Below are 72,089 nucleotides of genomic sequence, written 5' to 3' on the forward strand. Positions count from 1 at the left end.
AACCAAATAGGTGTATGGATGGCGGGGTTAGATTGACAATAAATGCTCTTTCTCAATCATTTGACTACTTTGGACCCTATTTCCTGCCGGATTTGGTGTGGCCGGCTCTTGTGTGGCCTCCTCCCGCTCACAGTTGACATAAAACGAATCATCTTTACAAATGAAACATGCAAAACATGATAAATTTTACTTTGTCCATACAAATGAGATATCCCACTTAAACATACAAGTCGTCTATCAAGCTTCACAAAAAAATACACTCCATGAGATAAAGCATGAGCTAACTCATCACGAAAGTCATTCACGACAGGGAGGGAGCCCGGAGCCCCTCACGCACCCAGGGAGGAGCTCATCATCGTCGCTCTGGAGGAAGGCTCTGTAGAGCCCAAGCCTCGGGAACCCCTCCGACGCTGGCGCTTGCGAGTTGAGGTTGACACCGGCATGGGTAGCAGGGCCGCTTGCCGACGACCGCGAACCGAATCTTTGGGCCTCTAGAAATAATTCAAGCCTGAAACTGAAATACCTAAAAAGGTGAACTGAATCTTTGGGCCTCTATAAATAATGCAAGCCTGAAACTGAAATACCTAGAAAGGTCAACTGAATCTTTGGGCCTCTAGAAAGATTTATTACCTCCTCAAGCAGCATCAAACAATTCCATGCGTGCACCATAATCTATACCAAGTTTAATCAGGATCTACTTTTCCAAATCAAAATTAGCGCTAGAGCGAGCAAGATCAATGATATGGCTGTGAGACAGAGAAGGAATGAACCAACTCACCCCTCTCGCGACCTCCCTGGTAGATGCGCCGCCGCCACGCACGACAGAGAGAGAAAAACGACCGGTGAAGGGGGAGCGGGGCGAGCTTCGAAGGCCGGAGGGGGAGGGCAGCCGGAGGAGGGCGGCGGAGGCCGGAGGGAGAGGGCAGGCGGAGGAGAGAGAGGGCGAGCGGTGGAGCGGTGCTTGGGCGGTCGGCCCGATGGGGAACAGAGAGGAGTCGTGCGAGGGGGAGGGGGAGGGACCGATCTGGTGCGGGCAGGGGAGATTTTTTAGTTCTCTTTTAGTGGGCCCGAGGAGAACTAACCCGATTAGAACCTCTCCACTGGGCTAGTTTTTTTAGCTGGGTTAGAGCAAACTAGCTCAAACTAACCCCTCCTGTTTCGATAATTTGAGGCTATTTCAACCCAAACTAGCTCGAACTCAGGGATCCAAACAAAGAGGAGTAGTACTGTACATGCTACAGTTTGGACCGTAGCACATTGTTTTTTATGGCCGTATCACCACATTGTTTTCTACTGATGGTTCACTGGGCTGCTGTGGTTCACACTGTTGGTTCACTGGCTGCCGTGGTCCGCACTCCTTTGACGTGAGTAGTAGTACTAGTATATACCGCATGCTTCTTTGCTCCTTCTTACTACGTACTACTTCGCCGACATGTGGGAGAGCCAGCATCTGGGTCGATGTGTCATGCACCGGATTAGAGTGCGGAACGGAAGGGGGGCATCACCCCGGTCGTAGCGCCAGTAATTCATGACTATAGTGAGTAGTCATATCACAAGTCTTTCCAGCAGTAACGCGCCGTCAAATCGCACAGCCCGACCTTTCCAGCAGTAAGTAAGTTGAATCCGCTACTCCCTCACCCTCCTCGCCTCTTTGTCAAACCACCAACGCGAAAACTGTCGCGCGTTGCCCGGGAAAAGCCCCGCCCTCAACTTTTAACTATGCGAAAATAGTTCGTCCTTGTTCGTTCTATATAAATACTAATACTGTATGTTTATTCACCCATGGGATTGTTCAATGAATGGAGGGCCGGGGAGCACAAGTGAGCAATAGGAGTCGTACAGTTAGTCACCTTAAATAGAGAGTTTATTTTCTTTAATGCCACATACACAAATTGAAACGCTTGTTGTGGAGAGAAAAAGATAATCACTCCACTATATATGTACACAGGGGCCTGAGCGCTTACTTTCCTAGGGTTGCTCTCTTCATTCTCTCATCCTCTCCAGATCTAAACAAGACAGTTGTAGCGACATTTTTTCTCTGCTCACCGCTGGTCATAGATCCGGCCAGATCCCTTTGGCCGGTGTGTGTAGAGGACTAAAAGGTGCATCGTTCACGCGGTCATCATCGGCAAGGGAGGAAACCCACAGCTGCCGGCGGGGCCTGATTCTCTGCCCGTGCCGTCCTCTCCGACACAGTGCCGGCTCGGGAGGTCCTCCGGCCCTTCTTCCTCCCTGCCGTATTGTGCGCAGATCGGACCTGCCACCGCCTACATCCCGACGACCCACAGGTACAAGTTCTTTGAAAGCGGCCTTGCTCTACTTCCCCAGCTCCCCACGTGTCTGCATGTGCACCTTTTTCTACTTCCATCAGCTCTTCCAAATCCACCAAAAAAAATTAGTATAATTAAAGGTAAAGCTACTTCATGCATTCGAATCTAGGACTTGGTTCAAACAAGGAAGAAGGGGGGAGTCGTAGCATGAATCTAGGACTTGATTGAAAGAGGAAATAACAGGGGGAAAGTAGTAGAGACAGGATACACAACCAGTCTCTTGGTTGAAAATGGAAATAATGGGAAAACTCAGTACAAACTGGATAAGGAACATATCTATTATTGGTTGAAAAAAGAATAGAAAGTGGCGGCTAGTGGACAAGTCTACAGAGTATGTCCAAGATTAGATTTGCTGCCCTCACATAGTAAAAGGTCTCCAGGATTAGATTTGCTGCCCTCACATAGTAAAAGGTCTCTAGAATTAGATTTGCTACCCTCACATAGTAAAAGGTCTCTAGGATTAGATTTGCTATCCTCACATAGTAAAAGGTCTCCAGGATTACATTTGCTGCCCTCAGAGAGCAAGAACAAACTCGGCATCACCACTTTATGCCTCCTTGTAGGTACATTGTGTTGATGCGTCCACTGTCGCATGTCCTTATACCAACTTTTTTCGGTTGTTAATGTAAGGGCGCATGTAAAATGAAGCGATCACACTGTTACCTTAAGGACATGTCTAACCAGTGTTATTGTTAATCTAATGCCTCCAGTGATATGATGCAGTTAAACTGTGTTACAAATGGTACTCCTGCTGTTTTCCCCAGTATGATAAGTAAGTTGCTTCTTTACGCTGCTGAGTGACCTGGTGTCCCCATGGTCCCATGCCCTTAAACCAACTCTTTAGCTACTGTTGATTTACTGTATCTGGTAAACAAGCAATGCCACCATTAAAGTAATCCCATATTTGACGAATATCATAGTTGATCATAATGCTTCCGGTAACATGAAGCAATGCTGACGTTTTAAAATTTCTACTGTCCTTGCGTGATTGCCATGAACTTAATTAAGATGCTTCTTTTCATTTCGTGTATGTTTCGTATATTCTTATTGACCAGCAATTGTTTACTTTCTATCTTTTTGTGCAGATAGGGATATCCATTTCACCTTTTTGCTATTGTGACCTTTTGGTGAACTGCAGAAAACACTTTTTTTTGGAATGAGTGTCTTGCACAGTTCCACTAAAATGTCACGTGGGCAGCATCTCTCAGTTTTGGTGGAACTACACAAAATGGTGATTGGAGTTTCCAAAATCTCCATCAAATTCTGTTGGTAATCTTGTGCAACATTTTATTAGCTTTTGCAAGATGAGCCGTCACTGTCACCACAATGGCACTTTATTTTAGTGGAACTGCACAAAAGGATAAAGCAAATTATAGTCGCACCTTACATGAGCAGGACAACCAACCTTAATGTTGCTGAATTTGAGTGCAACTACTAAAGAAGCTCACGAGAGCAAGTACTTCTTGCTAGCTGAATGATGCAATCTTTGCTTCATTTCAGGTGAACTGCAGAAAAAGGCGCATGATTTGAATCATGGAACTCCAGGTTGGCCTCATCCGAGTGGAGTTGCAGGTTCACCACATCGAGTCGTGGCGGCATAGGGCCCCTCACACCGGTAAGTACTCTCCTTTATCAACATGATTGTGCTTTGTCATACTGTGCTAATGTTCTATTTTTAAATAAAGCTATTCTATCGCAATCTTTTCTCGTTTTGGAAATAAAAGTTTGCTTCAACTAGTGACACTATTATACTCCCTCCGTCCCAAAATTCATGTCTTATATTTGTCTAAATATGAATGTATCAAGTCACATTTTAGTATTAGATACATCCGTATCTAGACAAATCTAAGACAAGAATTTTGGGACGGAGGGACTAGTAATCATGCTCTTTCTTATCTGTGCAAACAGGAATACTCAATTACATATGTTGTGATGGTCAAGAGCATTCGCCAAGTTCTTGGGTTGTATGACACGGCTAGCCAAGATGAATTTAATCCTGATATTTAGTTTATCAAAAGGCTCTAATGGGTTGGTTCTGAATCTTGCAAGCTGGGAATCAATAAGATGTGTAGGGATCTTTGTTGTACTTATTGTTTGAATCTTATTTGTTGGTTCTGAATCTTGCAAGCTGGGAATCAATGAGATGTGTATGCATCTTTGATGTACTTATTATTTGAATCTTATTTGTTGGTTCTGAATCTTGCAAGGTAGGAAACACGGTATGATGATGCAGAGGACAACAACCACAACAAACAGTTCAAACTTGGTAGTATTATCTGTGTGAAAGTGCGACAAATGTGCTGATCGTGTGCGTCCTGAGAATAATAATTCTAATTGTTGTGCATGTTGATCCTGTGGCACTGATAGAACGAGCCAATGCATTGCTTCTTTTAAGAATAAATTTCTATTAAAGCTAATTAAATTTAAGTAAAGTGACCACTAACACTTGTTATTACAGTACCAATACAGACCCGCTCGTGAACCGACGTGTGGCCGGAATAGGTTTCTTAATGGGGGCATCTGAATGCGCCGAGGGTGCATGTTCTGCCGGGCGTGCAGCGGGAGAGGGAGGGGTAGTAACTGTTGTCGCCTGTACACACTCAGTTTACTGTTGAATCCAGTTCCCCAAGAGCTGAAAAATGAACTGTTGCCGCCGCCTATCCACTCGTTCACTTGAAGAGACTCCAATGGCGATCCGAGGGGTGAGCCTGCTGGAGATGGACTTCAGCAAGGAGTTCACCTTTGAGTTCGCCGTTAAGTCCCATGGCTGCACCAAGTTGAATGTGATGTACACCAACGATCCGGACACGGTGAAGCTCTGCCTCGCCGAGTTCAAGCAGTACCTATAGGACGAGAAAGCACAAGGTCGCAGGACTAGATCTTGTGCCCATCCATTCGTCTCCTGACAGGGAACAGCGGATCGTGGTCGCCCAGGTATGCGTGCGGGACGAGGTTCTCGTCTACCACTGCTGTAGGGCCATCAGAGGTTCTGGAGCATTCGCCTGATTCATCGGCAGCGACGACTGCACCTCGCTATGGTGGAGAGAAGGAAGAACGTGACGATTCGGCCATCTGGTGCAACAAGCTTCCCAACATCCAGAAGCAATACAAGATCATCGGCAATGGGCAGGAGAAGGACTCTGTGGTTAACCTCGCCGAGACCATCATCGACCCCTCCTACGCCAACATGAAAGAAGACAACGATACCAAGGACCTGAACACGAGGGAGGTACCTCTGAATCTAGCCTAGATGACCTACACGGCCAAGGACGCATACGCATGCTACGACATGTATAGGCGGATCTTGGACATGAGGGCGCATCTGCTTCCCGTAATCGACGAGTACACAGACAACCACTAAAAAAAGACACATCCGTGACATTTTGGGCTGAACGAAATTTTTCTGTCATACTTATGACACTTCTATGACGATAATTGTGACAAAACCCGGTATCATCATAGATGTGGTGGGCTCCTACTTCTATGACAAAAAATCATGACAGAAAATGGGTTTTTCGTCCTGGGCGGGCCGGAGACGCAGCTGCATGACATTCTTTGGGCCGTCCATGACAGAAAAAACCGTGGTAGAAGCTAGGGCGAGGAAAATATCGGGGTGTTCCCGGTTACGGTGGGTGGTCGTGGCCGAGCGATGCACGTTTCTCTCGTACACGCACGCGCGTGTGTGCGAGGCTTTGGGCTCTAACTGAACCCGAGCGAGGCGTTGGGCTCTAACTGAACCCGAGCGATTGCACTGCAGGCTACGCGTTATTGAACCCGAGCGATCGATCGATGGCTGTTAACTGAACCCGATCGACCGATTCCTTCGCTACTGCTGCTAACTGAAGCCGATCGATGCTGCCTCTGGATGAACAGTGAGTGTTGCTGGGGGGGTTCGGATGAACAGTTCCCGGTGGGGGTGGATGAACAGGACCCCGTGGTGTTGCCTCTGGATGAACATGACCCCGATCGATCGAGCCAGTTGGGGCTGGATGAACAGGACCCCGTGGAGGGCTGGATGAACAGGACCACCCTGTGGAGGGCTGGATGAACAGTAGACGGTGGAGGGCTGGATGAACAGTAGCCTGTGGAGGGGTGGTTGAACAGGAGCCTGTGGAGAGGGCTGGTTGAACAGTAGCCGGTGGAGGCTGGATGTGAAAGTGCGTTATATCGACTAGAGGGGGTGAATAGGCAATTTTTATGAAGTCTTCACTTAGGAATTTGCCGGTGAGGAAATTCCTTAGCGAAGAAATACTAGCAGCGGAATAAGTACTCAAAAGTAAACATAACAAAACACAAGCATGGTCATCATGATGAAATGAGGACAAGCACAGAGTACAGAAAGCGTAATCACAGGATAACACAGGATGAAGACAAATAGACTGAAGAAATTGAACTGAGGAAATTGAGAAAGTCATCAGTCAAAGTTTTCAAACACAGATATGACAAGCACACAACACAGTAATGAGGAAATGAAAGAGTTGAGGAAATAGAACCAGTAGGTTTGGTGAAGACAATGATTTGGTAGACCAGTTCCAACTGCTGTCTCAGTTGTACATCTGGTTGGAGCGGCTAGGTATTTAAACCTGAGGACACACAGTACCAGACACACAGTCCTCACCGTATTCTCCTTGAGCTAAGGTCACACAGACCTCGCCCAATCACTCGTGGTAAGTCTTCAGGTGACTTCCGAACCTTCACAAACTCGGTCACTTGGCGATCCACAATTCCTCTTGGATGCTCTAGACCATGACGCCTAAGCGTCTGGAAGAAGCACAGTCTTCAAAGGTAACAAGCGTCGGATCCACGCAGGATCAATCTCTTTAGTGATGCTCAATCACTTCGGGTTTGTAGGTGTTTGGGTTTGGGTTTTCCTCACTTGATGATTTTCGCTCAAAGTCCTCGGAGGATGGGATGCTCTAAAATGACAAGTGTCAGTTTCTCTCGGAGCAGCCAACCAGCTAGTGGTTGTAGGGGGCGGCTATTTATAGCCTAGGGAGTAGCCCGACATGATAAGAGATAAATGCCCTTCAATGATATGACCGTTAGGTGGATAAGATATTTTGGGACAGCTGGTGCGTAGCACAACAACGGTCGGAAATTTGAGTATCAAATTCCTCAGGGCTATCATGTTCCTCACTGTGTAGGCAATCCACACTGGCGAATTCCTAACTCCTCAGTTAGAACAAATTCTTCAGAGACCAGAAGAACTTCGTCTCTGTCACTAAAGAATATGACTGAACTGTATGAGATTTCCAATGGCTTCACTCGAAGGGATTGGTAGGTGTAGGATTTTGAGTTGAGCATCACATGGAAATTTTTCCTTAGTATTTCCTCGACCCCCTTTAACAGTACGGTGTTTCCTATGACTCAAGAAAGAGAAAATGAAACTACGAAAACAAAAGTCTTCACGCTTCATATTCCTCAAATGAATACCAAGTCTTCAAGGTCACACCAATTTCTTCACTTTCAAAGTCTTCAGAAAGTCTTCAGAAATCCAAAGTCTTCAGTCGAAGAACTTCATTTTTAGGGGTCGACTTTCTTTGTAAATATCAAACTCCTCATAGACTTATAGACCTGTGTACACTCATAAACACATTAGTCCCTTAACCTATAAGTCTTCAATACACCAAAATCACTAAGGGGCACTAGATGCACTTACAATCTCCCCCTTTTTGGTGATTGATGACAATATAGGTTAAGTTTTCAACGGGGAAAAACATATGAAGTGTAAATACTGATATTGAGGAATTTGATTGCAAGATATAGAAGAACTCCCCCTGAAGATGTGCATAGTGAGGAATTTTCTTTTGAAGCAATGCACACTTGAAGAGTTGAATCATGGAGATCTCCCCCTATATCTTGTAATTCATACACGCATTTGACATAATAATATGAAGAATTTGAAATGCATGATGACATATTGTGACTGATGTAATTCAGCATGCGTGCATAAACATTAATGAGGAATAAGCATGCAGAAAAACTACAGCAAAAGTATCAGGTCACCATAGAGTTGATCCAGCAAAGTCTTGAAAAGAACGAGAGTTGCAACTTAGAGAAAAAACACCCATATAAGATAGACCCGCTTGAAGCCTAACTCAAATTTCTCCCCCTTTGTCATCGAATGACCAAAAGGATCGAAAATGAGGACTAACGCCCCTAAAGAATATCAAGTTGATGAAGGAGCACCAGCGTTGTTGGGGTCGTTTGTCGTAGTAGGGCCTGCCACAGTGTCGTCCAAGTCTTCATGCTCATCGGTGTCGCGCGATGAAGAATAGGAGCTGGCCACCAAGGAAGGAACCTTGACCTTCTTATATTTCTTCGGTGGAGGTGCAGACCAGTCAAAGTCTTCTTTGAGACCCATGTTCTTCAGATCTTCTTCACCATATACATTTGACAGAATAGCCCAGGTGCGATCGAAGACTTCATGAAGGTAGTAATGGTTTTTCTTCACTGCATTATGTGTAGAAGTCATGTTGTGAAGAATTGAACCAAACTGACACTTAACCCATTTATTGTTTCGATCCACCTTCTGGTGAAGACTTAGCAGAAGCTCACGGTCAGTCATCACACGAGGAGCAGTGGCTTGAGGATTTGGCTTAGAGGCATGGGCAGTAGAATCATGAGTGGCAGAGTCATCATTGGTGGAATAAGATGCAGCTTTGCGAAACTGACCATCCAATGGACGAATGCCTTCATCTATAACAGCTGGTGCCTTGCCCTTTTCGTCAGCTGAGGAATAGGTCCGCTTGAGGACTTCAATCGGGGGCAAGTAGCTGAGGTGATTCTGAAAATCAGCTTTGTAGTTGAGTGAAGACCTTGTTCTGAGGAATCTCATGATCCAGGGTGCATAAGGCTTCAGCTCAAACGGTGAAAGTGCAACATTTGCCAGAGTCCTCATGAAGAAATCGTGATAATTGACAGGAATGCCGTGAATGATGTTGAAGACCAGATTCTTCATGATGCCGACAATTTCCTCATCAGATGAGTCGTGGCCTTTGATTGGACTCATAGTCTTCGTCAGAATGCGATAGACTGTCCATGGTACATACTGCAATTCCTTCATGAGGAATTTTGTCTTTGAGGCTTGACCGGGCTTCAATGGCTTCATCAGCACTTGCATATAGTGATCTGTCAGCTCAGGCTCTTGGTACATGCAACGAGCTCCTTCAGGTGGAGGACTGATGGGCAGGGCGTGAAGTAATTCAGTGGCCGGTGCCTTATAGTGAGTATTTTCGGTCATCCAGTCCAAAACCCAGGAGTTTACATCATCAACATCTCCTGTGATGTGTAAAGTTGCGTAGAATTGAAGAATGAGTTCTTCATTCCAATCAACTATGTGTGTGCAAAAGTTGAGGAGGCCTGTGTCATGAAGCACACTGAGGACAGGTGTGAAGCATGGCAGTGATTCCATGTCCACATAAGGAATATGCTCGTGATCGAAGACTTTGTCCTTATTGAAAAGTAGTGAAGAATAGAAGTTGGCCTGGCTGGCGGTCCAGAAGCGCTTCCTTCTAATACGAGCAGAATCATAAGGATTGTAGTCAGTGAAGAACACATGCTCGCCGAAGAAATCATCAGCCTTGAATTTCTGCCTCTTTGAGAATGGATCCTTTGGCTTGGGCTGAGGAGTGTCAGTCAATTGCATTATCACCTCAGGAATCGCAATCTCAGGTTCTTCATGCTGAGAAATTTTAGCTTCTACTCCAGTGATAGCCTGGGTCTTCAATTCTTCATTTTCATTTTCTTCAGCACTAGTGGCTGGAATTTCTTCATGGACAGATGGTGTGGCATGAGGTTCATCAGATCCCATTTGAACTGTAGTTGCTGGGGACTGAGGAATTTGTTGCAATGGTGTGAAGAGTGGAGAGTTGGGGTGCTGACTTTCCCAAAAGTCATCATTGAGCACGGGTGTGGTACAGCCAATGTCCACATCTTCATCTTCCATTTCTTCAACGCCGGCCTCTTCAGCAGTAAACTGAGGTAGAGGCGAGGAAACAACTGGAGTTGAAGGGATTTCATCCACTTCAATTTCTTCATCCATCTGCTCTGACGTAGCAGCAGAAGGATTTTCTTCATTAGATCCGCTAGGGATCACATATTCTTCATCAAAAGGAACGATTTCCTTTGATGGCATGGTTGAGATAGGAACAACATCAATGGGGTTTGCAAATGAGCTAGTCATAGACTTCATTTTCTTCGGAGCTGAAGAATCTGAAGGAGCTGATGCTTTCCTTTTCTTCACTGCTGCACGCTCTGCAGCCTTGGTCCTCTTCACATCTGATGCAGATGGAAGGATTGGACTTGGAGTAGGCGCAGGAGGAGCAGAGGAATGTGGTTGATTTTCTTCAGGCACAATTGATGCAGTTGCCCTGACCTCTTCATTTTCTTCAGGCGCACCACTAGTGGATGCCCTGGCAATTTCATCAGCGGCTGGAATGCAGTCATCAGCCCTGGAACTCACATTTTCTTCAGCAGCCTGAATGTCATCAGCGGTGCTGGCATATTCTTCAGTCGGCTGAGCAGATGCTTCAGCCTGATGAATGTCTTGTTGCGATGGGGCTGCAACATTGGAGGTGAACTTCTCAGTCAGTTTAACAAACCTGACCTTGGCTCCTTGCCAATCAGCATAGTAAGCATTGAAATCATCGCTGAGGACTTTGATTTCAGACTGGATTTTCACAAGATCATCTGTTGTCATAGAGACAACGTTGTTCTTTAGGAATTTTTCCTTCCTGTACTGCGCTTTCTTGATCTGCCTGGCCTTCTCATATTTCCATTTTTCTTCTTGGATGAAGGCAGTCAGCATATGACTTTGACCAGGAGTCAGCTTGAAGTCAGGCATAGGAGTATTTGGGTCCTTGTGGCAGAGGTCAATGTAGTCAAGGATCAACTTTGGATACAAAAGCATAGGCACATTTGTGCCCTTGGCTCTAGCGGCCCTGACTTGCCTATCTCTGATGATTTCAGCAAGTTCCTCATCATCAGCTTCGTCTTCATCAGACGTGTCGGAGTAAATGGCCACGGGTAGCCTAACCGACTGCCCCTGGTTCTTCTGAAAAAATTATCAGGCCTTCGGGCCTCCAAGCACTCCGAGCAATGGGCCGCCTTCCCTGGCCGGCTACCACTAAAGCCGACTCCTGGAAGGCGACCCAGCCTCACCAACTCCTCCCCAGGACGACTATGGGGTGGCCGACTCCAAGAAGCCGGCCAAGAAGGACGCCGACTCCTAGCAGCCGGCCAAGACCACAACCACTCCAAACCACTCCCACATAAAGGCAACGTGACGGGGTGTGGCCACAGTGCGGCCTACTACCCCCGAAGCCCGAGGCAGGCATGGCTACAGGAGGCCGTACGGGACGGACGTCTCCCGTGCGGCTCGGCACTGTAGCCATGTTGGCCTCGACGTCACCCATGACCGACTCCCGTACGGCCCGTGGGCGGCGGGCCCCTTCGGCCAGAGAGAGGCGTGAAGGCGGCCCCGGCCTTTCCCAGTCGTCCAAGAGCGTAGCCGGCCTCCAGAAGCCCGCTACTCCCTTCCTCGAAGCAGGAACCCCATTAAGGAGACAAGACGAGGTAAGGCTACAGTGATAGCCCCCGAGGCGGCCCACTTTAGCCACGCTTACCTCGACAAAGCCCTCGTCATCACAGGCGAGGCTACAGTAAGCAGCCGCCGACAAGACCCTATACAGTGGGGCCGGCCTGTCGACCGAGTAGCCGGCAGCCGGCGGGACCCACCAGCCAGCGGGACCCAGCAGCCGGCGGAGAAGCCGGCGAGCGTAGGCACTGACGGCTGGGGCCAGAGCCCAGCCGGATTACCATTGTACCCCCGGGGGGTAGGCCTATATAAACCCCCCGGAGCACCCATGCAAAGGGTTCGCACCCAAGCATAGTTGGCCTCTGAGCATAGAGCTGCCTTCTAAGCATAGCACACCCACCATAGATAGAGAGAAGCAAGAGCTAGCATTGTTCTTCTTCTCCCTTGATCTCAACAGCTCTAGGAGCGATTGTAGCTACCTTTTACCGATCTAGTGATCATGCGGAGACCCCGCAGAGCAGGACTAGGGGTGTTATCTCCTCGGAGAGCCCCGAACCTGGGTAAGATTCGCCGGCGTGCATGTCTTCGCCTCATCCCGTTTCCAGGCACCGGCGACGTTTTATTGGCTCCCACAATGATAAGCCATCCCTTGGCATATGTCGCACCAACCACCCGACATTTGGCGCCCACCGTGGGCCAGGTGCACCGTCGTCCGGAGACCTATTCTGGACGGGAACCCTCTTCCTCCCCCGCGAGCGCAGCCAGCCTGCTGTGCCCGATGGCGTTTGCCTCGACGCGCTGCAAGGCGTCGACGACGCCTGCGCAGCGAGCCGCCTCGCCGATCTGCTCGGCGAGACTCGCATCTCCGATGAGCCTGCGTCCGACGCAGGTACCGACTACACCGAGAGCCGTCTCGTCAGCCTCCTCGATCAACTTCACGTCTCCAGCGAGCCTGCTGCGGATGTGGAGTCTGTCGGCTCCACCGACCCGATGCTCATCGACTCCGACACCGTGTCGCTCGACGCCTACCCCTCCGACGTGGTGGTCGTCGACGACCCCCTCCCTCGGGCTGACAGCGGCAGCAGCGCTGTCACCGAAGTGCTGGTCATCAGCCACGTCTCCAACTCGGGCGAGAACGCCCGCGACGCTCAGCAAGCGGCGATGCACGACCTCTCCGTCCCCATCCCGGCCGACGCCGACGCCGAGACCCTGGAGGCACGCCGCCTTGCCCTCATCGCGGAGGGCAAGAAGATAGCCTCGATGAGACGCCTCACCGAGGCCCACCAGCGCGAAGTCGACCGTGCCGCCTTCGGCACGCCGCCGCCTAGCGGCCCGAGCCGAGCCGGCTTCGTCCAGAAGCGCGGCGCAGCGGTTGCCAGCATGCTGGGCGCAGATCGCCCCGTCTACGCCACCCCGCTCGAGAATCTGCGAGCCGCTCAGGCGGCCGCAGAAGAGCTCAATGGGCTGGGAGCCGACGAGCTCCCCTACATGGCAAGACGGATCCAGCAGCTGATCGACGCGGCTGCAGAACGGCACGAAGCCGGCGCCCGTGCTGATAGTCATCCCCCGCGCAGGGAGCACGCCGCGACGTCCCGCTCGCCGACTGCGAGCGGCGCACGCCAGAAGAAAGACAAGGAGCCGGCTGCCAGCCGCAGCCGGACTCGTATCACCATCGAGCGCGACGCGGATGGCCGCCCTCGAGCTGTAGAGCACCAAGGAAACCTGCCTCCTCCCCCGCCTCGAAGAGAAAGACGCCTCACTCCGCTGCCTGTCACGCATCCGACTCTTGGCGACCGACTTGGTCGCCGAGAAGGAGTCGGCGAGAACGACGCCCGCCACAGGATTGACCGCCTTGCTCGGTCCTTGGCGTTAGAAGAAGAAGGCGATGTCGGCCCGCCATGCTTTGGCCCCCGCATCCGCGATGAGCCCTTCCCTAAAGGGTTCTCGCTCCCCAGAGACACGCCCAAGTACAACGGCTCGGTGAAGCCGGAAGATTGGCTCATCGACTACTCCACGGCCGTCAGCATCGCCAACGGCAATCGGCGCGTCGCCGTGAAGTACGCCCCCCTGATGCTGCAAGGCACGGCGCGCACGTGGCTCAACAGCCTCAAGCCCTACAACATCAACAGTTGGCTGGACTTCACCGAAGTATTCGTCCGCAACTTCACTAGCACCTACAAGCGGCCTCCCAAGCCTCGCCAGCTCTCCCTCTGCGTCCAGGGGCCCAACGAGTCCACCCGCGATTACCTCACGCGATGGGCCGAGCTCCGCAACTCCTGCGAGGGAGTGCACGAGGTCCAGGCCATCGAGTACTTCACTGCCGGGTGCCGAGAGGGCACCCTCCTCAAGCACCGACTCCTCCGCGACGAGCCGGCTACCCTCGACGAGCTACTAGTCATCGCTGACAAGTACGCCACTGCCGACTCCTCAATGAAGACCGAGCTCCGAGTGGACGCCTCGGGAAAAGTAGTTGCTCCGGCTCCCAAGACGGCGGCTGGCGACCCTAACCGGCGCCCCTACCAGAACGACCACAAGCGCAAGGGCCCCATGCCGACCTCCTCCAGTCGGCAGGTGGCCACAATTGAAGACGAGCAGCCCGAAGAGCGGCCCGCTCCCAAGAAGAAGGGTGGCCGGCCACCTTGGCAGCCGTCTTTCTCCTACGAGCAAGCACTCGATGCTCCCTGCAAGTTCCACAGCGGCGCGAAGCCGTCCAACCATACAATGCGGAAGTGCCACTGGCTCACCCACATCACCAAGGGCGAAGGGATGGTGCCGCCTCCGCCTCCCGGCCCGCCGCCTCCAGCTCCCCAGCAGCCGGCGGCCCGGCCGGCAGTCGGCGCCATCCAAGACGAATTCCCCGAAGAGCACGCCGCCTACGTCGTCTTCACGAGTCAAGCCGACGACAAGCGCAGCCGACGCCGGCAGCACCAAGAAGTAAACGCAGTCGCCTCTAGCACCGCCGAGTTCATGCACTGGTCGGAAAAGCCAATCAGCTGGAGCCAGGCCGACCACCCAGAGGTGATGCCTTCACCCGGCTCCTATGCTATGGTCTTGGACGTCACCCTTGCGACGGAGAGGCGAGCTGCCAGATTTTCCCGCGTCCTGATAGACGGCGGAAGCACTATCAACATACTGTACCGCGACACCATGGACAAGCTGAACATCAAAGCGAAGCAGCTCATGCCGAGCCGCACCGTCTTCCATGGTATCGTACCCGGCCTATCTTGCTCTCCAATCGGCAAGATCAAAATGGATGTTCTCTTCGGAGACAAAGATCATTTTCGCCGGGAAGCAATATGGTTCGAGGTAGTGGATTTGGAGAGCCCCTATCATGCACTGCTTGGCCGACCTACTTTGGCCAAGTTCATGGCTGTGCCCCACTACGCCTACCTGAAGATGAAGATGCCGAGCTCGAAGGGGATCATCACGGTAGCCGGCGACTACAAGAAGTCCATCGAGTGTGCCATGGCCAGCAGCCGGCTGGCCGAGTCCCTCGTAGTGGCAGAAGAGAAGAAGATGTTGGAACGGGTTGTGGCCATGGCCGGCAAGCAGCCGGCCTTGTCCCCCAACCCCAAGGATTGTGACGCGCAGGGCTCCTTCCAGCCTGCCAAAGAGACGAAGAAGATACCTCTGGACCCGGAGAACCCGGAGAGGTTCGCTGTGATTGGGGCGAACTTGGACAGCAAATAGGAAGGCGAGCTCGTCGACTTCCTCCGTGAGAATCGAGACATCTTCGCATGGTCCCCAAAGGATATGCCGGGTGTCCCGAAGGATTTCGCCGAGCACAAATTACATGTCCGAGCTGATGCGAAGCCGGTCAAGCAACCCCTCCGCCGACTATCAGAAGAGAAGCGAAGAATCGTGGGAGAAGAGATAGCCCGGCTCCTTGCCGCCGGCTTTATCATGGAGGTTTTCTTTCCAGAATGGCTCGCCAACCCAGTTCTGGTTCTGAAGAAGAATAATAAGTGGCGTATGTGTATAGACTACACGAGTTTGAACAAGGCCTGCCCAAAAGATCCGTTTGCTCTGCCACAGATTGACCAAGTGATAGACTCTACGGCCGGATGCGAGCTGTTAAGTTTTTTGGATGCATACTCCGGGTACCACCAGATCAAGTTGGACCCGGCTGACCGCTTGAAGACTGCCTTCATCACACCCTTTGGAGCTTTCTGCTACCTGACAATGACATTCGGCTTGAGAAATGCCGGTGCCACTTTTCAGCGTTGCATGCAGAAATGTCTCTTGAAACAACTCGGCAGAAATGCCCACGTCTACGTAGACGACATTGTGGTGAAGACAGAGAAGCGCGGTACCTTGCTGGAAGACCTGAAAGAAACATTTGCCAACTTGCGCCGATTCCAGATCAAGCTCAACCCCGAGAAGTGCATGTTCGGAGTGCCAGCCGGCCAGCTGCTAGGCTTCCTGGTCTCCGAACGCGGCATTGAGTGCAACCCCGTCAAGATCAAGGCCATCGAGAGGATGGAGATTCCCACCAAGCTGCGAGATGTGCAGAAGTTCACTGCCTGCTTAGCCTCCCTGAACCGTTTTATCAGCCGACTAGGAGAGAAGGCTCTCCCTCTGTACCGACTCATGAAGAAGTCCACTCACTTTGAGTGGAATGATCAAGCCGACCAAGCCTTCCATGAGTTGAAGAAAATGTTGACCACTCCGCCTGTCCTAGCCGCGCCGACTGAGAAGGAGCCCATGCTCCTCTACGTCGCCGCGACAAGCCGAGTCGTCAGCACTGTTGTTGTGGTCCAGCGCCCGGAGGAAGGCCGAGCCCAGCTAGTCCAGAGGCCGGTCTACTATCTCAGCAAGTACTGTCCAGCTCAAAGCAAAACTACCCGCACTACCAGAAGATGTGCTATGGAGTGTACTTCGCTGCCAAGAAATTGAAGCCCTACTTCCAAGAGCACCCCATCACGGTCGTGTGCACTGCCCCGCTCGCCGAGATCATAGGCAGCCGGGATGCATCCGGCCGGGTGGCCAAATGGGCCATTGCCTTGGCGCCCTACACGATTTTTTATCAACCCCGCACCGCCATCAAGTCGCAAGCATTGGCCGACTTCCTCGTCGACTGGGCTGAGACCCAGTACTTACCGCCGGCTCCCGACTCTACCCATTGGCGGATGCACTTTGACGGGTCCAAGATGCGCACCGGCTTGGGAGCCGGCATCGTCCTCACCTCTCCCAAAGGCGACAAGCTCAAGTACACGCTGCAGATCCACTTCGCCGCCTCCAACAACGTGGCCGAGTACGAGGCGCTCGTACATGGGCTCCGGCTAGCCAAAGAACTCGGCATACGCCGGATCCTGTGCTACGGCGACTCAGACTTGGTGGTCCAGCAATCATCTGGCGACTGGGACGCCAAGGACGCGAACATGGCGAGCTACCGTTTCCTCATCCAGCAGATGAGCGGATACTTTGAAGGGTGCGAGTTCCTTCACGTGCCAAGGGCCGACAACGACCAAGCAGATGCCCTAGCACCGATCGGCTCTACCCGACAAGCCATACCGACTGGCGTCTCCCTCCTGCGCCTCCTCAAGCCGTCCATCAAGCCGTCTCCAGAGTCGAATTCCATCTTCGTACTGCCTGCGCCAGAAACAGCCGGATCCGGCTCGAGAAACCCCGCAGGCGGCACAGGGACTTCGACGACTGGCCTGGGGACTGACGTAGTCGCACCCGGCCCAGGGACTTCAGAACCCGGCCCGGGGACTGCAGCAGTCAGCCCGGGGACTGCAACGACACAAGAAGCGGTGGCCGACTCCAATGCAACACCCAACCCACCCGCCCGAGTCATGGTGGCCACATTAACAGAAGAAGAAGTCACTGCTCCCTCATGGGCCCAGCCCATCCTCAAGTTCCTAGTCAGCAGAGAGCTGCCGGCTGATGAGATCTCAGCAAGACTAGTGCAACGACGAGCCGCAGCATACACAATAATCAACAGGGAGCTTGTGAAGCGCAGCGTCACTGGAGTCTTCCAGCGCTGCGTCGAGCCAGAAAAAGGAGTGGCAATCCTCAAAGACATCCACCAAGGCGAATGCGGCCATCACGCAGCCTCAAGATCCCTCGTGGCCAAAGCTTTCCGCCATGGTTTCTTCTGGCCGACTGCTTTGGAGGATGCTAAAGCAATAGTCAAGAGCTGCAGAGGATGCCAAGTTTTTAGCTCCAAGCAACACCTGCCGGCTTCTGCACTCAAGACCATTCCCCTCACCTGGCCTTTTGCCGTCTGGGGATTGGACATGGTGGGCCCTTTCAAGACAGCCCGTGGCGGCCTGACACATCTACTCGTTGTTGTGGACAAGTTCACAAAGTGGATCGAAGTCAAGCCGATTAAGAAGCTGAATGGGCCGACTGCCGTGACATTCATCACCGACATCACTACTCGGTACGGCGTGCCGCACAGCATCATCACCGATAACGGCACGAACTTCGCCAAAGGAGCACTGGCACGTTTCTGCGCGACGCAGGGCATCTGACTGGACTTAGCGTCCGTTGCCCACCCACAGTCAAACGGCCAGGTCGAGCGAGCAAATGGACTCATCCTCTCCGGCATCAAGCCCCGACTGGTTGTACCACTGGAGCGATCGGCCGGCTGCTGGCTCGAAGAGCTGCCGACTGTCCTTTGGAGTTTGCGCACCACTCCCAACAAGTCAACCGGCTTCACTCCATTCTTCCTCGTGTACGGTGCCGAGGCTGTCATCCCCACAGACATCGAGTTCGACTCGCCTCGGATCACCATGTACACGGAGGAGGAAGCCAAAGAAGTAAGAGAAGACGGCGTCGACCTACTGGAAGAAGGCCGGCTGTTAGCCCTCAGCCGGTCCGCCATCTACTAGCAAGGGCTGCGCCGCTACTACAACCGCAAGGTCAAGCCAAGATCCTTCCAAGAGGGCGACCTTGTGCTCCGGCTAATCCAGCGAACAGCCGGCCAGCACAAGCTCTCGGCCCCTTGGGAAGGCCCTTTCGTCGTCAGCAAGGCACTCGGCAACGACTCCTACTACTTGATCGACGCGCAAAAACCAAGAGCACGCAAGAGAGACGACTCCGGCAAGGAGTCGGAGCGACCATGGAACGCAAACCTCCTAAGACGATTTTACAGCTGAAAAGCAGTATGTATCACGCTACCCTTTTTGTATTAAGTACAAACCGACAGGCCCCCCGAACAGTACTCGGGGACTGCATTTTATTTACCTATGAATGACGAGTGTCATATCCTTGAATGTATTATTACATTTCGAATTTTTGTCCGGCACCGGGTTCGACTAGTCGGCCCGGGGACTGGCCGCCTTGAGCTATATCGAAAGTTCTTCCTAAAAGTCAGCAAAGTAGTGCGCCGGCTCCCGAGTCCCCTCTTATTGCAAGTCGCAGCTCAAAGAACTGACTGCCCGACTAGCAAGAGGCAAGACAGAAAGGACGCCCACACGAAAAACGGCTAAGGAACAACTAACCTATATAGCCAAGAGACGGCCCCTAAATATGCCTGCCGGCTGTCAAAGCAGCGGGCTGGCCGGCTTCCTAAAAAACTTAGCTTTAGTCCAGCAGAGCTAAAGTACTTCCCCCTCCCCAATCGGCCAGGCACTCCCCGGCTACAGATTGCAGAGCAACTGTTTGACTGGGGAGGCGGCAACCAAGGGAGGGCGGCAAAGGAAAAAGCAGAAGGACAAAAAGCAAAAAGTACAAGGAAAGGCCAAATTGCATAAACTATATATACATAAAAACCGCCAACAGGCCGGCAACAGACTTAAGTTTGAATACACCCAGTGGGTGGAATTGTGCAGACTTAACCAAACATTGTTCAAAAGTAACAAGACAGGAAAACAAAAGAAAGAAGACTAGGGCGCGACATGAAGGCCGAGCTGGTCGGTGAAGGCGACCTCGCCGGCTGAAGGAGTGGCCACCTAGCTGGTCCCGGCTTGACCACCTCCTGCGGCAGGAGACGCACTCGCGCGCGACGTAGTACTGGAGGCGCGGTCAGGATGGCCGGCCACTCCACCAGCCGGCTCGGCGTCTTCACCCTCCTCCTCCTCCTCTTCGCCCTCGTCGCTGGAGTCGATCTCCTCCGCCGAGTCCTCGCCGTATGCCGGGTCCAGCCCGAACCAATCTTCCGGCTGGGCGACTCCATTGTCGTCCACCTCGGGGGCGAAGATGTTGGTGTCGGTGCAGTCGGCGATTGCTGAAGCCCGCCGAATGATGGCCGGCCGCGCCGGCTCCAGCTCCGTGTCGGCTTGCTGCCGCTAGGTAGCCAGCTGATCCAGGTTCAGGCTAGGATACCAGGCCTTGACGAACTCCAGCGCCCGCCTGGCACCGGAGCGAGCCGCTGACGCCTTCCAAGCCTCGAAGCGGCCGACTGCCACCTCCAGCCAGTTGGCGGTCCGACTAGGGGTGCGAGGGACCACTTGGCCGGGCCAGAGGGCGGCCAAGACCTGCGACCCCGCACGCTGAAGCCGGCGGAGCAGCCTGTGAGCCGGCTGGATGCGAGCCTGGATCGCCAGGAGCTGTTCCTCCAGCGAGCGGCCGGCGGTTGGCGAGATCTCGAAGCCGGCTTGCCTCATTGCCTGGCGACGGGCTTCGATGGCCTGGTTGGCGGCAGTTGAATAGCCAGGGAAGTACTCTGCGCGAAGAAGAAAGGAAGAGAAGAACACCAAAATCAGAAAACAAGCCAAAGTGGCAGATAGCAAGAAAGGACGAAGAGATAGACGGCTTACCGTCAACCAAATCCTCGATCTGGCCATAGCCGGAGACCAGAGTCTGCCTGGCCTCTGCCCAGCCGGCAGCCTCCGTCTCGAACTCAGCCTGGAGAGTGGCCTCGCGGTCCTGCGCTGCCTTCAGTACCACCTTGTGGCTTTCCTCCTGGTCGGCTAGCTTCTTGACCAGGCGGTCGCGCTCCTGCACCAAGGCGGGAGCTCCGCGTCCTTGGCACGAAGAGCAGTCTGGGACTCCCCCAGCTATGCCCTCAGACTGGCATTGGCCGCTGCAGGGCTGGAAGAAGAAGAAGAACAATAAGAAATCGTCAAGGAAGATCCGAGCCGACTGCTCAGCAGTCGGCCCGAATCTCGGGGACTACACCCAGTGGGTGCGCTGACGCGCCCCCACATGAGATAAAGATCAAGTCACATACCTCGGCTCTCAGTAAGGTCGGCGGTCTTCTGAGTCAGCTCCCGAGCCTGGGAGTTGAAGGCGGCCGCCCGGAGGTTGTGGTAGTCCTGCAAGAACGGACAGAAGACCGAAGTGAGAACAAAAACAGCAAAGACAAAATCTCCAAGAAGTTCTAAGCCGCCTGCTCAGCAGCCGACTCGGAACTCGGGGACTACACCCAGTGGGTGCGCTGACGCGCCCCCACGAGAGAAACCAGGATCAAGGAAGAACCAGATGGGAATACTAACCCGGATGGCCGCCCGCGTTGCGAGGAATTCGTCGGTGAACTGCCTCAGCGCCGCGGCTTGGCTTTGGAGCCGGGTCTGGACGTCTTGTGCAGCGACGTTCACCACGGCTGTCCCTCCGCCTGGCGTCCACCCCGAGGTAGCACTGGCCGCCTCCGCGTCTCGGGCCGACGAGCTGGAGCCCACGGCCGGCTGTGGCTCCGACGCGGCCTTCCCTGCACGCCGGCTTGGCGGAACCCGGACCGCCACCTCAGCCCCCGCGGCCGGCTCGCCCTCCGCCGACTGTGCGGGCGCAGGCTCAGGCTGGCCGCCCTGGGCCGCCCTAGTCGGAGGGGTCGGCTCCGGCACCTTTTCCAAGATGATGATGTCATCGCCGCTTCCCCCCAGCCCTGGCTGGCCGCTGCTGGCTCCCCCTAGCGAGGGCTCCGTGTCCCCAGGCGCCATGGTGCGCAGGGGGGTGACCATCAGAACCTCCACTGCCGCCGCCGCGGCCTCAGCCTCTGCCTGGGCCTTGGCTGCGGCCTCGGCGAGCTCCTTCGCCGCCTCTTCCTCCGGAGCCGCCTGGGCGGCGGCTGCTTTCCGTGCCTCCGCCTCCCGTGCCTCCTGCTCCTCCCGCGCCTCCCGCGCATTCCTTTCCGACGCCTCCTGGAGGGCGGCGCGGGGATCTACGCGGCGGGTGGTGCTCCCAGAGCCCCTTGGCGACTCGACGACGGAGCCGGCAGCCGCCCGCTCAAGTGACAACGGAGCTCTGATCGTCGAAGAAGAAGACGAGAGTTCAAGAACCACCCAAGAAAAGAGAGAGAGAGTACACAGAGAAAGAGAACTTACGCCAACACGGTCTGCGACTGCTTCACCACTTTGCGGAAGCGAGCCGCCTTCGCGGCCGCCTCTTCCCGCCTGGTGGCTGCCGCCCCGCCCCTGGACTTCTTCGTTCGGCTGCCGAACAAGCCCTGGGCGGCGCGGCGCTTCTGGCCTCCACCCCGAGCAGGCTGCGCGCCGGAGGAGCCCGCGCCGCGTCCGGATGCCGGCTGGCGGCGCGGGACGGCTTCGGCTTCATCCTCGTCCGGCCAGTCGTCGAAGGTAGCAGTGAACCCGGAGCCGCCCGCTTCGTCGCCGGCTTGGCCACCGGCCGGCTCGACGCCGTCGTCCATATAGACCGCCCCCAGGTCGGGGTCCTCCAGGTCGTGTTCGGTCTGGTCGGGGACAAAGCGACGCTCCGCGTCTGACCCGCCGACCGGCCGAAGCAGAGGGCTCTGTCGAAGAACAAAGCCGACTAAGTCAGAGTTGGCCAAGAGATACTCGGCAACAACGCTGAGAGGCTAAGAGAGAGAGAAAAAGAGACAAGGGGAGCATACCGTAGGCGGAGGATTGGCGCGGCTATATGGCTCCTTGCCGAACTGCCACTCTTCAGAGAGTTGGCAGTTTGCGAGATAGTTCACCATGTAGGCGACCTGGTGGTGCGGCATCTCCTGGGTGCACATGCGGGTCGGATCGAGCTGACCGCTCATCTGACAGATCAGATGAGGCCGGCTCTGGAGCGGAAGAACCCGGCGCGTGACGAACGCAGCCAGAAGGTCGGGCCCCGTTAGGCCCTCCGACTGGACCATCACCCGCAGTCGGGCGATGGCGGCGTTTCCTGCCTGCGACAGCGTCATGGCCCGGAAGGACCACTGGGGCAGCCTGCCCGCCGGCGGGCCGGCTACGTAAGCCGGTAGGTTGATGTAGTCGCCCCGCGGCGCGATGTTCCGCACGTAGAAGTATGACTTCTGCCACTTCTTCACCGATTGGATTAGCGTGATGACGGGGAAGGGGTTGTCGGCGCCCGATCTCCGCGACGCGATGAAGGCGCCAGTATGAGCCGGCACGCCCTTGCTGCGCGTGCCCAGCTTCGTCTGGAAGAGCTCCCCCCAGAGCTCAAGGGTGGGGAGGACGCCGAGATAGCCCTCGCACAGGGTGACGAAGGCAGACAGCAGCACCACCGCGTTGGGGGTGAGATGGTGCGGCTGGAGCTGATAGAATTCCAGCCAGGAGCGGAAGAAGGCGCTCACTGGCAAGCCGAAGCCGCGAAGGAAGTGCGAGCGGAAGACCACCCGCTCGCCATCCCGCGGCTCCGGCCTGATTTCCTTCGCCGGCGCAAGGCAGACCGCCACTTTGTCCGCGCCGGGCAGCCGCCGCGTGTCGTGGAGGAAGTCGACGTGGTCGTCATGGACGATGGAGCCGTCCCAATCCCCGCCAAGCTGCTCTACGTGGGGAGGCATGGCGAGAGCTAGCACGGCGGTGGAGGAGCGTGCGGTGGAAGAGCGCGGCGGCAAGGCGCTGTCGCGGGAACGAGCGAGGGAAGAAGATGGTTGAAGTAGGAGGAGCGTGCGAGGGCCTGCCGCCCTCCACCTCCCCCTACTTATAGCCTCACGAGGCCGAAGAAGCCGGACGTGGGGGGGGACGTGGGATTAACCGCGCCCACTCCCCCCACGTCTCGCGATTATTGCGCGTAAATGCGAGCCGAAACTGCCGCACGGAACGTGCGGGCGGTTTGGGGATACAAAGGATCCGTGCCTGGGCTGGGGCGCGGACGTGGCGGGCCCCCTCCCTGCGGCGACGTCCCGTCACGCGCGTGGGCTGGCAGGCTTTCCGGCCACGTGGCTCGCCAACGGCCCGTGGCCGGCCCGCGGCCCGGTGCACGTGCCAGCGAGTTCTGGCCCTCCGACTCCAGAAGACTTCGACTCAGGCGGCGCGCCCGACGAAGGCCGGCTCCCAGCTGCCGGCTTGTCACGATGGGAAGCTGATCGAGCTTCTCAAACCCTACTCCACCTCGAAGCCCAATCAGCTTCGGGGACTACTGTCGGAGTAAATGGCCACGGGTAGCCTAACCGACTGCCCCTGGTTCTTCTGAAAAAATTATCAGGCCTTCGGGCCTCCAAGCACTCCGAGCAATGGGCCGCCTTCCCTGGCCGGCTACCACTAAAGCCGACTCCTGGAAGGCGACCCAGCCTCACCAACTCCTCCCCAGGACGACTATGGGGTGGCCGACTCCAAGAAGCCGGCCAAGAAGGACGCCGACTCCTAGCAGCCGGCCAAGACCACAACCACTCCAAACCACTCCCACATAACGGCGACGTGACGGGGTGTGGCCACAGTGCGGCCTACTACCCCCGAAGCCCGAGGCGGGCATGGCTACAGGAGGCCGTACGGGACGGACGTCTCCCGTGCGGCTCGGCACCGTAGCCATGTTGGCCTCGACGTCACCCACGACCGACTCCCGTACGGCCCGTGGGCGGCGGGCCCCTTCGGCCAGAGAGAGGCGTGAAGGCGGCCCCGGCCTTTCCCAGTCGGCCAAGAGCGTAGCCGGCCTCCAGAAGCCGGCTACTCCCTTCCTCGAAGCAGGAGCCCCATTAAGGAGACAAGACTAGGTAAGGCTACAGTGATAGCCCCCGAGGCGGCCCACTGTAGCCACGCTTACCTCGACAAAGCCCTCGTCATCACAGGCGAGGCTACAGTAAGCAGCCGCCGACAAGACCCTATACAGTGGGGCCGGCCTGTCGACCGAGTAGCCGGCAGCCGGCGGGACCCACCAGCCAGCGGGACCCAGCAGCCGGTGGAGAAGCCGGCGAGCGTAGGCACTGACGGCTGGGGCCAGAGCCCAGCTGGATTACCATTGTACCCCCGGGGGGTAGGCCTATATAAACCCCCCCGGAGCACCCATGCAAAGGGTTCGCACCCAAGCATAGTTGGCCTCTGAGCATAGAGCTGCCTTCTAAGCATAGCACACCCACCATAGATAGAGAGAAGCAAGAGCTAGCATTGTTCTTTCTTCTCCCTTGATCTCAACAGCTCTAGGAGTGATTGTAGCTACCTTTTACCGATCTAGTGATCATGCGGAGACCCCGCAGAGTAGGACTAGGGGTGTTATCTCCTCGGAGAGCCCCGAACCTGGGTAAGATTCGCCGGCGTGCATGTCTTCGCCTCATCCCGTTTCCAGGCACCGGCGAAGTTTTGTTGGCTCCCACAATGATAAGCCATCCCTTGGCATATGTCGCACCAACCACCCGACAAGACGGAACTTGGAAGGCGACCTGCTTCTTGTGAGGACTTGGGAAAGAACCTCGTCCAGCAGTGGCCTTTGTCTTCAGCAGAGAGGGTCCTGTTGAAGAATGTGGTGCAACTGAGGAACTAGCAGAAGCTCTTGAGGCAATGGAGATGCCTGTCGTCGTTTGGCACGTGGCAAGATGCACAGGTGCTGAGGACTTTGTCGGAGCAGCTGAGGACTTTGGAGGAGCAGGAGCAACGTGAGGAATTGGCCGTGAGGGCTTTGAGGATTCTGGCCGTGACAGCATTGAAGGTGAAGCACTTGACTTGTGCGTAGGCTTCTTTGCCATGGATTTCTTCGGCTTGACAGAGGCCTCAGCGGCAGCAGCAGCAGCAGAGTCTTCATTGAATTTCCTCACTACTTCTCTGGCTTGTCTAGCCAGCTTGGCCTGGCACTTGGCCCATTCATCAGGATAATCCTCACCGCGCTTGAGGCTGGTGGGATCCGCTTCTTGGCCAGGTGCCAACGGAGGTCTTGGGCATGGAGGATTTAGAGCGAATTTCTTCATGTATTTGGGAGTAACATATCTGTACTCCCTCCACTCTCTTGCCCATCTCCTTTCTATCCTCTGGATGCGCACCTTGTGCTGATTTTTGTCCTCTTTTCCGAGCTTGGCCTCATCAGGAGTGCAATAATCTTTCTATATGTCATTAGGGATTTCAAAGGCAGTATTGATTTCAGGCCTCTTTCCTCCTTTCTGTGGCTTCTTTCCATCAGCCATTTTCTTCAGTTGAGGAATTTGAACAATTGAATTCTCTAAAGAAGTATGCAACTTTTCTTTACGGAACGCTGCAAATGAGTTAAGTTCATGAGAACCTAGTGATTCAGCAGTGGACATGAGTACCTGTGAACAGAGTATAGTTGCGAGGAATTTGGAGAGGTCATATGTGTTCTCAGAAGGTTTTGTAAAAAGTGCAGGTTTGAGGAATTTGATCAGACGAGTCTTGAAGAATTTCACTAAGCGTTCTTTGTCTTAGGTTCCACAGTTGTATAGATCGAAGATCCACACAATTGAGGAATCTTGAAGAAAAATGATGCTTAGAGAAACGAATCAAGAACAGATGATATGTCAGGTGTTTAGTGTGTGAAGAATTTGAAGAACAAACACCTTTGAAGATTTTGCAGAAATCATTTGAATCAAAGAGGGCAGTAAAAGTAACTTTTAATTACCCTGAACGAAGAACACGACGAACTATGAGGTTGAGAAGTGAAGTTTGTCTGTGCAGATCTTCCACGCCCTAACTCGGCCGAGGAAGACGGCTACGGCGGCGGCGGAGTAAAGATTTCCGCGGCCGGCGCGAGTACGACGGCGACGAGGTCGAGGCAGTGAAGCTCTTCCTCACCGGCGATGATGAAGTAGCGGCGGCGCTAGGGTTTGAGAAGCTCGAGCTGGAGAGAGGTCGAGCGGAGTAAAGGAAGTGAGGAAGGGGAAGAGGGGTATTTATAGCCACGGTGAAAAATTGTACGCCTGAAGAATTTGGACAAACGTGCCCCTGACCCTTCTCATTTGCTTGACATGTGTCACCCTCGTACTGAGAGGTGGAGATCGTCTTAGATCGTGGGTGAATAGATAAGTATTTCGTGGGATGCGGAACGGTTTGAGCGGCAAAGCCGAAACTTTGGATAAGATAAGTTTTAACGTTCCGTTCGCAAATTCTTCAGCTGACAAGGACACAGTGAAGATTTTGAACGACTTTCAAATAGAATGCACATGAAGAATTTGTGAATATATTGGGTTGAGTTTAGCATAGAGGGGGAAGGGTCCGATCACATTCACTTAGCAGAAAACGCAACTTGAAGAATTAGCCATAAGTGAATGTTGTAGAGGACATAAACTCATATATATATATATATAGCCAATGAAGAAAAACGCCGGAAGCAGTGAGGATTTTGCAAAGTTGAAGAAAATGAACAACTGAGGAATTTCAAAACTGAGGAAAAACTCAAATTGAAGATTTTTCAACTTTTGGTGGTGGCGTGACCTGCCGTATAAGAATGATGATTTCAGACACCGCGTACAATTGTCGTAGGGTTCTGAGAATCAAATTCTTCGTTAATTTCTTCACACTTAGAGTGTTATTCTTCATTGATTGAAGAAAAACATTTCTTCATGTGTTGCACATCTAAGTCATCAATTTTGCATAAGTGTTAGGATGAGTGTCCTTTTCAAAGGACATTCGAAGATTCTAAGATATTTAGCTCACACCGCAACTTGCTAAATCTCTTCTCATCCAAGGGCTTTGTGAAGATATCGGCTAGCTATTCTTCAGTCTTCACATGCTCAATAGAAATGTCGCCCTTCAACACATGATCGCGAAGAAAATGATGACGAATCTGAATGTGCTTTGTCTTATGAACATAATGATTAGAAAATAATGCTCATATTCATAGCCCTTAGCTCTTCCCTGCGAAACAGAGTTGTTAGCACGATGATATTCATATGAGGACTTTGATCCTTTTGAGGAATTTGATCCACGTGAGGAATTTGGTCTGTATGAGGACTTGGATCCATATGAAGAATTTGATCTGGGGTTCCTATTCTTCACCGGTGGTGTCATGAGGACATTCACCTGAAGACTTTCAAGGCACCTTTTGGGAACCCAGATTTTCTTCATAGGGGAACCGTTCCGCAGTTAGTGCCAACATATCTAGCAAACACTTCACCATTCTGATTTTTGAACAATTAATAGTTGGAGTCAAATGACTCATCAGAAGAATGAGGAGATTCACATGTAAAACCAAATAAATTGGATGGATCAACTGGAGGTTCCTTTGCAGCAACCCATGAGGTTTTGGGGTACTGCTCAGGCTTCCAATATGTACCATCAGCATTGAGTTTCCTCTCAAAGGCAATACCCTCTTTCCTAGGGTTCCTGTTGAGGATCTACTTTTTAAGCACATCACAAAGCGTCTGATGCCCTTTGAGGCTTTTGTACATGCCTGTCATGTACAATTCCTTCAGCCCTGCATCGCCAGTGATACTAGCAAAGTCCTCAGATGAGGAATTAGTGATAGCAGAGGCAGGTGAAGAATTTGTATCATTACAAGCATTTGAACATTCAGGTGAAGAATTAGCAGATTCACGTTCAATGCATTTCAAACATGGAGGAACAAATTCTTCCTGAGCAGCGCTGATTTGTTGAGCAAGTAATGAATCGCGCTCCTTCTGAAGATCTTCATAACTCACTCTTAGCTTCTCAAGATCTTGCTTTCTTTGAAGAAATTCATAAGAAAGCTTCTCATGATCAGATAAGAGAGTGTTATGGTGACCTTGAAGGTTGTCAAACCTAGTCTGAAGTCTCTGAAGATTTTCAGTCAAGGTTTTAGTGCGATCCATTTCTTCACCCAACATATCATCACTTTTGTCTAGCATGTTTTGAACCTTTTCAAAAGCCCTTTGTTGTTTCACAGCAATCTTAGCAAGTTTAGAATAGCTGGGCTTGAGATTTTCATTAGATTCATTCTCACTTGATTCAGAGGAGGTATATTTGAGTACCTTGGCACCCTTTGCCATGAAGCAATAGGTGGGAGCGTAGTCATCATTGCCTTCATCAGCCTTATTGGTGAGGTCATTTTCTTCAGTGTTGAAGATAGACTTGCTGACGAATGCAGTAGCGAGGGCTAGGCTCGCCACACCGGATTCTGACTCCTCAAATGCCTCCTCTTCCTCATTTTCTTCAGATTCAGCCTCAGAGTCCATTTCCTTGCCAATGAATGCCCGAGCCTTATTGGAGCTGCTCTTCTTGTGAGATGAAGACTTTGAGGGTTTTGATGATGAAGATTTTGAGGATTTCTTCGCATCATCAGAACTATAATCCTTGTATTTCTTCTTCTTTGATTCTTTTTCCCACTGAGGACAATCTTGAATGTAGTGTCCAGGTTTCTTGCATTTGTGACAAAGCCTTTTCTTGTAGTCACTGGATGAGGAATCATTGCTCCTTGAGGGTCTTCCAAAGCGACCACGTCTTGAGAACTTCTGGAATTTCTTCACGAGCAGTGCTAGATCATGGCTCAGTTCTTCAGGATCACCAAGGCTGCTGCCAGAGTCTTCATCTTCAGACTCAGAAACTGCCTTGGCCTTCAGTGCACGTGATCTGCCATAGCTTGAACCATAGAGATCTCTCTTTTCGGCAAGCTGGAACTCATGAGTATTCAGCCTCTCGAGGATATCAGCGGGATCAAGTGACTTGTAATCAGCACGTTCTTGTATCATCAATGTCAGAGTATCAAATGAGGAGTCAAGCGATCTTAGCAATTTCTTCACCACCTCATGGTTGGTGATGTCAGTGGCACCAAGCGCTTGAAGCTCATTTGAGATGTCAGTGAGGCGATCGAAGGTTTGTTGAACATTTTCATTGTCGAGTCTTTTGAAGCGGTTGAAGAGATTGCGAAGAACATCAACTCGAGAGTCACGTTGTGTTGAGACTCCTTCATTCACTTTGGACAGCCTATCCCAGATAAGCTTAGCAGTTTCCAAAGCACTCACTCTTCCATACTATCCTTTGCTCAGATGGCCACATATGATATTATTCACTTGAGAATCGAGTTGCTTGAATCTCTTCACATCAGCAGCATTCAGAGAAGGTGTGACAGAGGGAACACCATTTTCCACAACATACCAAAGATCGTTATCAATTGCCTCAAGATGCATTCGCATCTTATTCTTCCAGTAGGGGTAGTCCGTCCCATCGAAGGTAGGACACCCAGCAGAGACCTTGATCATACCCGCGGTCGACATAACTAAAACTCCAGGCAGTTAAACCAAAATCACACAGAACAAGGGAGTACCTTGCTCTGATACAAATTGAAAGTGCGTTATATCGACTAGAGGGGGGTGAATAGGCGATTTTTATGAATTCTTCACTTAGGAATTTGCCGGTGAGGAAATTCCTTAGCGAAGAAATACTAGCAGCGGAATAAGTACTCAAAAGTAAACATAACAGAACACAAGCATGGTCATCATGATGAAATGAAGACAAGCACAGAGTACAGAAAGCGTAATCACAGGATAACACAGGATGAAGACAAACAGACTGAAGAAATTGAACTGAGGAAATTGAGAAAGTCATCAGTCAAAGTCTTCAAACACAGATATGACAAGCACACAACACAGTAATGAGGAAATGAAAGAGTTGAGGAAATAGAACCAGTAGGCTTGGTGAAGACAATGATTTGGTAGACCAGTTGTACATCTGGTTGGAGAGGCTAGGTATTTAAACCTGAGGACACACAGTCCTCACCGTATTCTCCTTGAGCTAAGGTCACACAGACCTCGCCCAATCACTCGTGGTAAGTCTTTAGGTGACTTCCGAACCTTCACAAACTCGGTCACTCGGCGATCCACAATTCCTCTTGGATGCTCTAGACCATGACGCCTAACCGTCTGGAAGAAGCACAATCTTCAAAGGTAACAAGCATCGTATCCACGTAGGATCAATCTCTTCAATGATGCTCAATCACTTTGGGTTTGTAGGTGTTTGAGTTTGGGTTTTCCTCACTTGATGATTTTCGCTCAAAGTCCTCGGAGGATGGGATGCTCTAAAATGACAAGTGTCAGTTTCTCTCAGAGCAGCCAACCAGCTAGTGGTTGTAGGGGGTGGCTATTTATAGCCTAGGGAGCAGCCCGACATGATAAGACATAAATGCCCTTCAATGATATGACCGTTAGGTGGATAAGATATTTTGGGACAGCTGGCGCGTAGCACAGCAACGGTGAGAAATTTGAGTATCAAATAACTCAGGGCTATCATGTTCCTCACTGTGTAGGCAATCCGCACTGGCGAATTCCTAACTCCTCAGTCACAACAAATTCCTCAGAGACCAAAAGAACTCCGTCTCTATCACTGAAGAATATGACTGATCTGTATGAGATTTCCAATGGCTTCACTCGAAGGGATTGGTAGGTGTAGGATTTTGAGTTGAGCATCACATGGAAATTTTTCCTTAGTATCTCCTCGACCCCCTTTAACAGTACGGTGTTTCCTATGACTCAAGAAAGAGAAAATGAAACTACGAAAACAAAAGTCTTCACGCTTCATATTCCTCAAATGAATACCAAGTCTTCAAGGTCACACCAATTTCTTCACTTTCAAAGTCTTCAGAAATCCAAAGTCTTCAGTCGAAGAACTTCATTTTTAGGGGTCGACTTTCTCTGTAAATATCAAACTCCTCATAGACTTATAGACCTATGTACACTCATAAACACATTAGTCCCTTAACCTATAAGTCTTCAATACACCAAAATCACTAAGGGGCACTAGATGCACTTACAGGATGAACAGGAGCCCGTGGATGAACAGTCACAGGTGGAGGCTGGAGGAGGTCGACGGTGGATTAATAGTAGCCCGTGGAGGCTGGAGGGGGTCGACGGTGGAGATGAACAGTATCCTGTGGAGTCCCGTTTTGCGGTACGCCACACTCCTCCCGATGAACAGGACCCCCGTTTCGACCGTAGCGCTCCAACACAAGTCCGTTTCCTCCATTTTGCGGCATGCCACTCCCTTCCCGATCAATAGGACCCCCGTTTCGACCATAGGAGGTCCGTTTCCTCTGTTTTGTGGTATGCCAGACCCCTCCCGATGAATAGGATCCCGTTCTGAACATGGCCGGTCGAACACAAGGCCGTTTCCTCCGTTCTGCGATATGCCAGGCCTCGTTTCCATCGGCTGTTCCATCCAAGCCCTCCCGATGAACACGACGACGCATTCCGTTCCGACCCAGCCGGTTGGCTCCCCATGAACACGACGACGACGCTGTTTCTCCATTCCGACCGAGCCATGTACACGAGCCCTGGCCGTACGTACGCGCGAGTAGGCGTTCGAGACCCCGCCCGTATGTATGTATGTGGCCGTAATTACTTTCTTGCACCCCTAGCCGTTGTACGTACGTGTAGATGCTACGTGCGCGCCTCTACTACGACACGTGCGCGCCTCTACATCGACCAGTATGTGCGTACACGTTCGCGACCAGAATGACGACGCTACGTACGCTTCGAACAGGTGGGTCCCAACAGTCAGGCACTTCCTTGCGTGCGAAGATGTAGCTAGTGGGTCCCAGTAGTCAGGGGGAAACGATTTTTTCGCGAAATACGGTGGCCTGTGCGGTGGGTCTCTGCTGTCAGGTGGAGGAATAATTATTTTGCGCGTAATAAGGAGGCACTTCCTTGCGGCCGCCGTGGACCCAGCTGTCAGCCTCTCCACGTACAGTACTCTTCCGATGGAAGTCGTTCCTTGACCACGTTGACCACGCCGCGCCGAGAGCACCAGGGCGGTGGACGACGGCGAGGCCTAGGAAGGGCACGACGCGGAGCCGGGGAAGACGCAGCAGTGGAAGCCCGCGCGGAGAGGAGTACGAGGGTTCACTGGTTCGGCTGCGGTGTGAGGCTGCCGTCGCTGCAGAATAACAGGGGGTGTGGGTGAGTAGAGGGATGGCCTGGCCAGCGGTGGGAGTAGTAGTGGGCGGTGAGGCCTCCGCGGCATCATCACCGGCCACGGGAGGCAGGAGCACGCGACACGACCGGCGCTTGTTTGGGCGGTTGGACCAAGAAGACCAGAGGTTGAAGAAGCACTACGGCCGTTGGATGGACATCGTACGGTCACTGGAGCTAGAATCGTTCATATTGACTAAGTTGACAAAGCCTCCGTCCCCGTCAACTTAGTAGGCCCACAAGTCAGCCTCCCACCAAGGTGGGTCCCAGCTAGCAGGGGGTAGTAATTTTTTTCTGCGTAATAAGGAGGCACTTCCGGTGGGTCCGAGCTGATAGCTGGGGGAACATTTTTTCACGAAATACGGTGACCCATCCGGTGGGTCCCAACAATCAGGGGGAAACTTTTTTCCCAAAATACGGTGGCCCGTCCGGTGGGTCCCTGCTGTTAGGTGGAGGAATCATTATTTTCCGCGTAATAAGGAGGAACTTCCTTGCTGCGGCTGTGGACCCAGCTGTCAGCCTCTCCGTGTTCCGTTGCATGCATGCGTCCATGGGCGTGGTGCGTCCCCACTGTCAGCTTCTCACGTACAGTCATCTTGCTAAAATTAATGCCTGTACGAGTAAACTTTCGAGTACATAAGAGGCAGCACAGACAATCTAAACTTTGCTTGTAGGTTTATCCTCAAATAGTGGCCTCGTGCCGAGGGAGGTTTGAGCAACTTGGCCACTACGTTCATCCAACTAGCTTACTGTCTCATCTTGGTCCTGTAGCTCGCCAAAATTCTACATTGCAGACGAGAAAGGAGGCGGTTGAGAAAATGAACCACCCAAATTTTTTGTGCAGTTCAATTGAAATGGAGCATCCCTGGCGTGCAGACTGATTAAGTGCCAGATGAATATATGCGTCAACCAACTTGTCTGGAATCTTTAGACTCCATGCCATACAGTTCGCTACCATATGTGCCGATAACCAAAAGGCACAAGTTGGGACCAAAGACTGGACTGCGTTTTTCTGGGCTATGCGCCAAGCAATATTTTTGGCGTTCACTCTCCTAATACTTGGAGTTTGACAATTGGTTGACGCCGGTTGATACTCGAATGAATATAGGCACTTCTTCTTGTCAACATCGATGCTTGTCCGAGTGAACTTTGGAGTAGATAGCAGCAGCATAAGTACCTGTCCATCTGATCTTTTTGTGCAGTTCTACTGAAATCACCCGATGGAATGATTTGCTTGCGAGTTCGGGCTCCAAGTTACTCCTTTATGAAATCGGCAAACAGTAGCACAATACCAAATTACCAATACATATGACAAGCACCATAATCAGGATAAAGACCAGTACCAACCTGTGTGAGGTAGCATATCAATTACTATTTCCTTTAACTGGAAGCCAAGATAAGCCAAGCGACTGACAGCAAAGGAAGAATGCAAGCCGCGATTAGCGACTAACAAGAAAGGAAGGAAGCTGTCGAGGCAATGAAGCACCCAAAGTTTTTGTGCAAATCCACCAAAATCGAGCATCCCTGTTGGCACATATATTGAGAGAGTGAGATTACTATAATAGTGGGACTAGTTGATGAAACATACACTAACAAATAGAAGCACCATCATTATCTTAATGGGTAAAGTTAGCATTCCCTCCCTGCTCCACCACATGATTCACCTCCATAGACAAACATACACACGTACATGATTCGACATAGGGTGCTACTAAAGATTTGTTTAACTCCGACAGGAAAATTAGGCAGCAATAAATTAGTGGTACTTAAGTACTCCTAATTAATTAAGTGAGACAGCAGAAGTGGAAGGGCTCCCTGGAGGATCGTCTCACATGTAAGATATTCGTTGCCGGAGCCCTTGAATGGCCTCGACTGAGGCCTCTGGCTTTAGCAAGATTGCCTTGGCACTGTTTACTCTTCTTCTTCTTCTTCCTCTTCATGATCTGTTTCTCATTCTCCTCACCAGTTGGTGAAACCAAGTACATGATTGGCCTTCTATTTCAGAATCGGTTTTGTCAGTGAGGGAGTACAAGTGTACTAGTAAAAATAGCATTATTTTCTCATGGCAGTCGCAAAATAGAGATGAACACATGCATTAACTATCATTCTTACCTAAAGGAAGGTTATGGTGCCAATATGGATGATGAGGATTGGAACACAGATCTCCCTTTGTGCAGTTCCACCGAAATGAACCAACTGTTCCATTCTGACATTCCAATTAAACAGCAAAAAAGTTCCTTCTTTTAAGAACAGTTTTGTGCAGTGCACCAAAAGGTCACACCAGCAACCAGGTGAAATGGATATCCCTGTTTGCACAAAAAGCTTCAGAGGAAACAGTCAGAGTCTCAAACAATTACAGGCAAAAACATTTGGCTAAACTTGTCATGGCTTATAATAGTGGCATGGCTTCATTTTTACCAGGGGCATTAGATTAAGAACAGCTAAATATTTGGTATAAGGGCATGGGACAGTGGGTGCACCAGCAGTCCGGCACCATGTACCTAAACAGGGGCATAAAGTGGTGATTCATAGTTTGTTGCCCCGAGAAACAAACATCCAAGAAACATATCTGGGTTGGTCCCATTTTTGTTCACTCTAGCCACCTACTCCTATGTGTGGATAGCAAATCTAGTCCTGGTCATACCACTGTGTACAGTGTTACCCCTATATTTCCCTTTTCGACCAAGAGACCGGTTGGATGACCAGTCTGTACTACTTTCACCCCCTTTCCTTCCTGTTTGTACCAAGTCCGATGGACTACATACTAAATTCCCCCACCCCCACTTTATTTCTTGTTTGAACCAAGTTTAAGATTCGACTCCATGAAGTAGCTTTACCTCTAACAATAGAAGAAAAACAATAGGTGACGTTGGACCATCCGATCGAGAGGGGCTGAGAGGTAGAAAATGATGCACATGCAGCGACGTAGCGAGCTGCGGAAGTAGAGCTAAGGCGGTTTCGAAGGAAGATATACCCGAAGGTCGTCGGGATGTGGATAGGTGGGCGGCGGGAGGCCGGATCCGCCCACACTAGGGCAACGACGAAGGGATCGGAGGACCTCCCGCGTCGGTGCTCGGCCAGAGATAACGGTGCGGCTGGCAGTAGGTCTCCTCCCTCACTGTCGACGACGGCCTAAATGCTGCCCCTCCTCCCCTTCACCGGCGGAGGGGGATACGTCCGGATCTGTAACCAGCTGTGAGGATAGAAAGACAGTGTTTTTTGAAGGGAGAAGACAGTGTTACCACCCCTATCTTGTTTAGATCTGGAGAGGATGAGAGTGTGTGAATAGAGCAACCCTAGCAAGCAAAAGTGGAGGCTCCGGCCTATATATACATAGTGGGGTAGTTTTCCTTTTTCACTCCATCAAAACAATCGTTTAAAATTGTGTACTACGTGCCAGGTCGCCATTTTTTTTAGTTGTTGATTGTTTTTTGAGATAGCTACCCGCTTGTTCCAAGTGGTGTTACGGTGTGCGAGGTCGCAGTTTGTATCGTTCAAGTCTGGTACAAGTCCCTCCATTAAATGAACAACCACCCCCTCGTAAAAACTGTGAACAAGCCCACGACTAAAATTATCTTAAATGTGGGTTGCCCCAACATGCATTATTACTTATATTTTCTACTCCCTCCGTTCCTAAATATAAGTCTTTTTTATTAGCCACACCTAAGATAAGAATTTTTGTATTAGCAGTGAACCCCACATGTAATAGACACAAAAAGTGTGGCAAGATTCCCTTAGGCAAGCCAAAGTGTGTCTAACAATTTGAGCAACTCAAGTTACACAAGTGTGGCAAGTGTGGGAAAAATAATGTGGCAACATAAGACAAACATAGTCACAATCCAAACAGCCCCGTAATTTTTTTTTGACATGCATGAAAATTTGGTTAGTTAAATTTATAGTCAAAATTTGGTTAGTTAAATTTATAGTCAAAATTTGGCAAGGTGCATTAAATCAACACATGCAAGTACCAAAAGGGAAGTCACGGCATGCATGCATGCGTTGTACTCCCTCCGTTTCCAAATATAAGTCTTTTTAGAGATTGCAACAAGTGACTACATACGAAACAAAATATGTCTACATACATCCGTATGTAGTAGTCCATTTGAAATGTGTAGAAACACTTATATCGAGTGCAGTGCTTTGATGTGTCGCGTCAACTCGTACAAGACCGAGAAGTTTGATTACTACATCGCCCTCTCCCTCGCGGACTGAGCTTCGGTGCCTTAACTGCACCTGCCTTTGGTTGCATGACAGGTGGGCCAACCATCTATTGGGCCCACCTGTCATAGACGCAAAGGCAGGAGCAGTAAGTCAATGAAGCTGCGTCCCTCCCTCGCGCATGAGCATGGTGGCTGGCAGGACTAGTAGGAGCTTTCGCTACACACTTCTTGACGGCGGTGAACTTGCGGATGGAGTTGACCATCATGTCGTCCATGTGAGAGGCGAAGCCGACGTCGGCGAGGGCTACGACGCCGGCGGTCGCCAGCACCGTCTGGAAACGCTGCATGGTGCGGGGCCGCAGGCCTGTGCCTTGGATGATTTGGCACAGCCGACTGCCGCTCACGACCATTGCCTCCATAGGTGCTTCTGGCTTCTGGACACTTGGTCTTGGATTGGAGTGAGCAGTGTTGCGCAGAGACTAAGGAGTAGATGGATTGGAGTGGTGGGGCGCCTTTATATGAGAATCCAAACTCTATTGCATTCACATCGTGCTGGCTATATTCTGCTTCTCCAATTAATTCCCTCTGCATGTAGAGTAATTTTAGACTAGCCACAGTGGGAGTAGCTTCACCAGTAACATCGAGTCCAACTCAACAAATTTGCTTATGTGGCAATGAGTTAATGAGGAGAGAGGTAGTTTGAGTAACTTAGCTAGTGACTGTAACATCACATGTCCCAATGCAATATGAGTCTATAACACAATAAATGAGGCTTTGCATGTTATCATACTTATGTTACTACCCACTATGAAGGTAGTAACATAGTCTAGGGATATGTGTATGTTACTAGTGTATGTTACTCTCCATTGTGGCTAGTCTGAGGATGCATCATTGACCGTTCAACGTCTCGGGACCCGCTACCCTCTCCCTCCTTGGCATTCAAGCACCTATGGAGGCGACTGCCGCTCACGTCTATCGTGTGTCAGTAGACGTTCCCGTCGACGACGAGGTGCCTATGGTGACTTCGTAAATTTCAAGATGATAGTACTAGTATACTCAATATTGTGCACCGCGACCAAGGCCGAGAGGAAAACGAGAGAACTACATATTTATTTACAGTGTAGATTCACTCATTTTGCTCCATATGTACTCCGTCTCGGTGTAGTCTAGTCACCTGTTGAAATCTCTAAAAAGGCAAATACTCCTTTCTAGTTTACAGGGCTATACTAGCAAGTACTCCCTCCGTCCGAAAATACTTGTCATCAAAATGGATAAAAAGATGTATCTAGAACTAATATACATCTAGATACATCCCCTTTTATTCATTATGATGACAAGTATTTCTGGACGGAGGGAGTACTACAATAGTGGGCTCACATAGCAATTTTGCCTCATGCAAGAGCCTAGCTATATGCGTGCTCCAAGGTTCGCAACTGCCACGTTCGGGTTGCACTTGGCTCTTTGCCTCTTCGAGAAGACGAACAATGATGTTACTACTACTGCTTCTACAGTATCGAATCGACTGCTGCATGTCCGTCCACCGCGAGCGGGAGGGATAGCTTGTTGTAGTACTATAAGCAAAAGCCCGTCCTCGTCTGCGAGCCACCGCGCGCATGGGCGAGGGAGAAGGCGTGTAGTAGTAAAATCAAGCTTCTCCTTGTTGTACGAGTTGACGCGACACATCATAGCACTGGCCCCACATGGTTGCCTCTAAACTTGGCTGAAAGACCCGCAGTGTACAATACTCCATTTGCTGCAACCTCTAACATTTACCCCACCACAAATTAAAATATATATTCCTATCTTGACCAGATGAGCATGCAAACTAGAATCACCAAGATGACAGGTAGGGCCAGAAGATTATTTTAATCAAAAAATATAGCATGGAGCCGACCCCAACGATTTTAAGCTTACACGCACGGTACACGCTATCCTAGACTACTCTACACATGAAACTACCACACGAGCGTCCGGGCTATGCTTGGCTCTTCGCCTCTTCGGGAAGTCGAACAAATGATGGAGCACTAATGCAGTGGAGGAGTACTACAGTATGATTCTGGCCATCTGACACCAATTGAACTGCTGCATGTCCACCGCGTACGGGAGGGAGAGCGTGTAGCGAACGAAAGCTTCTCCTAGTCCTGCCAGCCACCATGCTCATAGGCGAGGGTGGGACGCAGCTTCATTGACTTACTGCTCCTGCCTTTGCGTCCATGACAGGTGGGCCCAACAGGTCGGTGGCCCACCTGTCATGCAGCCAAAGGCAGGTGCGGTTAAGGCGAGAGGGCGTTGTGGTAATCAAACTTCTCGGTCTTGTACGAGTTGACGCGACACATCAAAGCACTGCACTCGATATATTTCAATAATTTGCATTTACCGATGCATTAATTACAACGCATGCATGCATGCATGCCGTGACTCTCCTTTTTATATTTGCATGTGTTGATTTAATGGACCTTGAAGTAGTATGAATATGTGACGGTAAAGCTTTGTAATGCCCTGGCCCTAATAAAGCGAGGGATGGTTGTGCACGAGGCGGGCGAGATCATGCAGACGGAACAGGACCCGACGATGGAGCTCTCTATGGTCTCGATGGACCTCACCTTGCTCCACTGCCCCTTGTGCCTCCGCCCCTTTAAGCCTCTAGTGTATGAGGTTCAAATCCACCTCCGTTCGGCCGATCGAGCAAGGTGCAGGTTTCTTGATTGATGTGTTGTTCGATTGATTTGTGCAGTGCAAGGGAGGGCACCTGGCTTGCGCGGACTGCCGCGTCGAGCGCCCCGGGAACCAGCGGCAGTGCCAGAAATGCGAGCGCGGTGGTGGCTTCGACGTGCGGAACACGGCGGTGGACACCGTCCTCTCCTCGGTGAGGGTGGAGTACCCGCACGAAGGCTGTGGGCTCTACGTCACTTACCACAAGCTCGCCGATCACTAGAGCGTGTGTCCGCTCGCGCCCTGCAAATGCCCCGTGCCCGTATGCAGCTATGAAGGCCCGGCGCCGGTGCTATCCCACCACACCAGCACCGTGCATCCCATGCCCATGCACAGGATCTAGTACGGCAAGGCGCTCCAGATGCAAGTGCCACTATCGGAGCCACGGCTCTTGCTGTTCGCGGAGGATGACGGCCGCACTTTTTTCTTGGTCGGCGGCGTGCTCGACATCGGCGCGCCTATCGCCGTGTCGGTCGTCTGCATCAGAGCGGGGGCGTCCCCACTGCCGCACTACGTGGCCAAGCTGTGGGCGAACGGCCCGCCGGGGGAGCCCAAAGGCAGGACCGACGTTGTCAAGGTGGAAATTGAGGTGACAAGCAGCAGGGATCCCGGCGACGTCGCCGTGCAGGAGCGGACCTTCTTCACAGTTCCGCCCAAGCTGCTGGCCAGAGCTAAGCTGGTGTCCCTCCACATTCAGATTGACAAGCTCACGTCCTAAATGATTCTACGGTGCCTTCTGTTTATCTTAGTAATATGCTAATATAGGGGTTAGCTCGGTCTACTTTAGCTTGAGAGATGGTGGGTTTTGGTGGTGATGCAGCAATTACCTCGACATCAGATCAGCAGTGAAAGTAATTTCGAACAGTCGAATGGATATTTTGTGTCTGTTGGATATAAAGATCCTTTGGGTAAGAAGTAACAGCTTATATGCTTTTTTTTGAAACGTAACAGCGATACTAGTATAATTTTTGTTGACATGCACTAATATTTTCGAAACGGACGTCGGGCTGTAGCTAGAAGGGCGGTTGGGACGCGGCATCGGCCCATATCGCGGTGACCCCCGATTGGGACGCACCGACTATGGATTTTCTCCCTCGCGGTTGTCGACCGCGTCTACGCAGAACATTGTTCCCTTCCCCCAGCCGCGGGATCAGGCCGGATATGTGACCAGGGGTGTGGCCACCGTCGTTCTATGCTTGTGAAGAGAGCAACCCAAGCAAGCAGGCTTGTAGCTTAGGCTCCTGCTAGTGTATATATAGTGGTTTTCTTTTTCTCTCCATATCAACCATTTTATATTGCGTACGTGTCATTGAAGAGTGAAATGATGGTTGCTTCTTCCGACTAACTTACTGTGTGATTTGACTGCTCCTTTAGTGGCCCCTACATGTAATCCCCCTACGTGTATGCAACAGTCACACGTACACATGGACGCAAAAACGCGCGCGACGCCCCAATGCATGCATGTCCGAGCACACGACGGAACACACACGGTCACGCTCAAGTGCTCAACCTACACGTGCATGCACACACATACTCAGCCAGGGTGAGCTAGTGACCGTATAAACACCGGAAAATGTATATATTGAGCGCAATGAGCCATATTAACCGGAGAGGAGCCAGTATGGACTAGCATTACTTTCCTGTGTCCCGTCAACTTGCCGAACGAGGAGAAACTTGCAGGACGGGAGAAGCTTGCGCGTGGTGGCTCGCAGGACAAGGAGAACTTTTGACTAATGCAAGCTCTCCTTCGCTCAGGCGGTGGACGTGCAACAGTTAATTCGGTGTCAGATTGCCAGAAGCATACACTATACCAGTACTATTATTGTTGCACTTCCCGAAGAGGCGAACAGCCAAGCGCAAAGTTTACTAGTACTACTACTACTACTATAGTCTATAGAGGTATGTACTATACTAGTACTAGGAACCGGATGGAGGAGCGTCTGCACTCTTATTATATTTTTAAAATGTGATAAAGCAATCTTCAACACATTTGGTTCTCTTCGAGGGTTCTCGCATGTGATAATGGAAGTTGATTGCATGGAACACTCGCCACAATTCTCGCATAATTCTGGCTCATATCCTGTTACAAATAGGAGCGCTCAGTAATATTTCCTCTTTTTTGTTATTCAGCACGTAAACAGGTCAGCAAACCTTACGACGCATCTTTGTGCGAACCGTGCTTGCTGCACTTTGAATGTGGACGAGAGCTGGCCTGATGAAACACCTCGCTTCCTACTACTTTTTTTGCGGGGTACCTTGCTTCCTAGTGACCAGTGTCTTGGCTGACTGTCCTAAGAATGCTTATATATGAATAAAGCTCTCTAATTTACCCGCAAAAAAGATTAAGCCATATTAACCGGAAAGGAGGGAGTATGGACTAGCACTACTTGTTGGTGTGTCCCGTCAACTCGCGGAACGAGGAGAAGCTTGCAGGACAAGGCGAAGCTCGCTTACGCCTTTTGACTAATGCAACGTACCCTCGCCCTGGCGGTGGACATGCATCAGTTCATTCGGTGTCAGATTGCCAGAGGCATACACTGTAGTACCGAACATGCGGAGTACCATCATTGTTCGACTTCACGAAGAGGCGAAGAGCCAAGCGCAAGGTTTAGTAGTACGAGTAGCACTACTACTAGAACCGCATGGTGGAGCCTCTGTACTCTTATTTTTTTAATCTCTCATAAAGTACACATTTATTCCGGAGAAGGGCAGAAAACGGCAGCCCAACATGTAATGATGATATCGATCAACCATGCTCGAATATATCTTGGACTCCGTGCGAGCCCGTTTGTGTGTTCTCGCTCCTCGTCTCTCTTAAGGAACGGCGGGTTGGCCATTTTGCCATCAATTGAGATCGGTTTGCTCACACTCCGGTCCCACATGTCAGTGAGATGCCAAGAGGAGATGCGTTGACCGACTGGCCATATGCGTACTTGGTTTTGCACCTTCATACAACTCCTCCCTCCATCACAGTTTACAGGGCGCGCTTCATTATGGTGCATTTCTCTCAACGCATTTCCACCACCAGAGAGACTTTAGACGCGTTTGGTTTAATGCTCAATTAATTAGGGCGTGGTAACCACAATTTTCTCTCGATGTAGTACTACGGAGTGGAGTAAGTGCATGCATGTGTGTACCCGGGGTGGAAGCACTGCATGCATGTGTGTACGCATTATTTCCTCTAGTAATAGACGCCGTGCTATAACTACCAATGCTATTTTTCAGGCTGATCGCTAGTCGCCTTGGTCCCAGAGATTTTCTCTTTTTCTGAAGCGCGCTCTATAATCAGTGACGGATGGAGTAGCATGAGCGGATTCAAAGAAGAGCGTATTGATGGTTGCTTCTTCCGAGCAACTTATAGTGGGAAAGGTGTGGCTTATGATTTGACTGCTCATTACTCACTATTAATGGGGCACAACGACCGGTCTGAGTCTCCCATGCGGCTGTGCACTACCCCCTCGGTTCTTAAATATACTCCGGAGTATTTGTCTTACTAGAGATTTCAACGAGTGACTACTCAAATATTTGTCTTTTTCGAGATTCAAATGGACTACTACATACGGATGTATATAGACATATTTTAGAGTGTAGATTCACTCATTTTGCTCCGTATGTAGTCACTTGTTGAAATCTCTAGAAAGACGGAATGGAGGGAGTACACATACGAAGCAAAATGAGTGAATCTACACTCTAAAATATGCCCATTTGAAATTTGTAAAAAGACAAATATTCTTGATGACAGTTGCGACGACAAAAAAGATGCATATTCCTTGTCCTAAGGGAAGATAACAACACGGTTGTGTTTGTCTAAAACGGTGTGAGGACGAGATTGCAATATGGAAAGTACGCCGGACAAGCTACGTTTTGTGCAAAGAACTATGGAAGATCCACATGCAGCGACGTGGCAAGACGGGCAGTGGAGCAAGGCTGGAGGGGATACCCGGAGGTCATCGGGATATAACTAGGTGAGCGGCGGCGGGCGGAATCTGCCCATACTGCAGCAGCGAGCAGGTGGCGTAGGCCCTACCGCGCCGGAGCTTGGTTAGAGAGAACGGCGTGTACCGCAGATCGGGACGTGCTGCCTCGGCGCCGTCCAACGGAGAAACAATGCACGTCCTCCCTTTCCGCCGACGGACGGGATGCGACCGGATCAGTGACCAACGGTGACAGAGAGATAGATAGAGAGAGGCCACCGCAGCCTTGTGTGAGATACTCTGAAGAGAGACAAACCAGGCAGGGAGGCTCCATTGTATATAGTGGAGCGGACTACCTTTTTCTCCATAAAAATCATTTTATATTCTGTGTACGTGCCATTGAGCGATATAACTTTATTTAAAAATAACGCGCCAACGCATCAAGTCGAACTTTGTTTCGTGCACGCGTCGTACACGACCTCCGTAGGTAAACAACGGCTACACGCGTTCAAATTAGCACGTGGGCTGCCATTTCGTACAGAAATGAGCTCCACCGTGTACCCGCATGGGTGTGGTTGGGCACGAAGCGTGAGTACATGCACGGTGCACCTATTCTCTTCTTGTATACGTACACCACCTATGTGGGGTTGTGTGAGAGAGATACAAACGTAGAGAGATATAGTGTGTGGGTTCGTGAGACTTTTTTTGGGGAGGGGGGTCAATCAAAAAATGTAACATATGCAATGTGTGTGAAATAGAGTCCTGGATATATCATATATATAGAGGGGGCAATCCACGAGAAGAGAGTGGAGGTATCATCGACTTGATGTGTCCATAGAATCGAAGAGAGGGATGATGTGTGTGTGTGCGCGCGCGGTCGATAAAGAGTGCCATCGATTTTGTGTGTGCCCACGTCAAAGATATAGAGTGGCTGGCCTACTAGAACGAGAGAGGGGATAGGTGCAGTTTGTCTCTGTGGCATGGATACCTACCTAAAGTGCTCAACTATCGGTGTGTGGTGGGGGGGAGGGAGGCCTAATTAACTATAGAGGTACAATGGCTGGTATATGTGTGGAGGAGGAGAGAGGCCTACCTCATGTATTAAGGGAGATCGATCGGCATCCATGCATATCTGTAGGAGAGGAATAAGGTTGGGAGAGAGACAGAGCTAGAGTGTTGGAGGGGGTGGTAGTGGAGTTGCTTCTAACAAATGGTGGGATAGGCTTGCTTGACAACCGGAGGGCACGCCTGCAATATCAATAAGAGAGGGAATGGCTGCCTATCTGTGCACATGCGTGTGAGAGACGGGTCAGGAGGCATGCACGAATGATGAGGGGGGATGATAGGGCTGTGGTAAGCAGACATAACTACATAGGAAGATCAATCGTCCTTTGTCAGAGAAAGGAGAGACATAACTTGTGAGGTACGTCGATCGATGGGGGGGGAATAGTTAAAGTCGACCTAGGTATATGTTGGGAGATCGATCGGTATACATGCATGTGTGTGTTAGAAGCAAATGAGGCACGGAGAGAAGGATAGAGAGAGAAGGATGCATCTAGGAGGTGGTGCGAGAGTCATACTATATCAAGGGGGGAGGAGTGTGCGAGTACGAGATCGATGAAAAGAGTGGTGGGAGTGAGGCATGGACGGTGATAAGAGAAGAGGGGAAGCTTGTGTTTGTGCTAGGCACACCTGGCTAGAGAGGCATATCGATCGATGTGTGCCGTAAAGAAGGAGCTGGCGGGCCTACACACACCGTGGGTGAACGACCTAAAGTGGAAAGACAAATTTGCGCGATGGAGCTAGAGAATGCTGAGGGAGGGTGAGAGGGATGTGGGCGTGTGCATGCACGAGAGAAAGTTAGCGCTAGCTAGCTATAAAGATAAGAGGATTGTGTGGGTGTAAAAGACGAATAGAGATCATACTTCATTATAAAAAGCGAATTCGGATATTTGAAGAATTTATCATAGTGTTTTAAACCGACGCATGTGTGAATATATATAACGGTGATACACATGGTGTGGTTATGAACATGTTATACTACATATAATATATTTTATCTCTACTCTTATAAAAACGGAGTAGTTGATGAAGGTGTGCGTGCCATCCTGCAATATAGGCTGTCCAATTTATATCTGACGGATAGGAAGGAAACTATGGCAATTTTGAAAAAGATACCCACACCCCTCTCCATATTTGCAAATTAGGCCTCCCCTTGATCATCTTGATGTTCTGTGGAACGCATGGGCATCTTGCTAGTACTACGTATAATATATAGAACATTGATCACAATTTGGGCCAATGTGTGGCTTTTGCAGCTCAGGTCTAAATACTTGTCATAATGTAGGGGGCGGGGCACTATACTATGTGTGATAAACACAGTGTACACGTATGGAACATGGTTTAGATTATGAATATATAGTTAGCACATCAAATGTACTATTATTTGGAATCAACATCAAGTGTATTCAAAAAATAGAATTCGAGTTCATGTAGTACACATAGTTCATATCTATCTCTATAGTAATCATGTGGTGTGTTATTAAGGTAATACACGAATGATGGTTGAAGTTGGCAACAATCATGATCGTAGATTCTTATTGAAATAGAGAAACGAATTCAAATTCAGTTCGAATTGCAGCGGTAGTATAGTCATTTGGAATGCACTAAAATGTTGGTATGAGTAGGTTACATGCATTATACAGCAAGCGAAAAAAATTAATTGGACATAACATGGATTCATACTCCCTCCTTCCATGTATATAGGGCGTAATTCGTTTTTTAAGACCGCCTTTGACTATTGACAAGATTAATAGTACATGACATGCACAATGTGAAAATTATATCACTGAAAGAACCTTTCACAGACGAATTTAACGGTGTGCTTTGTGTAAGTTGCATGTCATATATTATTGCTCTAATATTTGGTCAAAGTTAGCATCGAAAAATGCATTAGGCCCTATATAGATGGAAGGAGGGAGTAGCTTTGAATAGCATTTTTATTGTAAAACGGGGCAAGACTCTCTCTTTGTGTGGTGTGAATAGTTTTATTTTTTTCGTTTTCTTTTTGGTTGAGGGAAGTGCGAATTGATTTGGTACATACAAGTACAATATTACACGTTAAGCTTGTCCCTAAAATTCAACCCGCGCCTTGTTATATCCCGAAAATTCAGATATCGTGCTCCCAAAACTGGCGCCCTCACAACCCACGCCTTGCTATCCAGAAACTACAACGCGCGCGAAAACTCCCTCCAGCTGCCAAATCCTGACACGAGAAATCCCCCTTCTAACCCTGAGCCGAAAGGGCCGCTAGTTCAAATCGGTGGGGGGTACTTTTGTAACACACCCTACATTTTGGACAAGCGCGTCCCTAAGTCATGGTTCACCCCCTCCCATCGCCTCCTTTTTGCCATTCGAAATCCCAGGCCGCCATAACCTCTCCGCTCCAGCCGCGAAACCCCACCCTCCTCCGTCCGCCACCTCACCACTGCCCAGCCGGAGCCTCTTCCCCGACGACGTCGTCCACCGCAACAGCTCGACGTCCCTCGTCCACCTCCCCGGATGAGGATCCGTCGTCCATCTCATCATCCCGCCGGTTCAGCCGCCCCGTCCTCCACCTCCAAGGAGCTGCTCCGACGATCGCCTCGTCTATCGCGGCTGCTCCATCCCCATAATGTCGCCTTAACCTGCTCCACCGGCTGCAGCATCCTCATCGACTCCTTGGATGAAGCCGAGGCCTACTCGACGCCACCAAAGAGGTTGTACACTCATCGCATTGCACCTTCTCCTTAGCTCGACCTCCCAGCGCCGACGGTGCTCCATCCCGCACCCCCATGGACCGGCTACCTTGAAGCCGGCGCCGCGGGCGACATCTCCACGGCGGCTCTCCCCCAGTGTGAGGCCCCTTTAGTGGCGGCGTCCATACCAACCGGATCTGCTACTGCTGCTCCAGCTCTCGCTCGATCGCTCGCTCGCCCAGTTGCTGCTGCTCCGGCTGTCGCTCGCTCGCTCGCGCTGCAGCTGCTCCTCTCCCCCTCTCTCGTGCTCCTGCTCTGCTCCGATTTAGCTACACTTCAGTCGACTGAATCGACTTTTGGGTCAGTCAATTTTCAGGGGGTGGGGGGGGGCTCGCCGGAGTTAAAGAAGAACCACCCGCAGCAGGGACGGGGGCTCGCCGGAGAGGTACCCCACTATCTATCTTAGGGTTCAGGGTGGGGGCAGGGGGCCTATAGGGCTGGCCGGGGCGGCGGCGGACCTGCGGTGGGGAGTTGTTTCGGGGCGGCGAGGCGGCGCTGGGGCCAGCGGTTCGTCTGGTGGTGTCTGGCGGCTCAAGGGGGTGCAGGTTGAAGATGAACTGCAGGCCCTCCCTAAACTACATGTCAAGTGCCTCTCTGCTACCATTGCGTTCAGTTTCGACAGTAACATTCAGATTCCACAGTAAATTTCAGTTTCGACAGTTAAGTTCAGAGTCAACAGTTTTTACCTCATCTGTTGTAGTCAGGTGGTTTTTGGTGATGTAAATTTTACATCTATTTTACACCATCTATTGGAGATGCTATTAGAATCCCACTTGAGATTGACGATGTCTGTCTTGTGCTGCTTCAGCATTGACGTCTTACGGCTCACCGGGGCTGCTCCAATGACAGAACGATCCATCACAACAGAGCAGTGCCCTGGACGCCGTCTACAGATTCCTTAGATCTTCCTCCACACCTCCGAAAGCCACCTCTGCCTCAACTACTTCAGCGACCAAGCCAATGATGCTGAGGTCGACACGGCTACGGCAAAGAGGTTGTGCACTTGTTGCATCACTTATTACTATACATTCATGTCGATCCATTAGGGCTATTTTGGTTCAACGGAAGAACATAGCAATAGGGAATTTTCCAATGGCACTCTACTATTCAATTATTCATGCATTTTGTTGAAAGGAATGAAGCAAAACATCCACCTGGACCTACTTTTCAAAATCCTATGAATGAAAACAAGACCAAGTGCATTAGTGGCAGAATAACATTCTAACTGTACACGCTTTCATATGGTTTCACTTTATTTTGGCCATGTTTCTTTGCATTCCTCTGCTCTTCCAATTCCTGTAAACCAAACACTCAAGTTGACAGAAATTCTGGGTTTACAAATGCTCTGTTTACCATGTGCATTCCTATCCTATTCCAGTGTTTTTCCTATCCCTGGGTTTTTAGAATCATGCAAGCCAAATGAGCCCTTACAGAATTACTTCAGTTACAGGTAGGTGTCGAAGGGAACTTTGTGTTGTTTGTCCTGCTCCTGCCGCGACGTCGTCCACCTCAACTGAGCTGCTCCATCGACATAAACATCCACCAAACCAGACATCACGACTCTTGACCGTCTTTCGCCGCCTCAGATCTCCTTCCCTGCCACCGGCACCCACCGCAATGGCATCACCATCATCGACTCAGCAGATGAACCTGAGGAGTACACGGGTCCACAAGAGAGGTCGCACTCTTTTGTTTCTGCTTATGTTATGCATTTCTTAAAATTACCTGCTACTTTATCGTCCTGTTAACCTCTTGGACTCCAAGTCAGGTCCAAATTAATGTTCAATCTTCATTTTTAAATTAGTTGTGGGGCACATATCGAGGAAGCAATGAATAGTATCTCACTCTAATATCTGTTTCACCTAGGGCATGCCTATGTTGTTCATCTTGGGTGGGAAACAAATAGTAAAGCAATCATCATCTGTCTTTTTTATTAAATTAAAGCAATCATCAGCCTGCTATCATTATTTTTGGATCCATCCACTGGTTGTTACCATCACTCTAAATTTCTGCATGCTCTCCTTACATAATCTCACCATATTTTTTTCGTATGCATGTTAGATATTGTACACAGTCATGCTGAACATGTAGAGAAAAAGAGAAGAGTTTTGCGCGGCAATACAATGTCATGCAGACATCGCTCCATGGTGGGTTCAATGGAAAACCCTCCCCACCCCTCTCCAGATTGTAATCCAGAGGAAGATATCTGTTCTGAGGCGGATTCAGACGCCGCTGACCACTCCTATTTACATCCCAAGGTGTTTGCTCTATCTTAGCATGATGATGTTAGTCATATCATGCATATGTTGCCTTGCAGTGCCTACTTTTGACATCATATATGTCATCTGCTTAGTTTAGACATGTTCTGTAATGCCACCTGTTTAGTTTCTATATCATATATGGGGATTATGCAGTCTCATGTCTTTTAGCCAGCCATAATATACGTGAAATGTGCAATGCCATCCTGTTTAACCAGGAATCATATATTGGAATGATATCTTCCTTTTCTTCATTACATTTCCATTTGTCGACAATGTTTGTACATTAAACTACTCTTCCTGTGAATTAGCCATTTGGGTGGGAGATTGAAAAATCTGGAGTGAAAACAAGGCCTTCAGAGCAGACAGTGCTACCTGTCGAAGCAGATCTCTTGTTGGGTCCCGATAGCTCCTCAGAGATGGATTCAGAGACAGATGACCAGTCCTATTCCCCCACCGAGGTGTATGCTCTAACTTGGCACGGTTATACTACTCATATCATGCATATGGTGTCTTGCATTGCATAGTTTAGACATCATATACACAATATTCAACACCATGTTCTTAGTTTAGATATTATATCTAATGCCCTCTATTTAGCATATAAATGACATATGTGAATTAAATGATGCGATCCTGATTACTTAGATAACATGTAGGTGAATTATGTCATGCGATCCTGTTTAGTTATTCATCATATCTTTGAATTATGTTATGCTATGCTATCTAGTTTAGATAGACATCATATATGTGAAATTATGTCATGCTATCCGTTTTAGTTAAACAATATACATGTCAACTATTTCATGCCCTCTTTTTTCCACACTATCTATTGCATCTGTCTCTCATACAATGTATGTACATTCAACTATGTTTCCTGTTTATCAGCCATTTGAATTGGAGCGGGTGATGCCAGCATCTAGCGGACTAAAAACACGGTCTTCAAATAAAACAGTGCTACCTCTTGGTGGAGATAGCACCCCGGTTGTACATGCATGAGAACCAGCCCTACCACACATAACCCAAACTCTCGCAGATTGTACCCCTACTGCGATGGACAGAGAACCAGCTTCACCCAATCGAACCCCAACCCTAGCAGATAGTAACCCAGTTCCTGTTGACACAGCACCATCTCCACGACAGAGCTCCCAAACAAGAGCAGTTAGTAAGGCAGCTCCAGTGCCCAAAGAGCCAGTACTACCACGGTGAACCCCGACTCCACCAGTTAGTACGCCTATTCCTGTGGAGGAAGCACAACCAGCTAGTCGTAGTTTAGCATCTATCGCATTTGATGTCGTTAAATCATATGTGCGTATCTTCCCATCTTGGAAATATTATACTGAAGATGAAGGAAAATGCCAGTTGCAGGTGTTTGTCCAGCAGTTATGTGTAAGCAATGTTATTCATAGCAATTACTTTGCTTTGTCCCATACATCCTACCTCCATGATGGCTATAATACATCAAATTTTCCCATTTTTCTCTATAGAGAAGGACCAATTTGGAAACTCAGGATGAGGTAACCTGTGCTAATACCTCTGCTATCTTCAAGAAAGCTTGGTGGCAGTATCGAAATTACCTGAAGAAAACGTACTTCACCGGCAAAGAAACTCATCAAATTCCCTTACATTCTCCTGTTACACATTTACTGGACGATGACCGGGAACGCCTTGTTCTGTACTGCTCCCGAGCCAAGAATGTGGTAAGGTCTATGAGCTCATTTTCTATTTATAAATACTATATTCTTGCGTCTTACTGTACTCTGTTCATGTAGAACAAGTGCCTAAACCTGAAGAACAACTGTTCTAATTTAAGATTCCATTGCTATCATAGTTCAAAAAAGCGTTAGGCGTTAATTGTGCGTTTTGCCACCGCCTTGCGCTTTACTGACCACAGCGCATGCTTATGCGCAGTTATGCACAGATTAAGCGCAGTTATGCGCAATGCGTTTCACGAACGCCTAGAGCCTAGGCACGCTTAAGCGCTCGCTTAGGCGCGCCTTTTTTTAACTATGATTGCTATCGTGCATACTGCTTTGCTCTTGTATCACTGTATTTACTCATACAAACTTATTTTTAAATTGAAGAATCCAATCGAAACTCCAAGGGCACAATAGGTATCTTCACGCATGTTTCTTTAACAGGCTTGCTCTTATCAATAGCTTTGTTGATTTCAATTTCAATTGTGTATAAAGTTGACTTCTCATATCATGCACATTACTAGCATCACAACAGAGCCAATAGTGTTGTTGTACATGTAGACCCATGGTACCCATTTGAAATCTTGTTGTGCCGTGTAGTTTCCCACGCTTTGTATTCTTTCACTGCTGCTTTGTCTTGAACTGATATGATTTGAACCGTGTCTCTATTTTGATTTGGCAAGACAATGCAGTGACCATAGGACATAGATATATGTTTGTTTGATGCTTTTATTATGTACTAGTACTTGTCAATAGAAGACTTGGTAGTTTAATCCTGTCCACCTTATTAATGAACTAGTTCACCGAAATGAGTTTCATATACTAGTACATGCTAAACCTGTTATGTGTCTGCTTGTTTCTCCTTTTAGAATGCTGATAGAATATTGGGGAAGAGTGCCTTATTAAGCAATGGTAAAGGAAGTAACGTAGATAAGGTTCAAGATAGTGACACATCCTTGTTGGTCTCCAACAAAGCTGATAAAACAACTAAGGAAGACTATCTCGAAGACAGCGAGACAACCCCAAAGTCCCGTCTTGGTTTAGTGTTCGAGTTACCGGCCACTACCGCTTGCACAAGCTATTCAAACTCACTGTTTGAATCAGTTCGGCTTCTTGAGTCTCAACTACAAGTTGAAATACATCGATCAGCTGTGCTGCGACAAGAAGCGAAAGGACTGCGGAAGTCCCTGGAGCATTCATATGCATACTTTCTGGTGCAACAGCAAGCGTTGGAGGATTTTAGCGCCAAACAGGACAAAGCTAATAAGCTTGCTAAGCTTATTGCCAGCATGGTGGATACCACGTTTCTTGAGCTCTTCTGAAGTTGTTTCAGTTATGCTCTTGTTTTGCTACCGCGTTTATTTGCACTGGTGGCCAATTTTGACGGCGAGTGTATGTAATATGCTGCTTTGTTCCCTATATTTACACTGGTGGCGAACTTTGATGCCCAGTGGATGTAATATCTGTAATAGTGGTAATAGGCTAGCGTTAATTGCTTTCTTATTTATTTCCTTATTGTCTTGTTTAGTTGTTTGCTTGTAGTCACTGCAGGTCTTTTTCTGTGTTTTTCTAGTGGCCACAATAACCCATTTTTGGAAACTAGGCCAAAATAATCATGGCAACACACGGACTGTTGTAACCATGGGCCTCCTGCGGGCTGTATGATCCATGGGCCTTCTATGGGCCGTAGGATCCATTGGCCTTCTATACGGGCCGTAGGATCCATGGGCCTTCTACGGGCCGTACGATCCATGGGCCTTTTACGGGCCGTACGATCCATGGGCCTTCTACGGGGCGTATCATCATTTCGCCAATCATGGGCCATACTATTCATGGACAATAACGGGTCATTAATAGGCCGTATTTGATAACTCTATGAAAACAGCCCAACGGGTTTTTTTCGACATGAAAACGGCCCAACGTATTAACGGGCCACAAACGGGCCGACTGTAACCACGGGCTGAATTTGGCCCACAAGCAGAAAATGACAGTAACGGGCGTAAGTAACCGAATGCTGGAAATGAGCCCAAGAATAAATGGGCCCTGAGAAGGCCGAAAGATAACATGGGCTGGAAACGGCCCAACGAAATAATGGGCCATTAATGGGTATAAAGTGATACACTTTTCATTACGGGCCAGTTTTACCATGGGCCGTTAAGGGGCCGAGGGTTACTAAGGGCCTCATATGGGCCGAAAGACGTCATGGGCCATACAAGGAAGTTAAAACGGGATGGAATTGTATTGGATGGCCCAGATGACGCTACTGGGCCTAATTCGGATAGGACGTAAACGGGCCCTGGGATAGCGGGCTGTAATGGGCTATATGCGAACAGGCCGTTAACAGGCTTGCCGTGGGCCGGCCCGCCACCTTTTGACCAAGTCAAACGGGCCGGCCTTTTCACAGGAATGGGCCTCTGTTGGGCCGTGCCACATGTCGACGTATCATAGGCGCTTTGGGTCCAATGAGTGGATGACATCTGTCCCAACGGTGAGCCGACACGTGTTTCCTCCAGCCAATGATGATTTTACACATGGATAATCCCCATTGGTCGGGGCTGTTAACGGGTTATCAGATCCAAAATCGGACCCGATAGCTTAACGGTGTTCCGTTACGGTGGATGCCACGTGTCGGTCACCCTTGACGAAAGCACTTGTGTGACACGCGATTTATCGTCATGGAAGTGGACACTTCCATGATGATAATTTTGGTAATGTCATGGAACACTTCTACGATAGCACATGTATGACTATCTTGATTCTGTCATAAATTTGTCATGGATGTACATGCATGACAGAAAACGTGACCTACTGTGACAAACACGCATCATCATGGAAGTGTATTTTTTGTAGTGAGCCGAAGCGTCATGATCAAGCGTGCCAGGAAGGTCTAGATGTTGTACTTTATCTGTTTAAGCACCTTTATCATCTAAGCGTTTCATGCATTAGCCTACGTGTCATAATTATCTGTTTTGTCCGAAATATTTCTTCTAAGAACCCATTAACCTGTTTGCTTTTTTAGTGGCTATTTGCTTATGTATGTAACTAGTTCACTCGTCCATTTCAAAAAAACTAGTTCAGTCGGCTGCCGTGCTTTGAATCTCCTTCCTCCCAACATATTCCCCTTCTCAGGTGGACGCAGCAGGTCTCGTACACAAACATATGGGACCAACCACCTACCCATTAGTATTTCTTTATTTTGTTCAATCTTTCGTCCTCTTCCTATACAGTAGCTGGCCATCATAGCCTATGGCGTTGGCCAGGCCATCCCTCTACTCCCACACATTTTCCAGCGGCGGCAGCTCCACCGGCCCACCCTGCACCCGAACAAGTAGTCAACCCTCGTACTCCCCTCCGCCTGCGTCTTCCTCTGTTCCGGTTCGTTCGGTCCAAGGTCTCGACGTCGTCCTCCGCCTTGGTGCTCTCACCGCGGCGCGGCCGTCTGTCGTTCCCAACATGGTCAGCAAAAACAAGAGGAATCAGGAGACAACTCTTCGTCGAGAGGCTGACAGTCCCGGGTCCACCAGGTCCATGGCCTAGGTTTTGTTGTTTAACATGGGCAGCCCACGACATGTTTCAACGTTTTTTGGATCCAGCAGGTATCAAGCGGCCTCTGGGCCTCCCAACCTAGCTTGTCAATAACATCAGCAGCCCAAGTTATGTTTGTTTTTTTAAGACGACGCACAGCTCAGTTCTATTTTTCTATAAGAATGCAAAACTGAACCTATGTTTTCCCTTCTATAATAGTATATATATATATCTTATTTTATTACACACACACACACATATATATATATAATAGAAACAACATAAGGTTCCGTTAAACCTGTCGTTCGTCCAACCATTTTATAGACCTTCCCACTTCCTTTATTTTTTGTTTTCATTAATCCTATATCTGAATTTTCTCCCACTTTCTTTTTCGATGTAAACTGAGTTTTCTCCCAGTACTTTTCCCTAGAACCAACTTAACTGTCCCACGTCTAGCCTAAAAAATAATAATACCCCACGTCCTATTATCTCATCAAATTTAAATGATATTTTATTTCGTAAACTAAAAGTTCTTACAAAATAATAATAATAATTGTTTATATATAACTTGGCAAGTTAACTCCTAGTGAATGGGTACATAAGCTTGCAAAGATTTTACTGACCAATGCAGTAATAGACGTGCAATCATGTGTTTATGTCTTTATAACATTTCTCCGTCCAGCCCAACATGATATTTTCACCCAGCCCACCAAGTCCGCGGATTTCGAGAAAAATGCAAATGGGCTTTAAATTCTACCATAATATATAAGTGGGCTGCATAGACGCTACATCATTGTTTCACCCAGCCCACCAAATGGACAAAAAAAGTCAAATGGACTGGCTGACATGTGGGCCAGTAGGTTGAAGCCTAAGCACTTCTGCAAAAAATATAATACAATCGAAGCCTAAGCAAGGCGTTGGATTTACATCCAACGACTGGCATTCTTCTTCAATCTCTCGTCTTCTGCCCCCAGCGCCGCCGGGACCGCCTACTCCAGCCTCCGGCGTCCAGCGGCGCTGTTTTGAGCGCCTCGCAGCGAAACGCTACACCGCCGACGGCAGGCCATCCCTCCACTCCGCACCTCCTGTTATTCTCTGCCGAGTGTAGGCCCACCCTGCACCCGAACCAGTCAAGTTTTGCACTCCTCTCCGTCTGCGACTCCACCGCCGCGTCTTCCTCATCTCCGGGCCGTTCCAGTCTGGGGCCTAGCCGTCGTCCACCGCCTCACTGCGCTCGGCGCGGCATGGTCAACAAACGAGAGTCATCAGAAGAGGATTGTACGTGGAGAGCCTGACGGCTGGGACCCACGAGGTCCATGGTCCCACGCAAGGAAATTTCCTCCTTATTAAGCTGAAAAAAATGTTTCCTCCCCCTGACAGCTGGGACCGACCGGCTGTATCTTCGCACGGAAGGAAGTGCCTCCTTGTTATGCGAAAAAAACTATTCCTCCCATTGACAGCTGGGACCCATCAGATTTGATGGTTGACTTGTTGGCCTACTAAGCGGACATGTACGTAGGGCTTTGTCAACTTAATCAACAAATGATTCTAGCAGCTGGACCGTTGGATGTTAATCCAACAGCCGTGCTCCTTCTTCAACCTCTATTCTTGTTCACCCGCAAAAAAAACCTCTGTTCTTGTTCGTGTCTCCCGTAGGCGGCAGTGCTGCCGCGCACCCGAACCAGTCAAGTTTCCCACTCCTCTCCATCTGTGACTCCACTGCCGCGTCTTCCCCATCTCCGGGTCATTCCAGTCTGGGGCCTCACCGTCGTCCATCGGCCTTGGTGCGCTCGGCACTGTGTGGTCAACGTGGTCAACAAACGAGAGTCATCGGAAGATGACTGTACGTGAGAGGCTGACAGTGGGGACGCACCAGGCCCATGGACGCATGCATGCAACTGCATCCTTTTTACCCTGAAAAACAATGTTTTCTTCCCCTGACTACTGGGACCCACCAGCTACATCGCCGCACGCAAGGAAGTGCGTCCTTATTACGGGCAAAAAAATGATTCGCCCCCTGACTGCTGGGACCCACCAGCTACATTGTCGCACGCAAGGAAAGTGCCTGACAGTCGGGACTCACCTGGTCGAAGCATACGTAGCATTGTCATTCTGGTCGCGAACGTGTACGTACATACTGTTCGATGTAGAGGCGCGCACGTGTCGTAGTAGAGGCGTGCACGTAGCATGTACACGTACGTACAGCGGCCAGGGTGCAAGAAAGTAAAAACGGCCACGTAAGTACATACGGGCGGGGTCCCGAATGCCTACTCACGCATACGTATGGCCAGGGCTCGTGTACATGGCTGGGTCGGAACGGAGAAACTGTGTCGTCGTCGTGTTCATCGAGAGCCAACCGGCTTGGATGGACAACCGATGGAAACGAGGCCTGGTGTACCACAGAACGGAGGAAATGGCCTTATGTTTGACCGGCGACGGTCGAAACGGGATCCTGCTCATCGGGAGGGGCTGGCGTACCGCAAAACGGAGGAAATGGACTTCTCTTGGACCTCCTACGGTCAAAACGGAGTCCTGTTGATCGGGAGGGGTGCGGCGTACCGCAAAACGGAGGAAACGGACTTGTGTTGGAGCGCTACAGTTGAAACGGGGGTCTTGTTCATCGGGAGGGGTGTGGCATACCACAAAACGGGACTCCACGGGATACTGTTCATCTCCACCGTCGACTGCCTCCACGGGCTACTGTTCATCCACCGTCGACCACCTCCAGCCTCCACATGCGACTGTTCATCCACGAGCTCCTGTTCATCCATCCTCCACCGCGCGCTCCTCCACCGGCTACTGTTTAACCAGCCCCTCTCCACGAGGTCCTGTTCAACCACCCCTCCACGGGCTACTGTTCATCCAGCCCTCCACCGGCTACTATTCAACAAGCCCTCCATGGGGTCGTCCTGTTCATCCAGCCCTCCACGGGGTCCTGTTCATCCACCCCCAACCGGCTCGATCGATCGGGGTCCTGTTCATCCAGCGGCAATGACCTCTACTACCACGGGGTCCTGTTCATCCGAACCCCCACTGGGAACTGTTCACCCAAACCCCCCAACAACGCTCACTGTTCATCCAGAGGCAACATCGATCGGCTTAAGTTAGCAGCAGTAGCGAAGGAATCACTCGGGTTCAGTTAACAGCAAGGGATCGATCGATCGCTCGGGTTCAGTAACATGTAGCCTGCAGTACAATCGCTCGGGTTCAGTTAGAGCCCAATGCCTCGCACCCACATGCGTACGTTTACGAGAGAAACGCGCATCGCTCGGCCCCCGACCACCCACCGTAACAGGGAACTCCCCGATATTTTCCTCGCCCTCGCTTCTACAACGGTTTTTTCCGTCATGGACGGCCCAAACAATGTCATGCAGCTGCATCTCCGTCCCGCCCAGGACGAAAAGCCCATTTTCTGTCATGATTTTTTGTCATAGAAGTAGGAGCCCACCACATCTATGATGATTTCAGGTTTTGTCACAATTATCATCATAGAAGTGTCATAAGCATGACAGAAAAATTCGTTCGGCCCAAAATGTCACGGATGTGTCTTTTTTTTATAGTGTACGTGCCCAAGACGGATCCGAAACTGACACTCCCGCAGGCGGGGACTGGCAGCGGGGCAGCCAAAGTGGCAGACGTCGCCGCTTCTTCCTCTGCAACACTGCTCGAGGCGGCGGCGGTGGTTAAGGCACTGGCATCGGTATCTGTTCCCTCATCCACACCTAGAGACGACAGAGATGCTCAGAGTGACAAAGGTAGTGATAAAGCGGAGATGGTGCGTGCTAATAAGGCGGCGCGTAAGAAGGAAAAGATGACCTGTTATTGCTGTGGTGTGCCAGGACGCTTTGTGGAGACTGTCCGTTGCTTCTGGTGCCTACACCAATGGTGAACATTTATGGTGTCTATAATATCAAGCTTATGTTCTTTGAGACTCCACGCACGATTTCGGCGACTCATGGGGTGGACAGTTCAAAGTTTGGTCTGGTCAGGATTACTCAGGGGACATTGACAAATGAACAGGTGTGTCAGCAGCTCAGACGGCTAGTGTCTAAGTCTTTTCACTGGTCACTCGTCAGGTTGGAGGATCAGGTTTACAGAGTGGAGTTCCCTAGGAGGGAGGATCTTAACCACCTGTTGAAGTGCGGGCTTAGTAAGGTGCCCGGGAGTAAGTGCATTCTTGAGTTTGACGAGTGCAAAAAACCTGGGCCGATAGGGATACCGCTAGAAAAGGTTTGGGTTAGACTTTTTGGTGTTCTAGAGACTCTTCTTAATGACTATCTTATTGCTAAGAGTCTTGTCTCTCTGTTAGGTAAAACAGAGAATGTGGACATGCCATTTACATGCCTGCATGGAGTGGCGAGACTACTTGTCGGTGTTGTGAATGCGGATTATATTCCTGACTTTGTACCATGGACCTATGATGGGATGTCTTATGATCTTGATATTGTGGTTGAGGAGGTTCAGCAAGCAAATAATAATACTGGGACTACTGATGTTGATATGACTGATGGTGGAGATGGTAGTGGTGACCAGGGGATGGATGGTAATCCCAATGACCATAGTGGGATGGACAAACCGGTCAGAAAACCACAGTCGACTGAGCCGAGGACTGGTAAGGGGGGGGCGGCCTTGTCCACTCCGGCGACATCTCTTCGGTTTGGTTCGTTCTAGGCGGCGGTCTTCGCACCGAGCTGTCTGTGGGCTGATCGCATGGAGATGGAGGACTCTGATGATGATCTCCCATCACAGGTGGTGGAGGAGTACCACTAACAGATGGTGGATGAAGAGGTTCCACTACAGTCGACGCCGCAGTTGCGGCCAAACACTACAGTGGTGACGGATGTATCTACAGTGGTGGTTGCGGCGGAGGGCAGACCGGCGGCGACTCCTTCTTCCCCTACTGTCGTGGTTTTGTCACGGCAGATGTCCTAGGGAAAGGACTTAGTCATGGAGCCATCGCGACGGGTTAGCTTAAAGGGGTTAAAGAGGACAAGGGACGCAGAGAGTTTATACTGGTTCGGCCCCTTGCGGTGAAGGTAAAAGCCTACGATCCAGTTGTTGTGGGATTGCTTGGGTTTCAATGACCAGGGAGCGAATACGCTTTGCCTGTGTCTCGAGTTGTTGTCTGTTGTCCTGAAACGCCGCCAGGTCATCTCGTTATATACACGGGTTGACGCCCGTCAGTTTGCAGAATCCCGAGGCCGGCTCATAAACGTGTCTGGCTCGGTCTCTGCTCTTTCTATCTTACAACACAAGTTTACATATTAATATCAGTTTATGTCTACAGGCCTTAAACCAGTTTTTGGCCCTGGGCCTTTAGCAAGCGTCACCGTCCTTGTCTTCATGGGCTTCAGGTACAGTGAACCGTTATGAGGTTAACCCGGCCTCTCCTGGCCGGTTTACGCCCGGTAGTAATATCCCCAACATTAGGCCCCAGATTGATTTGAACTGGTTCATGTCAATCCTCAATACTTCGAAAATTTCTTCTTCAACATCTTCACATAATCTTGTAAACCGCCGTGACGTCACCTTCCACGATCATGGTAAACTGCCATGATGCCATCTGTTATTAAAACTGCGCATAACCCACCTTCATTAATGGGCCTCCGACAATCGAGGCAACACAGCTGTCACATATCCCATTTTTTGGGCTCCTCGATTCTCACGCCTACCTTTTATCCGCCGTCGTCCTTCGCCTCCGCCTCAACAACGGCCGCTGCATCAACCTGACGGTACCAGAGAAACGCGGCGATCCTCCGCTGCTTCCCCAGCACCAGTAAGTTCCTTTTCTCCTTACCCCAGATCCACCATTAGGGTTCGGTGTTCCTCATAGCTTTTCAAAGTTCTTGAAGCTATTCTTCCTTGTTCCTCTTCAGTAATACCGATGGCTAGTTAGATATGATTCTTCCAGTGCCCTTGTAGTTTAAACTCCTTTTTCCTTTGTCAAGAGATCTGCTTTATATCAAACTCATCTGACCTTACTGAACCCTTTGAGCACTTGGAATTAGGCCAGAATATATTTTGATTTTCCAACGCACGGTAGATCTGAAATTACCATGCCAAGCTGTGAAACTTGATTTTCCTTCACCTACGCACCTTTAGACATACACCTTCAATACCAGATTAGGCGGTTTAACCTTATAGAAAAATGATGACCCAGTAGATACCATTAGTCCCCTGTTGAACCGCCAATGCATTCATCATTTTATTGTCTCCATTGTCAGACTCCGGTTTACAAATAACAAACTCCGATTTAACAATATCCTTACATCCTTATACCGCTTTATAGTTGTCCACTGTGAATCTTAAACCGGCAATAATCATGTTTCAGCTTCTCATTGCAATGGCCAAGCAAGTCTATGAATGCAACTGGGTTCCTTCTCGAGTGACCGAAGATCAGTTAAACAAATGCGTTGCAACGGGCGCTTTAGCCAAGAAAGATGTCATCCACTGGAGGGCCCCTGGCCCGGAAAATCCTCCTACACCCAAGGACGGAGAGGTAGTCGTGTTTGCCGACCATCTGGGTCAAGGTTTTAGCCCTCCCGGTTCAAAATTCTTCCGAGATGTGCCGGCTAGTTTTCACCTTCACCCTCAGGACATCGGTCCAAATTCTGTGACCAACATCTGCCACTTCCAAGTCTTCTGTGAAGCTTATCTGCAAGAGGAACCTACAATTGAACTGGTTAGGGATTTCTTTCACTTAAACCGTCGCACAGAGTTCATGGATGGACCCAATACTGAATTGGGTGGAATGGCGGTTCAGAAAAGGAAGGAAGTCACTTTCCCTCATCCCAAGCTCCACAGTCACCCCAAAGAGAGGAACCAGACCTGGTTTTATTGCAAGGATACATCTCCAACTGATGAAAATGCCCTGCCGGGTTACCGCCCTGAACGCCTTAGCAATACGCATCCTTTTCCTTAGAGGTTAACAGCAAAGGAAAGGGCCAACTATGCCCCTCAACTATCAAAGCTTAGAGCCTTCATGGCAAACGGTTTAACAGGTGTTGACCTTGCTCGTTGTTGGATAAGCTGGAGTATTCTGCCCTTAAGCCGGCGCCCCGGTTTGATGTGTGAGTATACAGGGAGTTTGAAGGATGCTCAACGACACATTGATATTTAGCTTATCGATGCAGAAGTTACTGAGGCTGTAAAGAAGATGGTGAATGAACCGGAGGCTGTCTGTGGCCAGACCAGACTAAGCCCTTTCTACACTTTCAAGAAACCGCAGCTGTAAGAATCATAACCTTTTTATCTTAAGTTGCTTCTGTCAAAATATTCTCTAACAGTTTGACTATTTTCTGACAGGGTGATGATCCGTTCTGGAATAAGAAACCACAAGACAAATCGGCAAAACCACCAGACAAAACGGCCAAGTCACTTCGCCCAAAGACTAAGGTTGTTAAGAAACCTGCCAAGAAAAGGACCACTGCATCCTCCGAGCCAAATGTTGATGACGATGTGGGTAACCCGGAATTAGAGGTAGAACTTGAGTCTCTTGGTTCATTTTTCGTACTCCTCATTGACAATGACTATTATCAGGACGACACTGAAGGCAGTCAAGCTGATGATGTAGAGGTAATCATTCTTTCCTCCGATTCAGATCCTCTACCAACATCAAAAATCCGTCGAGCAAACCGGAAAGTAAAATTCTCTCACCCCCTTGCTTACTTGGACCCAAACTTTCTTTTGAAGACGTAGCAGCACGAGGCTCGCCGCACAACCCGGCACAGCGGCCAGGTAGTTACCTCCGCCGGTTTACCGAACACTCCGGTTCGGAAACACCGATCAGAGGTCTCTTATACCCTTGACACTTCATGCCCCAAAGCGGGTTGTTTCTGTCGGCCTCTTAACCCGTCTGATTCAAATTATCAGGGTACTTCCCACTCATCTTCTTGCGAGTCATCAGCCACAAAGCTTCCACCCCTCAAAACAGTTCTTGGGTGAGCTATACACTTGTTTTTATCCTTGATGTGTTATTTTTATATACTGTACTGATCCTCATGTTTATCTTTCTCAGCGCCAAACCCAGACCCAGCAAGAAGGCTTGGTTGAATAAACCGGCTGATGATAACGTGGCTGTTGAACCGGAAAAAACTCCAGATCCTGAAGAGACCGATGCTGATGCCATGCTTAATGATCCACCGCCTCAAGACCGTGACTTGTTTACTGAACAAGTAGAAATTGACACTACAAGCCACGTTGACAAACCGACTAGCCCGGTCCATCCTTATGACAAATCGGCCATTCCAGCTAAGGCTACCGACAAACCGCCATCTCCCGTGAAAGCTGCTGATGATAAAGAGGATGATGTCATGATTACTGGCATTGGCCATAGCACTCCTGGCAATCCTGTTCCTTTATCAAAGCATACTGCCAAGGACGAGTTCTCTGCTATTGGCAAAGGCAAATGGAACGCTGATTTGTCAAGCTATGCCCATCTCAATGCTCAAGACCTTCACTCTGGCTACTTGAACCGTCTGTACACCAGCCGTGACTATGAAGCCAGTTTGGTAAATTTGATGAAAGAGCGATATGAGGTAACTAATGCTCAACTCTGCTTAACTGTCTCTCTTGTAAATTCCAAATGTCAACTCTAGTAGCCCCCAAGTGACGGTTTCTGATACCAATCTGAACCGGGACTTAATAACAACTTATCATGCTTAACCTGCAGTGACCGGACTATCTCTTTAAGATGAACCGGTATTGTAAAATGGCAATATTGTATCTTTCACTGGTGTAGCCCCCAAGGGCCTGTTTAACTTTGTAAATATGAACCGGGACTGTTAAAGAACTTCCCAAATCAGTACTTTTGAGCAAACATACATTAGCCCCCAAGTGCCAAGAGTAATACTTGTATTGTACTTGGGACTTGCAAAATTTTTCGAGAACAAGCAAACATGCATTAGCCCCCAAGTATCAAGTGCATAACTTTTTATGTGCGTGGTACTTCAAAGATGTAGCATCAACTCATTATACTTCTATCTGTTATAGGCTGAAATGAGCAAAAAGGAAGCTCAAACCGCTGATCTGCAAGAGAACATCAAATCCCAGCAAGCCGAAACCGCCAAGGCAAAGGATGAGCTGACTAGCGCTTTAGCCGCTATGGAAAAGCTAAAGGAGAGTTTCAACAAAGAGCTTGCAGATTGGAACATGGAAAAATCCGCTTTGCAGAAAAGAGCCGAGGACGCAGAAGCAACTCTTAAACCGGTGGTAGATGAGCTGACTGGCGTAAAGCGGCAGATACATGCCATGACTGCTGTTGTGTTCGGTAAGCATCCTTGCCTTATACTTTCAACATATCTTTCCATGCATTGCCGGTTTACTGACGTTTGTAACGATGCAGGAACTCGCATCAGTCATCTGGGCTCTGATGTACAGAAGAAGCTGAATGTTGCTTACACGCTGATAGAGCAATTGTATACCGGCACGCAATGAATCATCTGCACCGCTTCTCACAATAAGCCGCCCCTGACATTAATCAAGGATACCTTAGACAGGCTATCTATGCTGCCTGCCCGGGTAGAAGAGCTAAAGAGATTTGCTGCAAGGGCTGGCGCTTTGACTGCACTAACCCGGGCAAAAGCATGGGTGCCTGATCTTGATCGGCGCACGTCATTAAAGGCTACCCAAGCTTAAAAGAAGATGGATCAGAATTTGGCACTGAAGATCTCCGCGCCATAAACCGGGAAGTTCGTCCACTGGCTTGTCAACTTGCTGAAGAGGCTGATCTTTCATTTTACCAGGCGAGTTACGACACCAACAACAAACGGGTTGCTGCACCAACTCCTGAAGCTCAAAACCTGATCCCTCCAATCCGTAAGCACACTTATGCCCTTGACATTGAACCGTCCACCCTTATAAGCGACGGAGTTGTGTTCCAAGCGTTAACTGGGATCGACTGGACAACTTTTGACTTGCAGCCGCTGGGTAGAGACAAAGAAGATGAACCGGTGCAAGATGATCTGCAGCCGTCAGGTCAAGCTGGTGACCAACCATAATCCGGAGGCCGGTTTAGTCGTCCACGTGCTGCAATACTTATTTGAGAAACAATTATCCTTTTGGGCACTAAACCGCCTTGTAATAGGCTAGTTAAAAACACTTGGTCTGTTATGCCTTCGTGCATATTTATCTGTGACTGATGCTTGCTAATCCGCCATGCTTAAGATATGATGTTCATAATCCATAGCAATTTATTCAAGTTATCCCTGCAGATAAAAAGCTTAAAGCGCCCCGGCGGTTTACCACCGGGCGGGTCATAATGCCCAAATATATATATAACCAAGGTTTATAACCAAAGTTGTAAAAAGATAACCAAATATGGAAATACGTGATACCTGTGACCTTGAGTCATAATGTTGGCTGACCAACTTTGTAGTTAGGGTAACAATCCTAATCCAGAGTATAAGTAACTCCTGTTATATGATGCTGGTTTACAATAAAACCATTCCGGGTTGTGATAAACGTCGGTTTATTCAATACTGGTGACTTTGAGTCAAAACCAGACTGGGTTAAGATACTCCGGGTTATAAGTGAGTATGTACTGACAACTTGATGTTGACAGCCTAGCCGGGTTGATGAACACCGGTTTATCAAAAAACACATAAGTCTTGTCAAAAGAGAGAAAAACTTGGCAAAAGCAAATGAAAACTTGTAGTCGAGGCTTTTCACGGGCTGCCAGGCCCCAAATTCGAGGCTTTTCACGGGCTGCCAGGCCACTCAGTTAAACCATTTCACAAAGCCTTTTAAGATGGTCCTCAATCCTTAACCAATCATCTTTTTAACTTGACAAGTTCAGGGTCTTATCAGAGTAACTTGTCAAAGTTCGAAGGGTCGTACCAGGTTTACCTGGGCGGAGTGACTTACCTAAATAGGCAGGCTAACCCGGGGTTTTAGGTGTATACACGAGGCTTCCAAGCCACGGCTTGATAGCCTATTACAAGTGTAGATTCTTTGTTCATTTCGACAGCAAAGAATCCGCAAGTAATATTTTGAGCTGTGCTCAGCAAGTGCCTATGTTTGAGTTGTTGTTTTGCAACACTCTCTTTGGCCCCGGATTGATTTGGCTGTGAGCCGATCAAGAGGTGTGACTATGGTTCGGATATGACCAAGCCCCCAAGTGATGTTGTGGCATTGCGCCGATCAAGAGGCGTAGCTATGATTCGGATACGACCAAGCCCCCAAGTGATGTTGTATAAAGCTTTGATAAGCTGAATCAAGGGGTAAACCGGACGCCGCTTTATAAACAGAAGCTCCATGTAACCACACATGATGTAAGAAAAACAACAGATACCCCGCTTTAGCTGAGGTTTTGGTTTATTATATTGATCATAATATATACATTGTCATAACTATGTACAAAAGTAGAGCCTATGGCTCAAGTATAGTAGGGCAGAAGATGAGCGATATTCCACGGCCGGTGGGTCTCCTCCTCCGATTTACGTGAGTCTTTGTGCTCTCGAACATCGATTAAGTAGTATGACCCGTTGTGCAGATTCTTGCTGAGCACAAAGGGTCCTTCCCAAGGGGGGGATAACTTGTGCATATCCGTTTGATCCTGGATGAGTCGGAGCACCAAATCGCCTTCTTGAAAGGTTCTGGTTCTAACCCGGCGGCAGTGATAACGACGCAGATCTTGTTGATAAATTGCCGAACGGGCTGCTGCCATGTCACGCTCCTCATCTAACAGGTCAAGAGCTTCCTGCCGTGCCTTCTCATTGTCAGCTTCGACATATGCCGCTACACGGGGTGAGTCATGACGGATGTCACTAGGAAGAACCGCCTCCGCACCATAAACCATGAAGAAAGGCGTGTATCCCGTTGATCTGTTGGGTGTGGCATTGATGCTCCATAACACAGAAGGTAACTCTTCAACCCAACAACCCGGCGTCCGTTGCAAAGGAACCATAAGCCGGGGTTTGATGCCTCTCAAGATCTCTTGATTGGCCCTCTTCGCTTGACCATTGGACTGGGGGTGAGCCACTGATGATACGTCAAGCCGGATGTGCTCACATTGACAGAACTCCTTCATGGCACACTTTGATAAATTGGTACCATTGTCTGTTATAATGCTATGTGGAAAGCCAAACCGGAAGGTCACCTTTTTGATGAATTGAACCGCCGTAGCTGCATCACACTTACTGACTGGCTCTGCCTCCAAACACTTCGTGAACTTATCAACCACCACCAAAAGGTGGGTCTTCTTGTCCTTGGATCTCTTGAAGGTCCCAACCATATCCAGCCCCCAAGTTGCAAACGGCCAAGTGATTGGAATCATCGTCAATTCTTGAGCCGGTACATGAGCGTGTCGTGAGAATTTTTGACATCCATCACACCTTTTGACCAAGTCCTCGGCATCAGCATGAGCTGTTAACCAATAAAAACCATGACGAAACGCCTTGGCCACCAGAGATTTTGAACCGGCATGGTGACCACAATCTCCTTCGTGGATCTCACGCAAAATTTCACGGCCTTCTTCGGGAGACACACAGTGTTGAAACGCCCCTGTCACACTACAATGATGTAACTCTCCATCGATAATAGTCATGGACTTGGACCGCCGGATTATCTGCCTGGCCAAAGTTTCATCCTCTGGTAACTCACCGCGGTTCATATACGCCAAATATGGAACCTTCCAATCCGGAATAACATGGAGAGCCGCCACCAACTAAGCTTCCGGATCAGGAATAGCCAAATCCTCTTCACCAGGGAGCTTGGCGGACGAATTATGCAGCACATGCAGGAAGACATTAGGTGGAACCGGTTTACGTTGGGAACCCAAGCGGCTTAAAGCGTCCGCCGCTTCATTCTTCCGCCGGTCCACATGATCCACCTGATAACCTTTGAAGTGACCTGCAACAATATCCACCTCACGACGATATGCCGCCATGAATGGGTCCTTGGAGTCCCAAGTGTCGGACACTTGTTGAGGCACCAGGTCTGAGTCACCGAAGCACTTAACTCGGCTTAGGTTCATCTCCTTAGCCATCCGAAGACCATGGCGTAAAGCCTCATATTCAGCTGCATGTTAGTGCAAGGGAACATTAAACGGAGAGCATAACAAAACTTATCACCTCGTGGGGAAGTTAATACGACTCCAGCCCCCGAGCCCTCCGATTGCCTGGACCCATCGAAATGAATAGTCCAATAAGTATGATCCGGCTTCTCTTCTGGCGCTTGTAGTTTTGTCCAATCATTGATGAAATCCACAAGTGCCTAAGATTTGATCGTCGTTCAGGGTATGTATTTCAACCCGTGAGGCCCGAGCTCGATAGCCCACTTAGCAATCTAGCCAGTTGCTTCCCTGTTCTGGATTATATCCCCCAAAGAAGCAGAGCTGACCACCGTGATGGGATGACCTTGGAAATATTGCTTAAGCTTCCGGCTTGCCATGAAAACTCCATACACCAACTTCTGCCAATGCGTGTACCTCTGCTTGGACTCAATAAGTACCTCACTGATATAATAAACCAGCCGTTGAACCGGATATTCCTTTCCGGCCTCCCTGCGCTCCACCACAATAGCCACGCTAATAGCCCGGGCGTAAGCTGCCACATATAGCAACAATGGCTCTTTGTCAACCAGAGCAGCGAGAACCGGTGGATTAACCAACTGCCGCTTTAAGTCCTCAAATGCTTCTTTAGAGGCGTCACTCCAGACGAAGTTGTCTGTTTTCTTCAGCATCTGATACAAAGGGATGGCCTTCTCGCCAAGGCAACTGATAAACCGGCTCAACGCGGCAATCCGGCCTGCCAGGTGTTGAACATCATTGATACACTTCGGTTTGGCCAAAGAGGTGATGGCTTTGATCTTTTCCGGATTAGCTTCAATGCCCCTGTTAGACACCAAAAAGCCCAAGAGCTTGCCTGCCGGTACACCAAAAACACACTTGGCCGGATTAAGCATCATTTTATAAACCCGCAGGTTATCAAAGGTCTCCTTCAAGTCACCTATCAACATCTCCTTCTGTCTAGATTTTACCACAATATCATCCACATAAGCATGAACATTGCGGTCGATCTGATCATGAAGACAATTCTGCACACACCGCTGATAAGTCGCTTGGGCACTCTTGAGCCCAAAGGGCACAGACACATAATAGAAGGCTCAAAACGGAGTTATGAAGGCTGTCTTCTCCTGGTCCTTAACTGTCATTTTGATCTGATGATAACCAGAATATGCATCCAGAAAGCTCAAACGCTCGCAACCCGCCGTAGCATCAATGATTTGATCAATATGCGGGAGAGCAAAAGGATCTGCTGGCCAAGCCTTGCTGAGATCTGTATAGTCCACACACATACGCCAAGTGCCATTTTTCTTAAGTACTAGCACCGGATTAGCCAACCACTCAGGATGAAACACTTCGACGATAAATCCAGCCGCCAAGAGCCTGGCTACTTCCTCACCAATAGCTTTGCGCCTTTCTTCATTGAACCGGCGAAGAAATTGCTTGTCCGGTTTAAACTTGGGATCCACATTAAGTGTGTGCTCAGCGAGTTCTCTCGGTACACCTGGCATGTCAGAAGGTTTCCACGCAAAGATGTCTCGATTCTCACGGATGAACTCGATGAGCGCGCTTTCCTATTTTGGATCCAAGTTAGCGCTGATGCTAAACTGTTTGGACGAATCACCTGGCACAAAATAAACAAGCTTTGTCTCATCAGCCGATTTAAACTTCAGGGCCGGATCATGCTCTGTAGTTGGTTTCTTCAATGAAGTCATATCTGCCGTATCAACATTGTCTTTGTAAAACTTCAACTCTTCTGTTGCACAAACCGACTCAGCATAAGCCGCATCACCTTCTTCACACTCCAAAGCGATCTTGCGGCTCCCATGCACTGTTATAGTTCCCTTGTGACCCGGCATCTTCAGCTGCAGATAGACATAACAAGGCTGTGCCATAAACTTAGCATAAGCTGGCCGTCCAAACAGGGCATGATACGGGCTTTTGATTTTCACCACTTCGAAGGTCAATGTTTCTGATCTCGAGTCATGCTCATCTCCGAAAGCCACCTCCAGAGCTATTTTACCAACAGGATATGCCGATTTACCAGGCACCACACCATGGAACACCGTATTGGACGGTTTAAGATTTTTATCTGTTAACCCCATGCGATGGAAAGTTTCATAATAAAGGATATTGATACTACTCCCCCCATCCATGAGTACCTTAGTGAACTTATAACCTCCCACCCGAGGCGCCACCACCAATGCCAGATGACCCGGGTTGTCAACCCGGGGTGGATGATCCTCTCTACTCCACACGATCGGTTGCTCAGACCAGCGCAAGTAACGGGGCACCGCCGGTTCAACGGAGTTCACTGCCCTCTTATGAAGCTTCTGATCGCGCTTGCACAAGCTAGTGGTGAAGACATGATACTGCCCACTATTCAACTGCGTTGGGTTGCTCTGATAACCCGACTGCTGATGTTGCTACTAATTGCCCTGATGATTATAACCTCCTTGGTTGCCCTGATTGCCTTGATTGTTATGTCCACCCTGATTACCGTGGAAGCCTGAACCGGAATTGCCTCCACCATAACCCAGCCCATGAGATCCGGAGCCTGAACCGCCACCCGGTCCATGATCATACCGAAACAGATCAGAATTTTTGAACTCCTGCATGATATAACAATCCTTCCAGAGGTGCGTGGACGGTGTCTCCTTCGTTCCGTGCTTTGGGAAAGGCTGGTTCAACAGATAAGACAGGCGGTCCGGGTTAGGACTTGGCCCTCCACCACGCTGGGGCAGTTTACCCTTACGCTGCTGGCCTTTATCATGTGTGTTTCTATTAGCCATAAAGTCTAAGCTGTGGTCTGCCTTACGCTTGCCTCCGTTTCCATGACCCACCGGGTTATGCTGCTACCCCTTGGCGTTGCCGCTCTTCTTTCCCTTCCCTGTCTTATCATCGTCAGACTCGGGGTCCTTGGTACTATCAGAGTCGGCATACTTTACCAGAGCTGCCATAAGTGTTCCCATGTCATTACAATGACGTTTGAGCCGTCCTAATTTCAACTTCAGGGGTTCAAACCGGCAATTGCCTTCCAATGTTAAAACTGCGGTATCAGCGTTGATGCAGTCCGATGAATGCAAAATCTCTGAAACCCGGCGCACCCAACGGGTTGTTGATTCTCCTTCCTCCTGGACACAGGCAGCTAAGTCCATAATTGACATGGGCTGCTTGCACGTATCCTTGAAATTCTGGATAAACCGGGCTCTCAACTCAACCCATGACCTAATAGAATTAGCCGGTAAGCTCTTCAGCCAAGTGCGAGCCGTCCCCTCTGGCATCATGGTGAAGTATTTAGCACATGCCGCATCGTCCACATCCAGCATCTCCATGGCCATCTCATACCTTTCGACCCATGTCTCGGGGGATAAATAGGCGGTGTAATTCGACACTTTGTGCGGGCCTTTGAAATCCTTGGGCAGGCGCACGTTGCGCAGCGCCGGGATGAGACACGGCACTCCCAAAGAGCTGGAAGTAACTCCTGGTTCCACCGATGTGGTTGGACGAACCGGAGTAAGTTGGCGGGCCTCGTGCTGTGCTGCTAACTCAGCCTCTCGACGAGCTCGAGCGCGATCCACCACATCATGAGCATCACCGCCACCACCCGCCGGGTTATGGCCACGGCGCGGATCACGGTTTCGCGCATTGCTTGACACGGCCGGTTCATCCATACGCCTGCTGTAGCTCCGGCTTGGGCGGAGAGTAGAATGGATCCTCTCGCGACTATACGAGTAAGCCTCCTGCTGAACCGAAGTTGTCTGAAGAAGCTCCCTAGCCCGTCGCGTCTCGGCTGCCACCAGAGACTCGCCTTCGATCGGGAGGGCCGCCAGCCGTGAAGCGGCAGCGACAATGTTGTCCATCGGGTTAGAGTAATGACCTGGTGGTGTAGGGACATGTTGTGTCACAAGGTTGTTCTGACGAGGCGGATCCACCAAACGTGGCTGAACCGGCGCCCCCGCTCTAGGTGCCTCCGCCCGGTTTACCACCGGCGGATTACTGGTCCCTGCTCCTGGGGTATTAAAGAGGCTCCTAGCTTCATAAACTGGCGGCAGGCGAGATCGGTACCTCCTCTTCAGGACATCGTTTGACGCACTCTGATCCAGCATAAGCCAGTAAGCCTGTGCATCCAATGCGGCCCGTTCCGCAGCCATCCTGGTATCCTCAGCTGCCAAGTCGGCTTTGGCCTGGGTGATCTGATCTTTCACCTTCGCGATTTCCGCATTATGCGCATCTTGATCAGCCGGGTTAACCTCCGCCAT

Source organism: Aegilops tauschii, chromosome 1 (assembly GCF_002575655.3).
Source record: "Aegilops tauschii subsp. strangulata cultivar AL8/78 chromosome 1, Aet v6.0, whole genome shotgun sequence".
Classification (NCBI taxonomy): domain Eukaryota; kingdom Viridiplantae; phylum Streptophyta; class Magnoliopsida; order Poales; family Poaceae; genus Aegilops; species Aegilops tauschii.